This window comes from Panthera leo, chromosome B1, assembly GCF_018350215.1.
Source record: "Panthera leo isolate Ple1 chromosome B1, P.leo_Ple1_pat1.1, whole genome shotgun sequence".
Classification (NCBI taxonomy): domain Eukaryota; kingdom Metazoa; phylum Chordata; class Mammalia; order Carnivora; family Felidae; genus Panthera; species Panthera leo.
The window spans coordinates 28,394,109-28,463,872 of record NC_056682.1 but is presented as its reverse complement, the minus strand read 5'-3'; the positions used below and the strand labels follow the sequence as shown (position 1 = coordinate 28,463,872).

General features: G+C 38.8%; 1 protein-coding gene across 1 annotated transcript; it reads left to right on the top strand.

Annotated features, from left to right (window-relative positions):
- The first annotated feature begins 13,935 nt into the window (after nt 1-13,935).
- PPP2CB (protein phosphatase 2 catalytic subunit beta) lies at nt 13,936-48,162 on the top strand. Its single transcript, XM_042934459.1, has 7 exons — nt 13,936-14,080; nt 36,895-37,104; nt 38,713-38,886; nt 41,166-41,255; nt 41,366-41,527; nt 43,436-43,554; nt 47,456-48,162. Exons 1-7 carry the CDS (start codon nt 13,979-13,981, stop codon nt 47,526-47,528), a joined length of 930 nt encoding a protein of 309 aa, XP_042790393.1. The 5' UTR covers nt 13,936-13,978; the 3' UTR covers nt 47,529-48,162.
- The last annotated feature ends 21,602 nt before the right edge of the window (nt 48,163-69,764 follow it).

The following is a 69,764-nucleotide window of genomic DNA, read 5'->3' as shown; positions in this document are numbered from 1 at the left end:
GCTTGCAAATGTGATGGGCATGTACAAAGAGGCAAAGAAACTAGGAACATTAACTTGGGGATGTGAGGGGGAAAAGGGGATTTTGAAGATATACTGTGTTTGGGGTTTGGGTCAATATAAAACAAAATCCAGGCGCTGGGCAGATGGGTAGATGGTTGTTAACAGCAGACAGGAGGCGCCATGCCTGTTTATCTTTGCCAGCCTTGGGGATGAGACAGCTAGGGGGAATAACCTCAGGGTTAATAAGGCACCTTTTATTTTGTTAACCATCTCTGCTCCGGGATGCTTTGCCTGCAGCACAGTGGTCCATGGTCCACCAATTTACCTAACCTGGCCCTAGTCTATGAAAGTAGCTTTTCTCCTATAGTAGTAAATTTGGGGTGCTTTCACCCTGAATATCTAATCTTGTTATTCCTATATATTGGGCACCTTTGTGCCATTTCTATTTCAGGCCTTTGCCTCTCGCTCTCTATTTTTGGGGGTCAGCACCCACTCCCTATTTTGGGGTGCCCTTGCACCTCCCTATTCCTGGCACCTTTGTGCCTCCCTATTCTTGGGGTGTCTTTGCACCCCCCTATTCTTGGAGTGCCAATCTGGTTTACCCAAACTCAGGTGTGAGCATTTTATGGCTTTGTATTTCTTTCTTTTTTAAAAAAAAATTTTTTTAACTTTATTCATTTTTTGGTAGAGACAGAGCATGAGTGGAGGAGGGGCAGAGAGAGAGGGAGACACAGAATCCGAAGCAGGCTCCAAGCTCTGAACTGAGAGCACAGAGCCCGACATGGGGCTCTAACTCACAAACCGCAAGATCATGACCTGAGCTGAAGTTGGACGCTTAAACGCACCCCATGGCTTTGTATTTCTTTATGCCTTGTTAACCCATTGGTGTAAGCCCGGGGGATTCCTAAGCTTATCCCCCACAAACTACTATGTACAAAACTACTGTTTATTGAAACCATTTTGTTTGGTGATCAGAAAGCCATGTTTTAAGCATTTTACATTCAAACATGATAGCTTCTTGTTTGTACATGGGTAATTAATCATATTTTGTTACATTTCTAGGAAATTGGAGATTTGGGGTTGGGATGTGCATTATAATTTTTCCTATTTAAAGAATTGGAAAATGGGCTCCTATTGTTGCAGAATGACCTTGTTTTCAGGTTAAGGTTACTGATTTTACCTCTATTTGGATCTGAAGAACAACAAAAAAATTTTTTGAAACAGTCACAAACTTATAGAAAAGTTGAAAAAACTTTTACTTTTGGGCTGTTTAAGGGTAAGTTACTGACTTGACGCCTCACCACTCCTTGAATACTTCAGTGTGTGTTTCCTATAAAGAAGGAAATTCTCCTACATAACAGTATGATCATTAAAATCAGGAAATTAACACCAATACCTTACTACCGTCGAATCCTTAGACCCCATGTAATTCTCACCATTTGTCCCAGTAGTGGGTCTTACAGCAAAAGGATCTAGGCTAGAACCACATATTGTATTTCATGGCCAGTTCTCTTTAGTCTGGAATGTTTCATCGGGGTTTCCTTGATATTTATACCTTGACACATTGGAAATTTATAAATTATACAGTGTTCCTCGGTTTGAATTTGTGTGGTGTTTCCCCATGATTATATCTTTGGCTAGACCCCAGCTTTTCACGTTGAACAAACATATACTAAGAACTAATAAGCTAAAATGTAGACATAGGAATAAGAAATGATTTAAGCCCCAAAAATCACAAAAAGGAAAACAAAATGGATTTGACAACAGTTTCTATTCAAAGAACTTCACAGAGAGATGACAGAATGAGGGAAATTACTTGACACAAATAAAACTAGGGATTAACATATACAACATACTCCCGGAAATAAAACAAAACAAGAATATTGAGCCTGCTGCGATTTGAACAGGCAAATCACAGAAGAGGAAGCCCAAATGGCCAACAAATGTATAATGAGATATTCAAACTAACTACTAGAGGCAAAATGCAAATTATAATGAAATACCACTTCATACTCATCAGAATTGCAAAAAAAAAAAAAAAAAAAAAAACCCAAAAATCAGAAAGGGGGATAAGATCATTAGAGATAGGTCAACTATGGTGCAGTCATACAGTGGAATACTATATATTAAAATTTAGGGGCACCTGGGTGGCTCAGTCAGTTGAGTGTCTGACTTTGGCTCAGGTCATGATCTCATGGTTTGTGAGTTTGAGCCCCATATCAGACTCTGTGCTGACAGCTCGGAGCCTGGAGCCTGCTTCAGATTCTGTGTCTCTCTCTCTGCCCCTGCCCCACTCATACTTTGTCTCTCTCTCAAAAATCAGTAAACATTTAAAAAACATTTTATAAAAAAAAAGTTAGAAGCAGGGCGTCCTGGTGGCTCAGTTGGTTAAGTGACCAACTCTTGATTTCGGCTCAGATCATGATCTTACGGTTGAGAGAGCCCCATGTCAGGCTTTGCACTGACAACACAGAGCCTACCTCGGATTCTCTCACTCCCTCTCTCTCTGCCCCTCCCCCACTCACGCTCTCTCTGGTCTCTCTTAAATAAACTTTTAAAAATGTTGAAAAGAAAACTTAGAAGCCAAATACAGTAATGGTCATCATTTAGTGAAGTTGGAAATAAATGCATAGCACAATACAAATATGCACGTAAGACATAATACTGTATCTTTTACATGGATAATTTAAGGATATATGTCAAATACATTAAAGAATATTGTTCAAAGGAGAGAAACGAGATCCTGTATCCAGGATGAAAGGGGAAAACAAGGATTTTGCACAGACATGTTGACAATGTACTGTAAAATAAAAGGATTAAGTTTACCTGTGCATCTGAGAATCAAAAGAAAGTGGGCAGCTAATTTCCACAGCAAACTATGAAAAGATATAAGTTACATCCATGAATTTAAAAAATTATGTAACTATAGCAACTTTAACTACTTTTTAAAGTGTTAAGATGACAATAAGTTAAATATAGTTGTAACCAAGACAGTAAATGTCGTAAGTTCACCTGTCAAAAGATGTATTAAGATAAAAACTTACTGTGTTGCACTGTTCCATAACTAATTCCATGACAGTAAATAGGTATATTGCAATTCATTTCAATTCTGACACTTAGCACAACCCCTACAAGTGAAGTGCAAAATCCTTCACAAGACTGTTCCCACTTCAGGCTGCAGCCACAAATTTCAAGTGTATCCCAAGCAGGCTACAAATTCAGGGGTTCCCAATGACCCTTTCAGTTTCAATAATTTGCTTGAACAACTCACAAAATTCATTGAAACATGACGGTTACAATTATAGTTTGATGATAAAGGATACAGATCAGCAACAACCAAACTAAGAAATGTGCAGAGAAGTTCCTTGCCAATGGATGGGTATCCAGAGCTTCTCTGCCCTCTCCCCATGTGGCACCCAGGTACCTCACCTCCCTGCACACCGATGTACTCACCAACTCGGAATCTCTACAGAGTTTCAATATCCAGAGTTTTTATTCGGGTTTTATTACATAGACATTTTAATCAAATAATTGATCACATGGTTGAGCTCAATCTGAAGCTCCAACCTCCTCTGAGGTCAGGCTGGCCCAAAGTTAGCTAACCTGTCATATGACATGTGTTTTGGGTGACCAATTCCCATCCTGTAGCTATTTTGGGGCCAACCATGAGTCACCTCATTAGTATAACAAATATACTCCTATCATACTCCTATGGATCTGTTCAAATTTTCTGTTTCTTCTTGTTTCAATTTTGGTAGTTTATATGTTTCTAGGAATTTGCCCATTTCTTCCAGATTGCCCATTTTATTGGCATATAATTGCTTGTAATGTTCTCTTATTATTTTTTGTATTTCTGGTGTGTAAACAACACCTCGTTCATTCTTGATTTTATTCGGGTCCTTTCCTTTTTCTTTTTGATCAAACCAGCTAGGGGTTTATCAATTTTGTTAATTCTTTCGAAGAACTATCTTCTGGTTTCATTGGTCTGTTCTACTGTTTTCTTGGTTTTGATAGCATTAATTTCTGCTCTAATCTTTATTATTTCCTGTCTTCTGCTGGTTTTGGGTTTTATTTGCTGTTCTTTTTCCAGCTTTTTAAGGTGTAAGGTTAGGTTGTGTATCTGAGACTTTTCTTCCTTCTCTAGGAGGGCCTGGATTGTTATATACTTCCCTCTTATGACCACCTTTGCTGCGTCCCAGAGGTTTTGGGCTTTGGTGTTACCATTTTCATTGGCTTCTATGTACTTTTTAATTTCCTCCTTAACTCCTTGGTTAGCCCATTCATATTATGCCACTGTTGCATAAAAAAGATGTTATAAGTGGAAAGATAAACTTCACAGTTTAATATTGGACAAAGATTTACCAATTGTCCTGTAGAAAAGAAAACTGGTGATAATATTAACAATCAAAATTACATTAAGATAAAATTTGAGAGTAATAAGTTATTATAAAGTTAATATTATGAAGTCATGACATATTAATGTACTATACACAACATTAATGTGTACTTTTTCTTTTTTTTTTTTTTTTGTTATGTTTTCTTTATTTTTGAGAGAGGGACAGAGTGCAAGCAGGGCAGTGGGGCAGAGCCAGAGGGAGAGAGAGAGAGGGAGACACAGAATCCAAAGCAGGCTCCAGGCTCTGAGCTGTCAGCACAGAGCCTGATGCAGGGCTCAAACTCACAAAACGCGAGATCATGACCTGAGCCGAAGTCAGACACTTAATGAACTGAGCCATCCAGGAGTCCCATTAATGTATACTTTAAATTAGAAAACCTTTTAGGAAAAGAATTTTAAAAACCCAGAAATAGACAAAAAAGGATTATTATGAGAGATTTTTCACTTTATTGGCCTGTGATAGATTTAGTAGATTTAAACAAGGCCATAGAAGAAATGAAAAGATGACAGATAGATAGATAGATAGATAGATGATAGATAGTACTACCCAGAGTAACTTTTGCTTGTCTGGCTTTCTGTGTTATCAATGGCTTTTTGTGTAGAAACATGGAACATTTTCATGTGATTTAATCCCTAAGTATTCATTGACTCATAGATGGTTCCTGAATACTCTCAAATGTTCTCCCATGTTTTTATTTTACATTTGTCTCCAAAGACAGCTCTCAAAATCAGCATCTCAAGCACTTTCAAGTGAAATCTTTTGCTTCTGTCAATATTTAATATATTTATTTATTGTATTTAATTCTTATCCACAGTATCTTGTTTTTCTATGCTCACTGTTGTAAGACATAATCCCCGCATTAATGTCTTCCCCTTCGATTACTACTTTGTGGTCATTTGTATCCATTACTTCCATTTTTTATTACTTGGGGCCACTCCAGTTTCCAGTTTCCAATCATTCATAGCATTTGAATATATTTAATGTTTATTTATTTATTTATTTTTATTTTTGAGAGAGAGAGAAAGACAGAGTACAAGCAGGGGAGGAGTAGACAGATAGGGAGACATAGAATCTGAAGCAGGCTCCAGGCTCTGAGCTGTCAGCACAGAGCCAGACACGGGGCTCGAACCCACAAACCATGAGATCATGACCTGAGCCCAAGTCAGACACTTAACTGACTGAGCTACCTAGGTTCCCTGAATCACTCACAGCTTTTAGATCATGACTCAGAGTTTATCTCAACACCACTTTTTAAATAATTTTATTATTTTTTAATTTATCCATTCTGAGAGAAACAGTGTGCACAAGCAGGTGAGGGCAGAGAGAGGAGGAGAGAGAGAGAATCCCAAGCAGGCTCTGCGCTATCAGCACAGAGCCCAATGTAGGGTTTGAACCCAAGAACCCTAAGATCATGATCTGAGCCAAAACCAAGAGTCAGACGCTTAACTGACTGAACCACCCAAGGACCCCAATAATTTTATTATTTTTAAAATGAAAAATAATCTATCCAAATTTTGACATTTACTCCCTACCTTGCCAGTCAGCATCAGCATTAATAAATGTACCAGTGTGTTTCTTAGTTACTCACCGTATTTTTACATCTAAATTTCTTTCAAGTATCATGTGAGAGAACATGCATAAGTGAACTTAGGGTAGATCTACCCTCTGTGTTTCTGAACACACTCTCCTTTGCCTACTCAACAGTCATTATCTCTAGTTAGAAATGCATTTCTTTGATGTTGACCAAACCCCAATTTTGTTCAGATAACTGTATGCAGAGCCCTTGAAATAGGGGGAAAATACATCCCTATTACAGACCTAGGGAATTATTCACAATTAAGCCAGTCATAGTAACCTAGTTTGGGAGAAAAATGAAAAAAGCACAAATGTGAATTAAAAACTCATCGAGATACCATTTCTCACCTATCATAGTGGCACAATTTTAAAAGCTTGACCAGGTACTCTGTTGGAGAAGCTGCAGGGAACGGGCACTCTCATACACTGTGGGAATGTTATGTGGTACAATCTCTGTACAGCAGAAGTTGTCGACATGTGAGGAAACTACATATGCCTTTGTAACCAGTAACCTTACTTTCAGGAATTTATCCGGATGATAAATCTCCATCCAATAATATAAAAATGCAAATGTATTGTTTGTCATCACAAAATTTGGGAAATTACCTAAATTCCCATTTAGGCATAGCTGAATAAACTATGTCGCATACACCAGTGGAGGACTATACAGTTGTAAACAATGAACACAATCTTTATGAACCAATGAAGAGTGTTTCCTGTGAAATATTAAATTGAAAAAAGCAGAGTACAAAAGAATACCTAACATATTACCTTTTGGATAAGAAAGAAGGGGATAAGAAAGAAAGAAAGAAATACACGCATATTTTTGTATAAAAGAACACTGGAAAAAGCAGAAAACAATGAAGCTGGTTACTATAGAGAGAACAGGGTGAAAGGGGGAAGGGAAAGAAGGACATTTTCCCAAATTCACCTTTCTGGATAAATTTTACTTTTGGAAGCTTGTGTAACGTTCTACATATCAAAAAGAAAATTAAATCAAGAAGCATGGGAGTAAAACTATAGGCAAGCTGATACAAAATTAATTGTTAAATGAATAATATACCCATACTGAAATAAAGACTGGAGAGAGACCAAACTAACTTAAACACAGCACTTTGGCTATAAACAATTCTAAAAGGGATTTTATTGAATCTAAGATGTCACTGACTGTAAGATGGGATTTGATTTCAAGTGTGTTACAGTATGAAAAAAAAACCAGTATCTTAGAATCAATGGATATGATATAATCTGGGAAAATGCATATTAGATGAATAATCCAGATAACTCAAGAGTATTAGAATAAGCACCAAAAACTTCCTTGGGCGTCAGGGTGAGGGCTCTTCTGAGGTTTATGATAAATAATAGTAGAGTCTATGTATATTAGGGGGATGACGATTATTGTTTGATTGGTACAGAGTTTCTTTTTAGGGGTGATGAAAAAGCTCCGGAGGTGAGAGTGGTGAGAGTTGCCTAATATTGTGAATGTACTTAATGCCATGGAATTGTATGCTTAAAGATGGTTAAAATGGGGGCACCTGACTGGCTCAGTCCATAGAGTATGCAGCTCTTGATCTCAAGGCCTTGAGTTCAAGACCCACAATGGGCAAAGAGCTTAATTTACTTTTTAATTTTTTTAATAATTTATTGTCAAGTTAGCTAACATACAGTGTATACGATGTTCTCAAAGAGCTTATTTAAAAAAAAAAAACAAAAACAAAATCAGGGGCACCTGGGTGGCTCAGTCAGTTAAACATTGGACTCTTGATTTTGGCTCAGGTCATGATTTCACAGTTCATGGAATTGAGCCCTGCACTGGGCTCCCCGGAGATAGTGCAGAGCCTGCTGGGAATTCTCTCTTCCTCTTTCTCTGCTCCTCCCCCCACTCACACACCTGCATACTCTCTTTCTCTCAAAAATAAACATTTTGAAAAACAAACAAACAAAAAACACTCTAAAAATGGTTTAAGTGGTAAATCGTATATTTTACCGCAATAGCAAAAATCACAAAAAAATTTATATTGCAAGGAGATCTATAGAAATTATTTGGGTATATGAAATAAACAATAAAGTATTCTTGAAATCTTGGGGCAGATGAGCCTCTTTCAACAGACTTAAGCAAATTACTGACAGGATAATGACAGAGTATGACACAGATATTGGAGGCGGTAGGCTCTGGCTTCCTGGCTTCATTTCCCGGCTCCAACTGAGTGACCTAGGGCCAGTAACTGATTTTCTCTCCCTCAGGATCCTCATTTGGTTAATTAGAACAGTAATCATAGCACTTACTTCATAGGGTTGTAATGAAGGGAACAAATGAGGTAGTAATTTAAGTACTTAGAGTACTGCCTGAAATAAATACTCTTACCACAACCAAAAAAATGTTTAAATTTTTGTATCCAAGTAACACACTTTGTAAAATATTTGAAATATGTATATCAGACAGTCTATAAATCGGTAATAAGGAAATGAAAAACCCAATAAAATAACCAACACTCAAGGGGCACCTGGGTGGCTTGGTCAGTTAAGCTTCTGGCTTTGGCTCTGGTCATGAACTCACAGTCCTTGCAGTTGAGCCTCTCAACAGCTCACAGCCTGGAGCCTGATTCTGATTCTGCGTCTCCCTCTCTCTGACCCTCCCCTGCTTGTGCTCTGTCCTTCTCTCTCCAAAATAAACATTAAAAAAATAATAATAATGAACACCCAATTCACATACACAATCTAAATGTCAAAAAATATGAAAAATTGCTCAACTTCACTAATTGTCAGAAAAAATCAGATTATTTTCCACCTATCATTTAGTCAAAGCATAAAATGAGTAATATCTGGAGGTATCTGCCAGGTTTGTGTTTAGATGTAACAAAACCTCCAAATGAAGCTTAAACAGATATGAAGCTTGTTTTTTGTTTTATGTTTTTTCACTCATAATACGTTTGGAAATAGACAGTCCAGAGCTGCTATTCTGGTTTCTCATTGTCATTAGGAACCCAAGTTCTTTTTATCTTTCTTCTTAGCTACCCCTAACATGTGGTCTTTCATCTCTTGCTTTTTTTCTACTGGCTTCAAAATGGCTGTTCCATCTCCTACAATGAGTTCCAGGCAAGAGCACTTTGAGTTTACTCCCTTACAAGCTTTCCTGTGCAGCCCCTCTCAGCTACTTCTACTTATATCTCTTGCCAAAATTACACCACATACCCACTCCTAGGTATTTTTTTAAGCAGGGCCTTTTTTTTACTCCAAACAGAATTGTACAGTGGATATCAGCTAGACTACAGCAATCTCTGCTATACCAGTGTTAGCTAGTATGAAAACTATGGTATCAAAGTCATAATGATAAGAACTGTGATATTTTTATTAATAGTTTATTAATAGCAATGTGTAGTTTTTAAATTTAAATAAGGCATTTCCAATTTGACTTTATGTTTGTAATTTCATCATAATTGACGGAGATTCTGACACAGAATTCCCTGTGTCAATTTCAACAATATCATCTTCACATTCTGATCATCAGGTTTTTTTTTAACTAGAAGTAAAGATACTTATTTAATCTTTTGAGAATTATGGTGGTTTAGAAGAATATTTTTTAGAACAATACAGTGTATAATTTTAAATGTAGCATAAAACCTCCTACAATATTACAAAATATAAATATAAATGATTCATATTAAAACCATTTAAATCAAGAAAATTATCAATATTTATATATTTTAAAAGAACCTAGGGGTGCCTGGGTGGTTAAGCGTCCGACTTCAGCTCAGGTCGTGATCTCGTGGTCCGTGAGTTCGAGCTCCGCGGCGGGCTCTGTGCTGACATCTCAGAGCCTGGAGCCTGTTTCAGATTCTGTGTCTCCCGCTCTCTCTGCCCCTCCCCCACTCATGCTCTGTCTCTGTCTCAGAAATAATTAAACATTAAAAAATTTTTAAAAATTAAAAAAAAAAATAAAAGAACCTAGTCAGTTGTGTAAGAACAAATATAACATGTAATATTATTTTTTCAAGTTTGTTTATTTTGAGAGAGAGAGCAGGCAGGGGAAGGGCAGAGAGAGAGAGAGGAAGAGATTGAGAACCCCAGGCAGCCTCCATGCTTGGCACAAAGTCAGACACAAGGCTCCGAACCCATGAACCATGAGATCATGACCTCAGCCAAATGCAAGAGTCAGACGCCCAACTGACTGAGCCACCCAGGTGCCCTATATCTAACATGTAATTTTTTTTTAACGTTTATTTATTTTTGAGACAGAGAGACAGAGTGTGAGAGGAGGAGGGGCAAAGAGAGAGGGAGACACAGAATCTGAAACAGGCTCCAGGCTCTGTGCTGAAGCCCAATGCAGGCCTTAACTCCAGAACTATGAGATCATGACCTAGGCCAAAGTCAGATGTTTAACCGACTGAGCCACCCAGGCACCCCGAACACGTAATTTTAAGGCAAAGAAAGGATCTGCTGAAGTCAATGATTTTAAAATTCTTTGATCAAAAGGAAAAAGGTAGGAACGCCTGGGTGGCTTAGTTGGTTAACTGAACAACTTCAGCTCAGGTCATCTTCTTGGGGTTCATGAGCTGGAGCCCCACATCGGGCTCTGGGCTGACAGCTCAGAACCTGGAGCCTGCTTCAGATTCTGTGTCTTCCTCTCTCTCTGTTTCTCTCACACCACCCCCCCCCCCAGCCCTCTCTCTCAAAAATGAATAAACATTAAAAAAAACTTTTAGGGGCACCTGGGTGGCTCAGTCAGTTGAGCGTCTGACTTCAGCTCAGGTCACGATCTTACAGTTTGTGGATTTCAGCCCTGCATCAGGCTCTGGGCTAAAGGCTCAGAGCCTGGAGCCTGCTTTGGACCCTGTGTCTCCCTCTCTCTCTGTCCCTTGCCCACTCACACTTTGTCTCTCTCTGTCTCAAAAATAAACATTAAAAATTTTTAATAAAAATGAAAATATTAATTAATTAATTTAGGGGCACCTGCGTGGCTCAGTCAGTTAAGCCTCGGACTCCTGATTTCAGCTCGGGTCATGATCTCACAGTTGCTGAGTTTGAACCCTGCATTGGGCTCTGCACTGTGAGTGCAGAGCCTGCTTGGGATTCTTTCTCTCTCCTCCTCTCTCTGCCCCTCCCCTGCTCTCTCTTTCAAAATAAATAAACTTAAAAAAAAATTTTTTTTAATTTTTCTAAAGGAAAGGGGTTGGCAAATAAAAACAAGAACATTTCTGGTAAACAAAGAAATTTAGAACTGGCTTGCAAACTTAAGATTAAATGCAGTTTTACATGGCGAGTAATTAGCAAGGATTAGAGGTTGATGGTTATTTTCTGCAGGATGGAACACACAACATATACATACATACATACATGCATACATACATATGTGACAGAAGAAAAGTGCAAAGAAAGAAAGATGTTTAAGGATTATGGCTTTTATTTTTAATTAAGATGCCTTTACAACCAAAATACCAAAAACTGATATTGCACTCACCAAGTCTCCTGACTGGTCTGCCAATGTCCAGCCTTCCCTACTCCTGTCAGACTGCTGAGGTCATAGAACAGAAAGTACAGGAATGGCAGCAAGACAGACTTGGGTATTCATTCCTATTCCACCAGTTATTATCTGCGTGACTTGGACGTGTTTTTAAACCCCTACGTATCTGTTTCTTTATGTGTAAAATGGAGGATAATAGGATTATTGGAGGATTAAATGAGAAGATACAAGTGAAATGCATGGTCTCTAGGAAGGACTCAAAAAAGCATTCGTTTTTCCTTGACAGCATAACTTGACTAAACTTTTCGGAAGCACTCTTTTCACAAACTCTCTTCCCTACCCCCAACTCTAAGAACATTCTCTCACATTAACTCCAAACACATTTGCTTGCACTTCAAGTACTTGCCTCCCCAAACACTATCCATGGTTCCCATTTCTCCTCTGGGTATGTTTTTCTAATGCTCAATCCATTTTCTCTAGGAACTTTGAAAATAACCATTCACATTTGCAATCTGAGCTTTCCAGGTTTGGCTGAAACTCAGCCTCCTTTAAGCCTTTATAGATAATAGACTAACGTCCTCAGATACTGCAACATCTACTGCAATCATACACGTGTCCCTTCTCTTCAGTATTGTTTCATCACCTTTTCATGTTTTGTTCTTTAATGGGTCTAGTACTATTTACAAGTCACTTGAGATCAAGATTTCCTCCAGCCTGATTTCCCATCATATGACCTATTTCTGTTGAAAGAAGTAGCTTTCCAGACCACATTTCACACATGTGTTCTCTACCAAAAATAATAACAATTATATATATATGTATATATATACATATGTGTGCGTAATTATGTATGTGTGTGTGTATATATATATACATATATACATATATACAAATATATATATACATATATTTGTATATATGTATATATATATACATATATACATATATACATATATACAAATATATGTATATATGTATATATATATTTGTAATTTTTTCCTCTTCTCCAGGCAACTTCAAGGTTTTGCTCGGGGAGAAGGTTCAAACTGCAGTTCATATACCACCTTTCCTTATTAAAAAAAATTTTTTTTAAGTTTATTTATTTATTCTGAAGGAGAGAGAGAGCATGAGTAGGGGAGGACAGGTAGGGAGAGAGAGAATCCTGAGCAGGCCCCATGCTGTCAGCGCAGAGCCCAACATAGGGCTCGAATTCACCAATCTGTGAGATCATGACCTGAGCCGAGATCACGAGTCAGACGCTTAACCGACTGAACCACCCAGGTGCCCCCAAATGCCACCTTCCAAAAGCTTTCTGTAACTGTTGCCCAGGAGGGAAAAGACAACTAACATGTTAACCCCTTACTGTACTATTGGATAGGCACTTGTAAATGTTTCTTCACAACCTGAAAAGGTAGACCTTACTGAGCCCTTTTAACAGATGAGGAATCTGAGGCTGGGGGAAACTGGATGCAAGAACACACCTATGAAGTTGGCAAAGCCAAGATAGGAAACTTGCCTTCTTCTTTCACTTGGGTTGAGTTGGCAGTAGTATGTGCCTTCTATATAGTCAGTATGGCTGTTTAGCACCTGCTGTACGAGGGATCTAGCAGTTAACAGTTGTTCAATAAATATTTGTTGAATGTACAAATCATTAGAACTCAGGAAACACTGCAGTAAATGCAGTAAAGAATGCTGGAGCTGGAAGGGACACAGATTGTTGTCATACAGAAAATTCATGAAAGGGAGGCTTCAAGATATTAGGGTCCACAGCTACTTAGTTGCAGAGATAAGACTAGAAAGAATTCATTTATACACCCAATAAATATTGAATACTTGCTATGGGAGAGTGCTAGACTCTGGGGAGACAATGCAGCTGAAGAAAGGCACAGGTTTCCCAATTCCTCTCCAGAGCGCTGAAACAGCCCTGCCGGAGACTAAGGTGGGTCTAAATTCCCAGAGAAAAGGATGTGAAGGGAGAACCGGAAGAGATTGGTCTGGACCCCAAGTGAGTAAGAAGGGTAAAAGAGGAGCCACCCTTGACCCCCACGGGCCATTTGTCCTCCAAGCCACAAGGGGGCGCTGCAACCCTCCGCGTCCCTAGCCCCGCCGGCGCCGCCAGCTCGCCTGTTCCCGGCGGAAATGCCCAGGCGATGACGGAAACCCAGAGGGAGGGGAGAGAAAGAGCGAGAGAGGGGGCGAAAGAGCCGGGAGAAGCGGGCGGGCGGGCGTGAGGCGGCGGATGGTTAGCCTCTGTAGGGTGTTGTGCCGAAGACCCGCGCCTCACTCCCCCCTAAACTTCCCTCGCCCTTCACCGACTCCAGGGGCGCGCAGCCGGGCGGGCGAGGGTCTCGAGGCCCTGCGCCAGGAGCCGCCCGCTGGCCTTGGGCGGGGCGAGGGGCCCGCAGCCACCCTCCCCGGCTCCCTCCTCTCCCGCTGGGAGCTGGCGGCGGCGTCGGCAGCGAGAGAGGGGAGCGGCGCCCGGGGTAGGGGTGGGTAGGGGCGGGGAGGGGGGAGGGAGGCGGCAGGGAAGGGGGATCGGGCCGCCATGGACGACAAGGCGTTCACCAAGGAGCTCGACCAGTGGGTCGAGCAGCTGAACGAGTGTAAACAGCTTAACGAGAACCAAGTGCGGACGCTGTGCGAAAAGGTAAGAGAGAAAAAAGAAATGTGGGAGCGTTTGGCTGGGTGGGGGCGGCCCCTCCCCTCCCGGGCCTGTCCGCCCTGTGCCCCGCGTAGCCGGTCCGGGTCCCCGTCGGGCTGCGTCTCCCGGCTGGGACGTCCACCCGGGCGGCGGGACGGGCCATTCCATGACCTGGCTTCAGGGGGCCTCCCCGGGCTCCACCTCTCCTCTGAGCCCACCCTAGGGCCCCGTCCGGAAGCTCACTTCGCTGGCCTAAGGAGTCCGGTGGAGATGGGCGGGGAAACGTGGCATCAGGAATCCACGCCCTAGATTTTATTGGGGTCACCGCCGCTCTTCTGGGGATTACTGACCCTAACGTTTCACGTGGGGACTGGCGATCTCGGCGCTTTAGAATGCAGGCAAATTAATGCAGTCTCATTTGAAAATGCACCGAAAGTTAACCTGGATGTTATTACTATTAATGAACTTTTTAGTAGACGTAGGAATTTTCTCAGGTGAATCGGCCTTCAAAAAAATCACTAACCTGGGATGTGTCACGCGTTTGTTTGTGGAGGGATGGCTGTAATGGCGGGCTGATGTTTTAAATAGAGGTTGACTGTGGTTGAAACAGATGGTGACTGGTCTTCGCACTGAGTGGCCTTGGAAGCAAAATGTTTATTGTCAAAAAACGAGACAGCATGTCTTAAGTTTGGCAACGGTGATTACTTGAAATGATAAATGGGAACGTGTTTTGGTGCACAATAACCCTTTTCAAAAAGTTATTTCCGTTTCTATTCTATCTAAAGTGGGTTTGTTTTTTGTTTTGTTTTCCCCCTATCCCAAAGAATAATAAAATATGCAGGGGGTTAACTGCTGACAGTTGTTCTTGATTGAGTGATCTTGGGCAACTTTCAGAATTCTGTATCCATTGTTTTCTTAACCACTGGGATCATTTCGTACTCTCCATTTTAAAGTCTGGAATTTTTTTATTCATTTTTTATAATCGAGACTAAATTTTCACACGTTTTTGTGTAGAAAAAGTCCTATAGGAAAGAGTAACAAAGTTATTTATTCTTACTGCTGTGGGGTTTGTATTTTTAAGGCATAACCTGTAAGAGTTGTTTGATCATTTTGTTTGGAAATCAGGACGCCTCAGAAATGCATTGAAGAAGGAAATCATAGGGCACTCTTAAATTATGCAACTTACAGATGGAGGAGTAATAGCTAATAATCTAGAACAGTGTTTTTAACAAGTAAGGTTGCCAAGGACTGTTGTGTATTAAATAATTATAACTCTTAACACCGGAGAATTTCTGTAAATAGAACTGCCAGCCCAGTGGTGTTTTTTTTTTTTCTTTCTGAAACAAACATTACTTATAGCTTCAAGTCGACATTGTTTTCTTATTTGATAATCTATAATTTCACGAGTCTTAAAATTTCCATTTTAAATTTCTCTCAAGGCCTAGTGTCAACATTCAATTTTGAAATACCTAGTTTTGAAATTAGTTGAGTCTGTTAACCCTGCTGTATTAGATACAGACTTGAAGTTGTGAACAGAGTTGGTGTTGAATCAGTTTTTCCCTTTGACTAAAATAATTTTAAGATACGTTTATAGAGAAGAGTATTGTACCACTTCTCAAGCACACTTAAGTCACTTTATTTTATTTTATTCATTTAAGTAATTTCTACATGCAACGTGGGGCTGCAGCTCACCACCCCGAGATCAAGAGTCGCAGGCTCCCCCTGAGCCAGCCAGGCACCCCTCAATCACCCCCTCAATCACGCTTCAGTCTTAATCATCTGAGGAAGTTTTCTGTATTTGTTAAGAGAGATTATTTGTACTTCAGCACTTAAATAAATTGGACTACAGATCTCTAGGACCTTATAGGTATATTTAAGCTTATAAGTTCCTCACTCTTTTTAATTTTTTTTTTTATTTTGAGAGATAGAGAGCTCATGGGCAAGAGGGGGAGGGCAGGGAGAGAGGGAGACAGAGAAACCCAAGCAGGCTCCCTGCTGTGGTCACGAGCCCAGTGTGGGGCTCAATCCCATGAACCATGAGATTGTGATCTGACCCGAAATTAAAAGTCAGATGCTTAACTGACTGAGCCACCTAGCTACCCCACTACTTAAAAAAAAAAAAAAAAAAAAGCTCATATCCACTAAACATGAATTTTTAAGTGAAAATAACCCAGCCTTTTATCTGTGGCCTCTATCCCTTAGGTGGAATTGCCAATGGAATGGAGAAGTGTAATATAGTATTTCTTTCTCACCACCCTTTTGAGCAATGCTTAGTTTTACAACCCTCTCATGGCCACTGTGGTATTTCTTGGTGGCATATGTATTCTGTCTTCTAACCTTAGTCTTTGGTTCCCACTTTATATCTCTACCCCTAACATTCTTTTTCCTGACAGGTGTGGTATTTACTTACAATGAACTCTGGTATTAAACCCAGTCTCATTGCACCTCTAATTCCTGTTTTGTAAGACAAGAGTAACATTAAGATACTACCCGGATAGGGGCGCCTTGGGTGGCTCAGTTGGTTGAGCGTCCAACTTCAGCTCAGGTCATGATCTCACGGTTTGTGGGTTTTAGCCCTGCGTTGGGCTCTGTGCTGACAGCTCAGAGCCTGGAGCCTGCTTCAGATTCATTCTCTCTCTCTCTCTCTCTTTGACCCTCCCCTGCTTGCGTGTGTGTGTTCTCTCTCTCTCTCTCTCTCTCTCTCTCTCTCTCTCTCAAAAATAAATAATAAACATTTAAAAAATTTTTTAAAGATACTACAGATAAAGTACTGACAAGCAAGAAGCCCTCAGTGAGTGAATCTTAGAAAAAGCCAAGTAAAAATAGCCATTTTATCTTGTTTTATTTTTTATTTATTTTTTTAATGTTTGTTTTTTTTTGAGAGAGCACGCAGAGAGGGAGACAGAGAATCCGAAGCAGGCTCCCAACCAGGGCTTGAACTCACTAACTGTGAGATAGATGGTGACCTAAGTCGAAGTCAGAAGCTTAACTGACTGAGCCACCCAGGTGCCCCCGTTTTACCGCGTTTTAAATCTGTCATCTCATTTTCTTTTGGGAAAAGATGCAAATTAAATAGCTGTGTTGATGTGACTGTGTTGATGTGAGGTTTTATGTGTAGTGGTTGTATAACCCTGAAAAATATAGTTTCTGTATTTCATGTAGTCTCTGTTATCTGAAGCACAAAGTACTAGAATTAGTAACAATTTTGTGAAGTGACTTTAAACTCCTTGCCTGGTCTACTTAGTACTTCCTCTACCTGTCCAGGTCAAGAATGGCAGGCATAAAGAAGGACTATAAAAGAAAAATAAAATGTTAAACCTAGTTATACAGACCATCTTTTGGTTCAATTCTTTGTGACTACGTGGTTTTTTGTTTTTTGTTTTTTAATAGGAATCTTTTGGAGTCTAATGAAAATACTCTATAGGACATTGCTTTATATAGTGGTGATTTTTTTCCCTCAAAATTAAATTCCTGTTCTAATTCAGGTTGCTTAAACACTGAAGGAGTCAGCTGAAATTGAAACCAAAGTGGGACTGGTAAAAGCCCTATTTTGAGAGAATGGCAAAAGTAAGATCCATCCATCCAAAAGTAAGGCCATCCAGTGCCAAATGGGGAAGAACTACAAAAAATGTGGTCTGGCCTTCCAGGTTCATTTTTGTATAGAAAGAAAATTATTTGCATAAAATAGTAAGGTACATCTTCTGAGAGGACTAGCTCTTAAATTAACAGTCCAGCTTTTGAAGCTAATTGCAAATTTGACTAATGTGCATAGAGAATCAGTTTCTGTGATTCATTTCTGCAACAGCAGTGTGTACAGTAATTTTAAAAGATAGTATGCCTGGAGAGCCAGTCTGGCGCTGTTCAGGACATTGTGTGACTAGAACTATATTTAACTCTTGGTAGCATCTCAGGAAGAGGAACTTTTTAGGCTCTTTTACACAGTAAACTTTATTTTATACTGAAGAACCCGGGCAATGATACTGTAAGTAGGTAAGGAGATTTAGCTGTGTGCTAGCAGATCTTTATTCTGATGATTACAAAGTGCCTACTTAGAAAAATTTTGAGGCTTGGGGCACCTGGGTGGCTCAGTCGGTTAAATTTCGGACTCTTGGTTTTGGCTCAGGTCATGATCTCACCATTTGTGAAATTGAGCCCCACAGAGCACAGGCTCTGTACTGACAGCAGGGAGCCTCCTTGAAATTCTCTCTCTCCCTCTCTGCCCCTCCCTCTCTCAAAATAAATAAGCTTTTTTTTTTTTTTTTTTTTTTTTTTTTTAATTTTTGAGGTTTGTGTAGGAGTGTAAATATGTAAATCTTATGTTAAACTAATGGATATGTTTCTGGGTTGTGGCCTCAGCCTTGAAATAAACAGAAATATTAGGATATTACTTACCTCATTAATGTGAAATAGTGTGCTTAAATTCCTGAATGCTTAAAACCATCTTAATGAAGATTAGAGTCTCATAAAAATGAATGATTTTTGTGAGCAAGAAAAATCTCTTGGATTACATTTTTCTTTGATAGGTTGTAGCTAAAAAATAGTGGTCTTAGTAATCAGAAAGCCTAACTGGTGCTTCATTTTAACTTCTCTTAAGCTCGGGTGGTCCATTTGATAGAGTCTAAAATGCAGTGATGTAGAAAGTAGCTCCTTCCCTTCTAACTGTAACACAGAATGACCTCATTACAGTGGACTATGAGGTTAAAACCCAATTTTGCTGACCGAACCAGTCGTCATTTTCCATGCTTATCTAAGCCAGCCTCTCATAGCAGGCAGGTAAAGAAACTAAACCAAACTAGACTAGCACGAAATGCTAATGATTAGAAAGCAGACTTTTTAAAATCAGTTCATTTCCCAACTCTATATGATGTGTAAAATCATCTCTGTAGGTAGATAAAATGAAGATGTCTACATTACATATTTTTTTCACATGGAATAGTTTTCTTTGTAGTAGGTGCCTTTTATTCTAATGTGAAGAGGCTGTAGGAATTTTTTCTTCACGGTCTTTTCTTCTGGATAAATACTATGAGGGACTTGCTGAATGAAGTCCTTCTTTGGTAAAAGGAAACCAAATACCAGAAGTTGAAGATAAAATTAATGCCAAAACAATTGCTGTGTTTTAAACTGTATCTGTTTTCTGAACTTAGTTTTTCTAAGAATGGCATTAAAATCATAGATGTAATCTATTGCGTGTAAGAATTTGAGTCTACTTTAAATAGGAATTTTGTTTTGAAGTGATATGCTTATACTGATTCTTCTTCATGTAAACATAGTTAAATGTGATCCTAATCTTGGTTCTTTAAAATAACTTACATAAAGAAATATTTTCTTCCAGACTATTCCTTTACTAATGATTAAATCTTGTCTATGCTTCTTGTATCTTTTCAAGTCTAAATTTCTTTAAGAATCATATTAATCTAGGGAATGAGGTCAGTTCATTACTGATTTGGTTTCTTTTCTGGGGAATGGTGGGGAGCTCAAGCCCAGACTTGGTTTGCTGTCTCTCGTAGTCTGGGACAGTTGATTATGCCTTGCAAACTGCCCTTTTTTGAGCAAGAGTTAAATGATAATCTTGAGGTACAGTCTAAGATAAGTGACTTGCACTACAATGGCATTGTGATATAGCACAATGAAAGCATGCAAAGTTCCATTGAAGATCTGTTAAATGATATTTTATACAAAGGCGGTCATTTTATTTGGGGAATAGGATGGGAAGGTGAGATCGTACCCTCACCTCTTCCATCTTACATGAAATATTTTTTGAAGTGACCTTTTACCATGTAATTTTTTTAATGTGCCAAAGTAATATGTAGCCTATTCTTTAATTTTTCTCATTTCATTTCTAGAGAGGAAAATACTTACAAAGTGTCTTCTACTTTTGAAAGATTTCCCACACGACCTAGATAAGGAGCAGAGTTGGCTCTGCAGTCTTGCCTTTGCTTTAGTAGCAATAGAGACACTTCTTCGAGAAATGAGAAAGAAAAGAAAAGAATGGTCGAATAAATGCTGGCATTGTATTTTTTACACCATAGATTCAGCAAATTTTAGTTGCACTCCTGTGTGCCAGACGCTGTTCAAAGTGCTGGAGGTTCAGCTGTGAACAGAAGAGGAGACTGATGATAAACAGATTTAATAGAATGCCAGACGGTGATTCTTGGTAGGAAGAAAAGCAGAGGATAGAAGAGAGTGATGGGCTTGAGCTTAGGAGGCTCTTTGAACAGACTAGTCAGAGAAAGCCTAGCAAATTATTCATTAGATGATTTACTTTTGTGATCTGAAAGTGTGTTGCAGGAGTTAGAGGGCACATTCCCAAGACTACCCTCGTTTTTGACACCAGTGACACGTCCTGTGGGTTCCACAGCCGCTCTCTCAGGTTCAGTAATTCACAGGAAGGCCTCGCAGAATGTACTCGTGATTGCAGGGAAAGAATACAGATTAAAATCAGCCAAGGGAAGAGACACACAGGGCAGAGTTCAGGAGGGCCTGATGTCTTGTCTCCAGAGGCAGAACTGGCACCGGGTCACCCAAAGCCCTCATCGTGAATCACCTTGTTAGACCATCCAGTGGTCACAGCCCCCAGGCAGAGACACTCTCATGAAGCAGGACATTCTGGGGCTTAACAGTCACCTCCCAGTAGGCAAGAGCAGATGCCAGACCTCTCTTTGGGGAAGGTTCTTAACATATACAGATTTTTACTTCGTAACAAATTTTAGGTGACAAGAACTTGTAATAAATAATTAGGGGGAAAATAATGCCAAAATACATGAAGAAAACATGGGTAGATTTATCAGAATCTTAGAGTGTGTAGGATATGAGGTATTTTCCTACAAATTGAGTTGGTACGTTCTTTGTTGTAATTTCATAACATTTTCTTTTCTTGATTCTGTAAACTCTGAAAATGCAGAATGTTGACCATTTAATGTTTAAAATATTCTTTCTCTATTCTTGTAATTTTTACCGGACATTTTAGCATTTTTGTGTAGTCAGATGGTTCAGCTTCTCCTTAAACTTTGTACATAAGAAACACTCGGAAAAGAAAAAAATTCAGATTCCTTAATTCCATCCCAGAAACTGATTATGTTTTGGCATGTCCAAAAATCTGCATTTAAAAAAAATATGTATTTTTTTTAATTTATTTATTTTGGGAGAAGGGGGTGAGGCTCAGAGGATCCAAAGCAGGCTCCAGACAGCAGAGAGCCCTATGTGGGGCTCGAACCCACAAACCATGAGATCATGACCTGAGCCAAAGTGGGATGTTTAACTGACTGAACCACCCAGGTGTCCCTGCATTTTTTTTAAATGTTTATTTTTGAGAGATCGAGTGAGTGGGGGAAGGGCAGAGAGAGGGGAAGAGAGAATCTAAAGCAGCCTCCACACTGTCAGCACAGAGCCTGACGTGGGGCTCAAACTCACAGACTGAGATCATGACATGAGCTCACATCAAGAGTCAGATGCTTAACCAGTTGAGCCACCCAGGCGCCTCTACCTTAAGTTTGGATCAGCTACCAACATTTTTTCCTTTGTGTTTTCCATGTTGCAAGATGTCTCTGAGAGCTTCTTTACTGAGATTTTTGCCAGCATCACTTCCTCTGGGATATATTCATTCTCCTCATCACAACCACTTTCTTCATATATGTCAATAAATTTCCTTATTTATTTATGTCACTATTTATTTTCTAGCTGCGTATTTAGAGCCTCTCCAGCAGCAGCAGTATCCATATCTCATAGCCATTTCTTTGATATATTTTTTATTTGAATTTCATTTTGAATTTTACCACTTTTCATTTCTTTGCTGCAGTTTCATCATTGTTGACCAAATCCCTCTTTTTGAGTATCCATTTTTGTAAAATGTCACATGAGTTTATTGCTAGAAGATAAGGAGGCAACATAGCTGTACATTTTGCTCTCTGGGTGTAAACCTAAGAACAAATGTGCTATGACCCATCCCTAAAAGTTTTGAAAGAAGTGATGTGATTGTTATTGATCGTGATGCTGCACCTCTTGCTTATATAGTAACTTGTATACCAGCAGCAAAAAATAATAATAAAGTTTATTTATTTTGAGAGAGAGGGAGAGAGCACATGAGCAGGGGAGGGTCAGAGAGAGAGAAAGTCCCAAGCAGGCTCCTCACTGTCAGCAAAGAGCCCAAAACAGGGCTTGAACCCACATATCATGACATCATGACCGAAATCAACTTGGACGCTTAACTGACTGAGCCACCCAGGCACCCTGCAAAAAAAAAAAAAAAATTTTTTTTTAAGTAGGCTTCACACCCAGTACAGAGCCCAGCATGAGGCTTGAACTCACGACCCTGAAATCAAGAGTTGGCTGCTTAACCGACTAAGCCACCCAGGTGCCCTAGCAGCAGAATTTTTAATTACAGTAAATATACTGTGGTAACTTAAATTTGAACCTTGTTATTGTGGGCCTAATTTAACTAAACCATGGTGACTGAAATTCATGCATATAGGAACTAATACAAAGTGAGAATTGCCTGTATTAAAGAGAAATTATTGGGGTAGGATTCATATCCACTAAATAATTTTTTCTAACCCCATTGGGCTACAGCAGTATTTCATACATTTTCGTCACCCCAAAAAAGAAACTCTGTGCCCATTAGCAGTTACTCCCCATTTCACCCTTCCCCCATCCCTTGGCAGGCACTAATTTACTTTCTCTATAGGTTGTCTCTATAAAATGTCTCTATTCTAGATATTTTATATAAATGAAATCATGCAATATGTAGTCTTTTGTGTCTGGCTTTTTTCAGTTAGCATAAAATTTTCAAGATTCTTCCATGTTGTAGCACATATCAGTACTTCATTCCTTTTATTGGCTGAATAAATTTCTATCATATGGATATAGCTCTCTGGTTGTTTTTATAATTAAGTTCTTGCCATCTGGATTTTTTTTTGAAGTTTAAAATTTTATTTTTCAGATTTAAAAAGGACTTTTTAAAAATTTTAACACAGAAATGTAGGGAAAAGAACACAAATGCTCTTCACTGTTGCACCCACCTTCCCCGACCACTGCCTTCCTACCTCAGAGACAAACATAGTTTTCCAGACCTTGTTCTTGAGAGGCAAAAAACATCTGTTGGGGAGGGGAGTGTTTTTGGTATAATGTTATTATTAAAATGGGATCATAGATATAACATCGTAAAACTTTTTTTACTGAACAATATATCATGACCTATACGCATACACATACCTCATTCTTTTTATTTCAACAGAGTATTTGACTTATTTTTATGTGTGTTTCCAGGCTTGAAATTGCTTGGCAAACAGACAGATTGACTGTTGCTGAGCTGAAAGGAAAAGTTCATTTCCTTGTATTTAAAAAAAAGTCAGCTGTCATTTATCATTTATGGAAGAAGCTTGTAACTATATGGCTAAAGTCAAAAACACAAGAAATAGCAAGTGTTGGTGAGGATGTGGAGAAAAAGGAACGCTTGTGCACTCTTGGTGAGAAGGTAAATTGATGCAACCACTATGGAAAACAGTATGAAGTTTCCTCAAAATATTAAAAATAGAATGATCATATGATCCAGTAATTCCACTATTGAATATTTATCCAACGGAAACAGAAACACTAATTCAAAAAGATATATGCGCTCCTATATTTATTGCAGCATCATTTATAATAGCCAAAACATGGAAGCAGCTGAAGTATCCATCAATAGATGAATGGATAAAGAAGATGTATGGTATAAATGCAATGCAATATTACCCAGCCATAAAAAAGAATGAAATCTTGTCATTTGCAACAATATGACTGGACCTAGAGGGTATAATGCTAAGTGAAATAAGACAGAGAAAAACAAATACCATATGATTTCACTTGTATGTGGAATTTAAGAAACAACAACCAAAAGAGACAAAAACAGACTCTTAAGTACAGATAACAAATGGGCGCCTGGGTGACTCAGGTAAGTGTCCGACTTCAGCTTAAGGTCACGATCTCACAGTTTGTGGGTTCGAGCCCCACATCGGGCTCTGTGCTGACAGCTCAGAGCCTGGAGCCCGGTTCGGATTCTGTGTCCCCCTTTCTGTCTCCTCTTCCCCCACTTGTGCTCTGTCTCTCAAAAATAAACCATAAAAAAAGATTTTTTTTTTAAAAAAAGTGATGATTACCAGAGGGATGGATGGGGTAAGGGCATGGGTGAAATAGATAAAGGGGACTAGGAGTACCTTGAACACTGAGATGTGTAGAATTGTTGAATCATTCTATTGTACCCCTGAAACTAATATAGTACTGTATGTACTAATATAGTACTATATGTTTGAATAAAAAATAGGTCAGATGTCATTTATGGAAGAATCTTGGAACTATAGGAGGACAGGCACCCTGCTTATATTAACTTAGGTCTGTAGGATTTTTAACTTCATTTAATCTCATCTCTTTCATAGATCAGTCTGTTCTGTAGACTTAAGATGAATTTACCTATGTTTTAGAGCAAATTATTTACGTGTAAATAGAGGGGAAAGAAAATTTGCATACTGACTCTGCCAAAACCAAATACAGTAGCTTTTCATTAATATGGGTCTGGTGATGGGCACCAGCACAAAAACAGAAATAGAATTTCACCTGTTGGGCAGGGGAGATTTTAGTACATTTACATACTATGCGTTCCTAAAACATGGGTAGGAGGGAAAATATTTTTTCCTCCTATTTTATGTAAACATCATTCCCAAATTTTTGTTTTCTCAGTTCTCTTCCTAAGATAGATTTGGTTCATAGCAACAAGAAAGAACATGTCTTAAATGGGTGAGAAAGGAAACCAGTTTAAATGGATGGGTATACAGCATTCCATGCAGCAGTAACAGCTTCCTGCCAAGTGGCATTTACCATCCCCACAGTCCTTCACTTTACAGGTTTAAACTTGGTCTTACCCGTGTCCTAGAGATAATTAAAGTTTGGGTGTTAAATCATTAAAAATCACTCGGGGGGGGGGGGGGCGGGCGGCCCCTGGGTGGCTCATTTGGTTAAGCATCCGACTCTTTGTTTTGGCTCAGGTCATGATCTCACGGGTTCGTGGCTTCAAGCCCTGCATGGGGCTCTGCGCTCAGGCAGTGTGGAGCCTGCTGGAGATTCTGTCTGTCTGTCTGTCTGTCTCTGCCCTTCCCCTGCTTGCGCGTGCTCGCTCTTTCAAAATAAATAAACTTAAAAAAATCATTCATAAGAATTACATATACAATCACAGGTGTATAAAAAGAGTTGACATAGCAGTCCTGAGACTACTATCTGTAGAAAGGCCTCATTTCAGGGTTGCCCTTGTATGGAGTCTGGGAACTTGAATTTGGGAAGGGTTCCCACCATCCCATTACGAATGGCTCACCTGTGCCTAAACTTTGTATGCAAACAGTATGATTTATGCTGAGCACATGCTTTCCTCACTTTGGTATATGCTTGGCAAGAGGGTGCCTGTGTGACCAACTCCCAATTACAGATCTTGAGCACGGAGTCTAATGAGCTTCTCTGGTAGACAGCATTTCACACTTCTTGTCACAGCTCATTGCTGCAGGCATTCAGTGTACTCTGAGACTCCCCTGGGAGAGGACTCTTGGAAGCTTGCACCTGATTTACTCAGGACTTTGCCCCCATGTGCCTTTTCCCTTCGCTGAGTTCACTTTGTATCCTTATGTTGTAATAAAACCTAGCCATAAGTGTGACTATATAATTGAGTTCTGTTGGTCTTCTTTGCGAACCTGTGAACCACCAGGAGACCTGGGGATGGTTTGGGGGGGCCCTGGCACACAAAGGTTTTTACATGGAGAATTTTAAATATCAGGCGAACTGTATACTTCTGCCAGTCCAGCACATGATTTCCCTGTAGGCAAGTCAAAGTGATCTTACAATAATATCACTTGGTGAGCCAGGAATCCTGAAGAAAGGGTGGGAGTTAAAAATCAAGAGTGTTTAAAACATCAGGGGATCTATACAATGGAGATTAAAACTGAGAGGCGGGATGGATATCACACTGGCCTGAGAAGTACTTTCTTCACTACTATGTAGTGTAGAGGGAGTATTGCTGTATTATTGTGAAACATAGATACATTCTATATCATATCTTAACTCACCAGGTAGTTTTGTGAAACCTGTGCTGGGTTAAGATAACCGTATATCCTTAAAAGAACAATTGACTTAGATAATACTTGTATTTTGGTGCTTTTTATTTCTATATTTAAAGTAAGACAGTAAGTGATAAGGGTTGTATATCAAGCAGAATTTCTTTTCAGAGTTGGAACCATCAGCCGAGTGTTGTTTTTTTTATTTTTTAAATAAATAATAGTAATAAATAGAAGACATCAGCTCCGAATGAACATTCTAATGATTTGTGCTGTTCAGTTTGATTTTTCTTTTCCTGAACATAATTGGGAAGCTGTCTTGTGAAGTAAACTTGGTTAAAGTTTCTTTCATTTGTGATTTTAGACATTTTTGAGCTGTTTGTCAGACCCATGTAGGAGATGATTGATAATTTAAAATTTCCTTCAGTTGTAATTGGAATTACACCTTTTAGTGACTCTACCCTCATTCTGTTTGCATGCCAGTGATGGATTGGGGCAGCAGGGAACATGTCTCAGCCAGTGAGCTGGAGCAGGGTGGCTGAGTGGGACTTCGAGAAAGTTTTCTAAGATAGATAGACTAGGCTAGCATGTACTCTTTAGTCTTTTGTCCCTTTGCCTTCTTGCTGAAATAGGGCACCAGATACAGTGACTAGAGTTGCACCACCAGTTTGTGACCCTGAGTTGACAATTGTGTTCACTGCAGATCACAAGGTAGGTGGAAAGAGTCTGCTGTCCTGGTGACCCTTGAGAAGCTGCACCAGTCCAGGATGCCTACCTCCAGGCTTCTTGTTTAATGTGACAAAAATAAACCCAGTTTGTATTCTCCCCCCGCCCCCACCGCCAAAAGGGATAATTTCAGTATTTTAATGATTATAAAATAATGTACTTACCACACAGCTAAAAATCAACCCCTAAAGAATATCAGTTTGCAAAAGGATAGCTATTTCCACATTAGGGAATCGAACTCACAACCCCAAGATCACGAAAAGTATATAAGGTTACACAGATTTGAACCAGAATGGGAGTCCCTGTTTCCTGAAAGATTTCTATACATATAATCTCTAACTAACTATAGGCAAAGAGAAGAAAAAACATGGGCTACATTGTTCATAACTCTTGGGAAGGCCTACCAGGCTAATGTAAGCAGAAACAATATTTGGTAGCCTAGAATCAAAAGGAAACCTGGAGAGGGGCGCCTGAGTGTCTCAGTCGGTTAAGCATCTGATTCTTGATTTCAGCTCAGGTCATGTTCTCATGGTTCATGGGATTGGGCCCTGTGTCAGGCTCTGAGATGACAGTGAGGAGCCTTACTTGGGATTCTCTCTGTCTCTCTCTATCAAAAGTAAATAAACTTTAAAAAAAAAGAAAAAGGAAAGCTGGAGAACTTAGCTTGGAAATTTTGTAGAAATTAACAAAGAATGGAGCCACAGTCAAAATCATACGTGAGAAATGTTTTAGAACACTGGAGAGAATGGCTCTTTTGGAATAGAACTTGCTATTGTCCCTACTGCTTAGAGTCACTTCAAATTAAAAGTCTGGGCTAAGTACATCCAATTGGCATAGATGAATCTGGAGATAGACTTTGTGATTCCTACAATGTGTATGCAAACTTGCATTGCAATTTGTTTTACATATTCTAACATCAGTCCTTATGATTAGTTAATAGGACACTAATAGTCACTGAAAACAAGTTGAAGTGAATGGGATACATGTCTTTGTAGAAATGTGAACCTGCTTACCCTTACATGATCTCTCTCTTTCATCTTACATGTGGGTCAACAACAGAAGCATTAACATAGAGATTTTGTTAAACTTTTTAGTTTCCTGACCCCTTTATACTCTTAAAATTTAAGTTCCAAAAAGAGCTTTTCTTTATGTGGGTTGTATGATTGATACTTTATTAGCAATTAACGCTGAAATAGCAAAAGATAAAGTTTCTTCAACATAGTCTCAATATTAGTTTCTTCAACATAGTCTCAATATTACACGTCTTGGAACATTTTTGTTTTTGTTTAATTTGAGTGTGTGCGAGAAGGGGAGAGGGGTAGAGGGGGAAGAGAGAAAATCTTAAGCAGGCATTCAGGAAGGAGCCCAATACAGGGCTCGATACCATGACCCTGGGATCATGACCTGAGCTGAAATCAAGAGTCGGACACTCATCCAACTGAACCACCCAGACACCACACAAGTCTTAAAAGTTGAAAGCCTTCAATATTACCAAAATCTCTTTACCTAGACTTAAAAATAACTTTTTGATAAAATACAGAAAAGTATAACTTTAAATTACATTTTAAGTCCATTACTATAAAAATAGTTACAAGCCCTCTTCCATTTAACAGTTCAAACAAAGATGGCTAATTCAGAGACTCATCTTCCCAGACACTGTTGTATAGTTTCTTAGGGTTTCTCAAAACTATGACCTCTTAATGTTGACTACCAGTTAGTGATTTTTTAAGACATAGTTTGTTCTCCAGATATCTTTAGATGATAGATGTCCGTATGTTTCTGTTATCTTGTGTGCTATAAATATTTTCCCAGGCTTCTCCTTTTATCTTTTTGTATGAGAAATTTTTATTTTGTTTGGTGGAGCCCATCTAAACCAGCCTGTTGATGCTAGAGGGTTTACCTGTTCCTCTTTTTATCTCTGGTGCCTGGCCTACAACACACACTTCACAAATGTGTGTTACATGTATACATGAACATTACTCTTCAGGAGTATTTTGATGTGTCAGGTGATTGCTGTGTATGGTATACATCAAAGTGAATGGATTATCATCTTAACAACTGTTGTCCTATGCAGTTACAAATGTTAAATAACTTTTCCTGTTTTTGGTAATGTTTCCTTTAGTAGATTTGTACTTGTGATTAGCTTGTTAAATTACTGTTATATGACTTGAGGATTTTCTTTAACTCTGCAAAATCTTGGTTACTTGCTCCTGTTTACTTGAAAAGCAAGTTTTTGCTTGCTAAGTAAATGACAATGATTTTCTCATTTTAAGCCTGTTGCCATTGACCTTTTTTTTTTTTTTTTTTCCAGTTGATAGTTACATTGCAGGAGGTTATGTTGCTTTTGAAGGTCTTCTGCTGATTGTTTCTCAATGTTCAGCTGTTTTATAGGATCCTGTTGACTTTGGGATTTGGCTTTTGTAAACTCATTTCTTCTATTGAGGAATTTCCTTCTCTATGCCCCTGCTTCCCTGATGCGTTAGTGGTTTGACAGGACTTGGCTGACTTTGCTATAAGTATTTTGCCCTTGTGATCTAAACCAGCTATTTGGAGAACCTAACACTTAAAAATTGGCCAAACAGCTTCTTGGAGTGGAGTTCCTAGACCGTTTTCCTTATTTTAATAGGTGATCATGAAGTAGTTTTAGGACTTACCTTTTTCGTTTATATATCAAATGCCCTTTGTATCAATATTAGCATTAGGTTTCATATGTGTAACAAAAAACCCAAAAAAAGCGTTTAACCAAAGTAGCAGTTTATATTTTTCTTATATATATGCATATCTGGAGGTGATATGGTAGCCCTACAAAGTTACTAGGAAACCACAGACACTTGCCGTATTATTTTTCTGTGGCTGCTGTAACAAAATATTACAAACTGGGTGGCTTAAAACAGTAGAAATACATTATCTCACAGCTCTGGAAGCCAGAGGTTCAAAATCAAGGTGTCAGCAGGGCCACACACCCTCTGGAAGCTCTAAGACAATCTGTCCCTTGCCTCTTAACAGCTTCTGGTGGCTGGTGACATTCCTTGGCTGCATCACTTCATTCTGCCTCTATCTTCACATGAGGGTGTGTGTGCACTTGTCTGTCCGTCCAAAACTCCCTCTGCCTCATTATGCCTGTTGCGATAATCTAGGATAAGCTCCTCCTGTCAGAATCCACAATCACATCTTTTTCATGCGTGGATAATATTCACAGGTTTTGGTGATTAGGAAGTGACTATATCTTTGTGGGTATTTTTTCAGCCTTGCCACATCTTCCAGCACTCTCTTCTGCTGTTACCAGGGAGCAGCTCTTGTCCTTGTGGTCTGAGGTGGTTTTTGAAGTTCCAGCCATCCCATAAAGCATTCCAGGAAACAGGATGGAGAGTGATGAAGGACATGCCTTCATTTCTTTAAGGAAATTTTCTGGTTATCACATAATACTTCTTACATCTCACTGACCAGAACTTAGTCTCGTTGCTATCTGTAGCTACATAGAGGCTGGTGCTATGGACTATTTGTGTCCCCCCCAAAATTTATAAATGAAGCCTAATTACCAATGTGATGGTTTTTGGAGAGGGGGCCTTTGAGAGGTAGTTAGGTCATGAAGGTAAAGCTCCCATGAATGGGATTAGAGCCCTTATTTAGAAGAGACTCTGGAGAGATGACTTCCCTCCTTCTCTCCCTCCCTCCCTCCCTCTCTCTCTCTCACTCTCTCACTCTCTCTCTCTCACTCTCTCTCTCTCTCTCTCTCTCTCTCACTCTCTCTCACTCTCTCACTCTCTCTCACTCTCTCACTCTCTCTCTCTCACTCTCTCACTCTCTCACTCACTCTCTCACTCACTCTCTCACCACCATGTGAGAATACAGCAAGAAGGCATGCCTCTGCAAAACAGGATGAAGGTCCTCACCAGGAATTGAATCTGCTGGCACCTTGGTGTTGGGCTTTCCAAACTTCAGAATTGTGAGGAAGCAGTTTGTGTTGTTGAAGCCATCTAGTCTGTGGTATTTGTTGTAGGAGCCTGAACTAAGGCAGCTGAGAAGTAGAGTCTTTGAGCTGGGAGCATGGCTACCTTGACTATAATTAGTTTAATTATGGAGAAGGAAGGGGAGACTAGTTATTGAGGTTAAGCAGTCTTTGCCTTAAATCACATTACATTTTGTTAGCTACTGTCCATTGTTTTCCAAAGAAGATGTATAAATGTTCATTCCTACCAGTAGGGTATGAGAATAGGCTTGCTAACAGTAAGTGAATGTCTTTTTTGCCAATCTTATGAATGGAAAAGAAGCATTTTTAAAAATTTTTTTTATGTTTATTTTTGAGAGAGGGGAGGGGGGCACAGAGAGGGAGACACAGAATCTGAAGCAGGCTCCAGGCTCTAAGCTGTCAGCACAGAGCCCGACATGGGGCTCGAACCCACAAACCATGGGTTCAGATCATGACCTGAGCCAAAGTTGGATGCTTAACCAACTGAGCCACCCAGGAGCCCCAAAGAAGCATATTTTTTTCAATGTTTTATTTATTTTTGAGACACACACACACACACACACACACACCCCATGAGCAGGGGAGGGGCAGAGAGAGAGGGAGACAGAATCCAAAGCAGGCTTCAGGCTGTGAGCTGTCAGCAAACAATTCTAGAATTGAAATTAACTACCTCAACATTAAACCTGTGGTTCAGGGGCACCTGGCTGGCTCAGCTGGAAGAGCGTGCAACTCGATCTCACAGTCATGAGTTCGAGCCCCACGTTGGGCGTCAAGATTATTTAAATAATTTTTTTAGACAACCACAAAGTGAGAACAGCGTGGCAAGCAAATTACAGCAAGCAAGAATGGAACATAGCTTGGGAAATACTGTACAAAAGACCCAAAGTAAAAATAAAAGCAAACCTTATCCCGAGGAACAGGAAGAAATTACCCAGATGTGCTCAAATTATAAAACAGCTGACAGTGATGTGGACTAAATAAAAGAAGCTTGAAAAACGATAGCATAGGAGGAGATGAATAGAGATTTAGGAAACATCGAGGGCAAAATCAGTATTAATACAAAAGAAGCAGAATAGATGTAGCAGGAAAAAAATCTACCTCCAGAAAGTTAAGGTAATCACAAGGAATGCAAGTGACAACAACAAAAAAACAAACATAATTAAAAATAATTCAGGTAATTAAAATTTCTTTTTAATTTTAAATTCCAGTCTAACACAGTGTTACATTAATTTCAGGTGTACAATATAATGATTCACCAATTCCATACATCACCTCGTGCTTCTCACAAGTGTACTCCTTAATCTCCCATTGCCTTTTAACTTCTGAAATAGGAAATTCAAATAGAGCAGATTCCATGTCATGACAAGAGAATTTCCTCTAACTTAAGAAATGATGATATTTATAAGTCAAAGGAGTGTGATCTTACTAAGTTTTAGGAAATCGTACTCTTAGGCTTCCAGAACTGTGAGAAGTAAAATTCTGTTGTTTCTAAGCTACTCAGTCTATGGCATTTTTATTGTAGCATGCCAAACAGACTAAGACATTAGTAATTACAAGATTTATAAGGGAAAAAAAAATTGTCATTCTGGAGTGTATATGAAAAATCCAAGAGAATCTATAAAATTTTAAGTGGCACAGTCAGTTGGGCGATTGACTTAAGCTCAGGTCATGACCTCAAATTGTTGAGTTTGAGCCCCACATTAGGCTCTCTGCTGTCAGTGCAGGGCCCTCTTCAGATCCTCTGTCTCCCTCTCCCTGCCCTTTTCCACTTGTGTTCTCCCCCTCTCTCTCAAAACTAAATTTAAAAAAAAATTTTTAAATAAAGTTTTAAGTATTCTAAGTTATAAGAGTATTATGTAAAAATCTGGCATAAGAGATATTTTTTAAATCCCAGTACAGTATCAAATATAGATTATCTTGGATTATGTATGACAGCTGCAATAACAAGTAGACATTATTAGACAATTAAAAGACACTTGACCAGGGGTGCCTGGGTGGCTCAGTTAGTTAAGCGTCCGACTTGCACTCAGGTCATGATCTCAACAGCTTGTGAGTTCAAGCCCCGCATCAGGCTCTGTGCCCTCAGCTCAGAGCCTGGAGCCTGCTTCTGATTCTGTGTTTTGCTCTTGCTCTCTGCCCCTCCCCCACTCACACTCTGTCTCTCTCTCAAAAATAAAAATAAAAAAATAAAAAACTTGACTGAAGAATAAAGGAGATCTGAAATAATTGTCAGTACTATATCAGTGTAAAAACTTCGTATTCTAAAGATGCCTACTCCAAATATATAAATTCAGTGCAATTTGAGTCAAAATCTCAACAAAATTGTAATAGGCCTTGACAAATTAGTTTTAAAATTCATATGACAGGTTTAATGAAAGGACCAAAACCAAATAATTTTGAATAAAAGGAATAATGAAGAGATTCTCAGTTCTCTGTTACCATCATTTCTCATAGAATTAAATTAGTCTGTTACTGATGCAGGGGTAGTAGACCAGTGAGAAGGGAATCTGAGGCAAGGTTAAGATGCTGACACTTTATTCAGGGACTGTACAAGCCCAGGTAGCCCAAAAATCAGGTGAGAAAGCTGTGAAGCAATGTGATATATGATGCATTACCTTGGGAGGTGAGGCTTCTGCCAAGTCCAGATAAATCATACCTCAGAGAAGTCCATGAAAGGAAAAACCAGGCTGGCAATTTATTTCCCTCTTCCCGCTGGTCAAGGTGCACTCCAGATGACCCCCACCTGTTTCCGGATTGTGCATCCTGCCTTCAGCACTTGCTCAATAAACCAGATCCCACATCCCCACCATGTGTCATTCCATGCCTGGAAATAGAGGAGCAACTTGGCATAGTTAGGGCTCAGCATGAGGACCAACCAGGTCCACAACTTCACCTTAAATTCAAGCCAGCTCAGGGTACCATCAGTGATGACAGCAGTACAGTTCAGAAGACAGGCAGCTCCTTTTTTTTCTCTTTTTTTAAAAATATTTTTTAATGTTTTATTTTATTTTTGAGAGATAGAGCATGAGCAGGGGAGGGACAGAAAGAGAGGGAGACAGAATCTGAAGCAGGCTCCAGGCTCCAAGCTGTCAGCCCAGAGCCTGATGTGGGGCTCGAACTCATGGGCCATGACGAGATCATGACCTGAGCTGAAGTTGGATGCTCAACCAACTGAGCCACCCAGTCCCCCCGACAGGCAGCTTCCTAAGAAAAAGAATTATAAGGGAATCTGAGAAAGTGTACAGGGCAGTTTCCAGTACAAATAAGAAATCAGGAAACAGAATGTTGGTCTTTACAAAAGGCTGGCACTATATAAATAGTGCTGGACTAGCTGAGTAACCACTAAGAAAAATAAAAAGTTCCCAAAGGCGCCTAGCTGGTTCAGTCGGTAGAGATGCGACTTTTGATCTTGGGGTTGTGCATTTGAACCCCACTTTGGGTGTAGAAATTACTTAAAAAGAAAATCTTTTTAAAAAAATGAATCCCTACGTTATAACAAATTCCAGCTGAGTTCAAGATCTGTTAAATGTGCAAAGGCAAAGTGGGATAAAAACACAGGAGTGCTGTAGGACCTGGGTGGTTCAGACTCCATCTCAGCTCAGGTCTTGATCTCATGAGTTCAAGCCCAGCGTTGGGCTCCGTGCTGGGTGGGGAGCCTACTTAAAAAAAAAAAATACAGGAGTGCCTTTTTGGACTTGTGGAGAACAATTTCTAAAACAAGACCCAAGCACCAGAAACTATAAAGGAGGAAAAGAAATAGATTTGGCTGTCTTTGAAACAATAAAAGAAACTTAACTAGTGACACTAGAAGCAAAATAAAAACACCAGCCCCAGATTGAGAGAAAATATTTAAAATGCGTAAAACCAATAAAAGGTGAATATTCATAATTTAAAAAAAAAATTGGTACAACTCTATAGGGAAAATATAAACAACCAAATAGAAAATTAGGCTAATTTTGTAAGTATTTCACCAAAAAAAAAAAAAAAAATCCAATGACCAGTAAACATAAAAAGCTACTTTAAAAGAAGTGTACCTGTTAGAGTTGCAAATTAAAAGAGACTATTTCTGACCCATTGGCAAGAATGTTAAAGCGTTGACAGAGATGCAGAGCAGCAGAAACTTCTGTATAGACATTGAAAATCCATGGTTTTTTTTGTTTGTTTTTTTTTTTTTTAATTTTTTTTTTTCAACGTTTTTTATTTATTTTTGGGACAGAGAGAGACAGAGCATGAACGGGGGAGGGGCAGAGAGAGAGGGAAACACAGAATCGGAAACAGGCTCCAGGCTCCGAGCCATCAGCCCAGAGCCTGACGCGGGGCTCGAACTCACGGACCGCGAGATCATGACCTGGCTGAAGTCGGACGCTTAACCGACTGCGCCACCCAGGCGCCCCTGAAAATCCATGTTTTTAAACGCTCTCCAGATGATCACGTCTGCCAAGGCAGAGAGATGTCTGTCCCTAAAATTCTACTCTCCTACAGTCTTAAGCTCTCCTCTACCAGGTCCTACTGTAAGCTTCATCCTTAGTGTTTGACTTTTGTTGCCATGTCATTTTCTCTACCTTCGCCTTACTTTGTATGTCTTCGTTGGTCCAATTCTTCCCTCTTATTCTTCATGGTTTTCTGTTCCTCATCTACCATAGATCTGGAAACTCTATAAATAGCTTATTAAAATTTTGCACATAATTAAGTAACTAGGCCTAAAAGAAGGCCTAAGAGACTTCTGGCAGGTTGGTAGGGAGGTACATAAACTTTTATCATATCTGTTTTATTACTTTAAGAGGCCTTTTTAATTTTCTCTGTTTCTGGGCTCTTTTTCTATTAGGCAAAGTTGCTGGGTAGATGAGACTTAATGAACTTTAATTTAGCCTGTGTACGTATTTTGCCATTGTTTACACATAAATCCTGTCCTTCAAGGCCTTCTAATGCTGTGTTTTTGTTTTTTTTAATCTTTATTTATTTTTGAGAGAGAGAGAGACAGGAGTGCAAGAAGGGGAGAGGAACAGAGGGAGACACAGAATCCGAAGCAGTCTCCAGGCTCCGAGCTGTCAGTGTAGTGTCTGACACGGGGCTTGAACTCCTGAACCGTGAAATCATGACCTGAGCTGAAGTCGGCCACTTAACCGACTGAGCCATCCAGGAGCCCTGACTAATGCTATGTTTTAATTTGACTCAAATGTAAAATAGTTGGAATAAGGAAGTTGAATGTTAGCCTATGAGTTGGTGTAAGAAGTACAAAACATTTGAATAATTGATTTGTAACTTTTCTGTATTGACCTTTTAAAAAATGCAAATAAGATTATTTTTTTAAATGAAAGATTTCTTGAGATGGAATTCCTATTGATATATTTCTAATAAATACAGTGCATTCAGAATATACAGCTCACTGACTTTTAGTATGTTGCAGATATACTAAATATTACCACAATATTAGAACAATACTAGTACATTTTCATTGCCCACAAAAGGAACACTGTACCTCTTAGCTTTTATCCCCTAATCCTTCAGCCTTAGGCAACCATTAATCTTTGTCTCTGTATATTTGCCTGTTGTGAATATTTCATGTAAATAGAGTCATACAACATATGCCCATTTGTGACTTCTTGCACTTAACATGTTCAGAGTTACAGCCTGTATCAGTACTTTTTATTGCTGAATGATACTCCATCAAATGAGCAATACCATATTTTATTTATCCCCTAATCATTTACTGGACATTTGAGTAGTTTCCACTTTTTGGCTGTTATGAATAAAGCTGCTATGAACATGTGTAAACTTAAGTTTTCGTTTCTCTTAAGTATATGTCTAGGAACAGAATTGCTGGATCACATGGTAATTCTATGTTTAACGTTTTGAGGAACTGCCAGACTTTTCCACGGCAGCTGTGCCATTTTACATTCCCACCAACAGTGTGCGAGAGTTCCAATTTCTCTGCATCCTGAGAGACAGTTGTTACCTTTGAAATTTAGCTATCCTAGTATATGTAGTGTGGTGTCTCATTGTGGTTTTAGTTTTATGGTTTTCTAAGGTATCTTTTTCTCCATATTTTCTTTTAACAGGCTAAGGAAATTTTAACAAAAGAATCAAATGTGCAAGAGGTTCGTTGTCCTGTTACCGTGTGTGGAGATGTGCATGGTCAATTCCATGATCTTATGGAACTCTTTAGAATTGGTGGAAAATCACCAGATACAAACTATCTATTCATGGGCGACTATGTAGACAGGGGCTATTACTCAGTGGAGACTGTGACTCTTCTTGTGGCATTAAAGGTATGATTAATGAAATTCAATTTTGTTTTCAAGCCTCAAACCAGCAAAAGATGAGCATGACAGTATTGCATAGCATCTGTTCTATTTTACGATCCATTCAATTTATAGCCCCTTAAAATATAACCGTTGATTTTACATCTTGTAAAAAAGAGAAAAATGAAAATGTTAACATTTAACTTGTCCTGCCTACTCCTGGTAAATCATTTCCCTTTGGTAATTCGCAGCTGAAGTCTTAGGACCATTTTTTTTTTTAGTCAGGTATCCCTCATAGTCAGGTAGTATAAGTTTGTTTTAATTCTTGCCTTGAGAAGTCTGTTATTCCTGTGTCTTTTTTTCTGTCACACAATACATATCTTCATCACTTCATAGCTTCAGCTAGTGTAAGTGTGGTATCTAATGTTTCTGACCTCTCCAAATGTGCCTTGCTTGCATATGCTTTGAGATTAAATCTGTTATTTAACACTTCGTCTTGTTACTTTTTTGTCCCCAAACTCTTCAGAGATTCCACATTGCCTACAGAATCAAACCCTTTGGCTGGCCTTCTATAGTCTAGCTTGAATTTGCTTGCTAGTAGTTGGTAGCATAAACTCTATTTCAAATCAGAGAGTTTCAAAACACTCTGCCCATCTTCATTATTTCCTTATTAGATTTTCCCACAAGATGACTCTGATTTCTTACCCCCTTCTGCCAAGAGTCAGCTTAAGTCCTACATTTTTCTTGAAACCTCCAGCCATTTTTTTAGCCTTGTTCCTTCTACTCTTAAGTACTAGGAAAATTACTCTTCCACTCCTAATTTATATTACCATAGTGGCTTATTGCCTTGAAGTATTTACGTCTCATAGCTCCTTCGTAAGATTAGTCCCTAAACAGCGTAAGTCACATACTGCATTTATGTGGACCTGGCACCTACTTTTAAACACTGAGCTTAATGTTGGACACATAATGGTTAGTTAATAAATACGTATAAATTGAAGTATGCATATGCAGCTTTTTGGTTAATTTGCTTTACAGAATCTGATGCTTTTTCATACTTCTTATCAGACACACTCCTAACTAAATAGTATGCTTATAAGGTGTGTCTCTGTGTATTTTTATGAAGAGGAGACTAAATACATTTGAAATCTTGCCCAGATTTGGGAAGGGCCTATTTTTGTGTTTTTGTTAGCAAATACAGTCTTTCCGTGGGAAATAAAAATTGAAAGGAGAGAGACAAGTTGCTGTATAGAGTAGTTTGTCTTGGGTTCAAATCTTTGACCTTTGGTATCCATTTAGCAGTAAGATATCATAGTGTCTGGAAAGACCTAGAAGACTAGTAATTATTTGAGGATGAAGAAGGCATTAAATACCAAGCATAATATATAATTTTATTAACAGTAATGTCACTTAATAAGATTCCAATGAAGGTGGTATAAATAGTAATGAAGAAGGACCATAAATATTTCAAAGGTCAGTCAAAGAATGAGAAGATGTTTAACTCTGAAAAAGAATTAGCATTTAATGTAATAGCAAACAAAAGAGCCATTTAAAGAAATAGGTCAGAAATTTGCTTAAGATTAACACTAGTAACAATATGCTTTATTTCATGAATTTTTTTTGCTTTTCCTCCAGGTGCGTTATCCAGAGCGCATTACAATATTGAGAGGAAACCATGAAAGCCGACAAATTACCCAAGTATATGGCTTTTATGATGAATGTCTACGAAAGTATGGAAATGCCAATGTTTGGAAATATTTTACAGATCTATTTGATTATCTTCCACTTACAGCTTTAGTAGATGGACAGGTGTGTATGTGCTTATATGGTGGGGGGAGGGGGGAATAAAAGAAAAGCTGTGTTTTTGTTTTTTTGTTTTGTTTTTTTAAGATTTTCTGATAGTAGGGGCGCCTGGGTGGCGCAGTCGGTTGAGCGTCCGACTTCAGCCAGGTCACGATCTCGCGGTCCGTGAGTTCGAGCCCCGCGTCAGGCTCTGGGCTGATGGCTCGGAGCCTGGAGCCTGTTTCCGATTCTGTGTCTCCCTCTCTCTCTGCCCCTCCCCCGTTCATGCTCTGTCTCTCTCTGTCCCAAAAATAAATTTAAAAAAACATTAAAAAAAAAAAAAAAGATTTTCTGATAGTAATTTAGGGTTTAGATTTACATGTGACATCCTACCCACATCTCCTTAGCTTTTTCTGCTTTTCCTTATAATTAAAATTTCAGAATATGGAATTGGGGTAAGTTTTATGCACATTGTAACCAGAAGATTTCCCTGTTGTTCTCAGATGTATAAATATTTTGGCCAAAGTATTTGCCAGTATGCTTTTTTTATTATAGATAAATACCATAAATAAATGCTTAAGACCCTGATGTGCAGTACTAGTAAAGCAAAGCTGTTTTTTAAAACTAGCTCCACACATACACAGTTTGCTGACTACCGTTAACTTTTTATTCCTGTTTTCATGGTAATTGCAAGAAGTAATATTGTGTATTAGACCTTCTCACTAAGAAGGGCATGCTTTCAGGCACTTGAGTAGCTCAGCTGGTTGAGCATCTGACTCTTAGTTTAGGATCAGGCTCAGGTCATGATCCCAGGGTCGTGGGATTAAGCCTTTAGTTGGGCTCCATGCTGACTGTGGAGTCTCCTTAAAATTCCCTCTCTCCCCCTCTGCCCCCTCCCCAGCTCATACATGCATTCTTGATTTTGGCTCAGGTCATATCTTATGGTTCATGGGATCGATCCCCAAGTCAGTCTCTGTGCTGACAGCACGGAGCCTGCTTGGGATTCTCTCCCTCTCTCTCAAAATAAATAAACATTTAAGAAATAAAGATAAAAGCAGAAATTGGTACCAAAAAACCACTAGGAATGAGAAGGCATTACTATCAATGTGAATGTGCTTACTTACAATCACAATAACATAGGGTACAGATTTATTCTATTGAACTTGAAAAAATACATGAAATTTATTTTGGCAAATTAGTTTTTAAGGAAATTAGGCCAGTGTAAATAGACTACCAAACTTAGAAGGAATTGGAAAAGTAACCAGGTCTAGATAGTTTTATAGGCAAATTTCTGCCAAACCTTTAAGGTGCATCTGTGTTCCAGAGGTTAGGCAAAGATGGAGAGCTTCAAAATTCATTCTTTGAGGCTAGTATAACCTCAATACCAAACCAGACATGGCAAGCACCAAAAAATAAAACTCATTTAAGTAGTAAAATAAAATAATACTAATTGAATAAAGAAACTTACATTGACTATACTTAATCAGCAAAACATCAGAAATCTCATCAAAATCAGGAGAAAAATGCCCTCTTAAAACTTCCCTAGAAGTTTGAGGATGGGTCTGGGAATAGATATTTTACCCACCCACCCCCCCAAATTTGTATTTCTCAGTTTTGTTTCGGAAGTTCTAACCAGTGCACTGATCAATAAAAAGAATTAAAAGGAATAAACATTGAGAAGAAATTAACAAATATTTTTGCTAACACGATTATGTACTAGAGAACTCTTAAGAAAGCTGAAAAGAGCAGGAATTGATAGTCTTTGGTATATGAGAAAAAATTTTATATGTCAGAAAATGTAATGATGAATCACAAGAATGGAACTCACATCCGCTAGAGAAGGGAAAAAAAAAACCGTATACAAAATATTTAGGAATATAAGGGGAAAAAAATTTTTTTAAGTTTATTTGAGAGAGGTGGCGTGCACGTGAGTTGGGAGGAGCAGAGAGAGGAAGAGAAACAATCCTAAATAGGCTCTACGCTGTCAGAATGTAGGCTGACTCAGGCTCAATTTCAAGAACCGTGAGATCATGACCTGAGGCGAAACCAGGTCAGATGCTTAACCAGCTAAGCCACCCAGGCACCCCAAGAAGAAATATTTCAAAGTATCAACTGTCTCTGATGATGTGATTTTTGTTTCCTTTTCCACTGTATTTTATAAACTTTCCAAGTATTATTAAACTTTTGAAAAGAAGAGCTATTAGGATTGACATTTATAATAACCATTATTGACTCTCTGTTAACTTTCAGCATTTAACAAAACACTCTTTTTTTCTCTCTCTCTCTTTTTTTTAATTCATAAACAGATATTCTGCCTTCATGGTGGCCTCTCTCCATCCATAGATACACTGGATCATATAAGAGCCTTGGATCGTTTACAAGAAGTTCCACATGAGGTAATTTTAGTTTTAATTTTAAAAATAAATACAACCATACTGTAGTAAAGCTAAAAGAGTTAAACTTAACTGTCAATAATTTATGACATGTACTTACTTTTCTTGGCTAGGGCCCAATGTGTGATCTGTTGTGGTCAGATCCAGATGATCGTGGTGGGTGGGGTATTTCACCACGTGGTGCTGGCTACACATTTGGACAAGACATTTCTGAAACATTTAACCATGCCAACGGTCTCACACTGGTTTCTCGAGCTCACCAACTTGTAATGGAGGTATGTCCTTTTCCTGTAGGATGATCTTTATTTCAAATAAATCTATATCTCTATAATAAGGCTTCATGAAATAGTCCTCCCTATTACCTAAATTAATGAAGAAAATATTTGGCTGGTTTTAGCAGGTAGTACTAGTTGGCCAGAGAAAAGTTGCAAAAATATTACCAAAAAATTTCCTTGTATCCTACACTCAGATTCTGCAAATACAAAAATTTTCACATATTTTCATCTTTGCTTTATCATTCTATCTCTACCCTCCAGCTTCCCTTCCTCCATGCACACATTACTTTCTTTTAAACTTACTTGAATGCCAATTGAAGACATGGTACTCCTTTATCTCCAAATTTCCATGTATATTTTGCAAAAATAAAGGTTTTTCTCTTATATTATGACAGTATAGTTCCTGCAGTCCAGAAATTTGCATTATTACTATGATCTAATCTAAACACTTCATTTGAGTTTTTCAGTATACCACTAATGTTCTTGATAGGAAAATTTAATTATGTATGTAATTATGTATAATCCAGGTCATGCTGTTTGGACTCCTTTGATGTAGAAATAATTCCTCAGATTCTCTGTTGTGCATAATCTTTACATTTTTGAAGACTACAAGCAGTTTTATTTTGTAGACTGATGTTTCCTTATGATTCAGGATATGCATTTTTGGCAGGCATATTGCAGAATAATGTGATATGCTTCTCAGTGCATCATATTTAAGTCATGGAATCTGTTTACCCTATAGTTTGTTGGTGGTATCTGCTTAAATCAGTTAAGGTAGTGGCCACCAGATTTCTCTACCATGATGTTACTGTTTTATAAATACTAAAGGAATAGAAATAGAGTTTTATCTTTTCAAACCAGTAGGGAGTAGCTTCAAGATGTTAGAGAAAGGGGCCTCTGGGTGGCTCAGTCGGTTGGGCGGCCGACTATAGCTCAGGTCATAATCTCACAGTTCGTGGGTTCAAGCCCCACATTGGGCTCTGTGCTGACAGCTCAGAGCCTGGAGCCTGCTTCGATTCTGTGTCTCCCTCTCTCTCTGCCCCTTCCCTGCTTGCTCTCTTTCTGTCTCAAAAATAATAAACATTACAAAAAATAATAATAAAAAATATAAAGATATTAGAGAAAACTTCAACCCAATTGAGGCAGGAGGAGTGAGAATATGGTTAATAAGGACTATAAATTCATACAGTAAAAGATAAACCTAATTCTATCAGTAATCATAAGAGATGTGAATGGATGAAAATTTTTATTTCCCTAAAATACTTAAAGTCTGAAGTAGATAATCAAAATTCAGCTGTTAACTTGGGATGAATCTAAAACATAATGAAAAAATAGAGAGGAAAACTTAAGAAGTAAAACAGGACAGTGCAGCCTAGAAAGAGAGGGAAAATAGTATGTTGGCATATCAATTAGTTATCCAAAGTCAACTAATAATGTGAATCAAATAAGCTCTAAGATAAAGGTATATTTTGAAATAAAAAGAGGTCATTACTGATAAAAACTGGCCTAGTGATCTAGGGAAGAAATAATTCTAGGTTTTTGTTTACCTAGTAATAAACAGATTCTAAACATATAAAGCAAAAGTTGATACAATTTATAAGGAAGTTATGTGAAATCTTCCATCATTGTGGGAGAAATTTTAATACACATCGTAGCCAAGAGCTGAAGCATAGATCTAAGTAGAACAGCACCATTACTGAGCCTCCGTGTCACGGAACCCTGTGCCCAACAGTTGAGTATTCAGTGCAGGTGCACAGTGTTAAGGATGGATACCATATAAGGTAGCAGAGAAGACTACGTTTCCTCCAAGAACATTTATAATTTTTGAATTTAGTTTTCTAAACTTACCTGCGTCAATATTATAATTTTATAATGAAATATTTTGTGTTGCTTTTTTTAATGCTGCAGGGATACAATTGGTGTCATGATCGGAATGTGGTTACCATTTTCAGCGCACCCAATTACTGTTATCGTTGTGGGAACCAGGCTGCTATCATGGAATTAGATGACACTTTAAAATACTCCTTGTAAGTAACTTGATGTTAAAGACAATTTTTAAATTGTATATAATTGCTTTTAGAAGGAAAACTTTAAATGTAGATATAGGATTTCTGGTGCTCCTGGGTGTCTCCCAGTCAAACTTATAACTCTTGATTTGGCTTAGGTCATGATCTCACAGTTCTTTGGATTGAGCCTCGCGTCAGGCTCTGCGCTGCCAGCTTGGGATTCTGTCTCTCTCCCTGCCACTCCTCTGCTTGCACATGCTTGCTTGCTTGCTCTCTCAAATAAACTCTAAAAAAAAAAAAAAAAGAGGATTTCTGCTTCTCAAATAGTGGAGTAAGGAACTTGGCAAACCCTCTCCCCAACAGAGACAACCATTTAACTAGAAAAAGTGATTTTAAACAATTATTACATGCTTTTGAATATTGTCCTAAATGCATGCAACCTATAGAGAAACATTCTAAAAAATCTAAATCTCAGTAATAACAGCCACAATCTGTGGGATTTGAGCCATAGTGTGTTCCCTTCCTCTTTCCAGATCCCTTGTACAGAAACTACTCCACAGTCACTCCGCTCTGGACCCTGCTCATATTTTTATCTGGTTTTAATCTTTTAGCCTCGTTAAACTACACAACAAAGTTATTTAGAAGTCCCCTCTCTGTAGGCACAGGCTAGCTATTGGTCAGAGGTTGTGCTGAAGCCTCCTTGGTCAGTGAAATTTTAGGGCCCACCCTAAACTAGTAAGATGGCTGGAAATGTATGTGGCTTAGAAGTTGCTCTCACAGTCGAAAGAATTTACATTTTAGCTCACAGTTCAACAAAGCACCAGTATGTTGAGTGTGTGTGTGTGTGTGTGTGTGTGTGTGTGTGTGTGTGTGTGTGTAATTAGTCCTGAGAGGGCACAAGCTTAAGGATGACATAAAGTGTAGTTTTCCAGACTGTCAGAGATGTATGTGTTTGGGATTTTAAGCCTGGCTTCCTAGGAGTTACTTCTGGGTCAGAGGAACTTGTTTATTAGCCAGTAATTGATTAGAGATTGTGTTTAAGCCCCTAGTACCATTGAGGGTTATACCCTTTTGTTGATTAGTTTCCTAGGGCTCCTGTAACAAATTACCACCAAGCGGGTTCCTGAATGGAATTTATTCTCACATATGTGGAGGCTAAAAGTTTGCAATCAGGGGGTTGGCATGGTGATGTTCCCTGTAAAGAATCCTTTCTTGCCTCTCCCTAGCTTCTCCTGGCTCCTGCAATCCTTGGTTTGTAGATGCATCTCTCCAGTCTTTGTCTCTGTCTTCACGTGGCACTCTCCTCTGTGTGTTCCTTCTGAGGATACCATCAGATTGAATTTAGGGCTCAACCTAATCAAGTATAACCTCATCTTATCTGATAACATCTGCAAAGACCTGATTTCCAAATAGTGTCACGTTGTGAGGTTCTAAATGAATATGAATTTTGGGGATAAACTGTTTGACCCAACACAGTCTGTGTGTGGCTTGAGAATGTTTTCAAGAATGCCCCAAGGGCAGCTAAGTGGTTCAGTTGGTTGATTGTCCAACTCTTGATTTCAGGTCAAGTCATGGTCTCATGTTTGTGGGATTGAGCCCTGCATCGGGCCCTGCGCTGACAGCACAGAGCCTACTTGGGATTTTCTCTCTCCTCTTTCTGCCCCCCTTCTCAGCTCACACACATATGTGCTCACTCTCAAGTGGTTAAAAAAAAAAAAAAAAAAAAAAAAAAGAATGCCCCCAAATGCTACACTAATTATTCCTGTTGTAGGTATAGTTAATATATATGCATAGTCTTCTTGTCTCCCAGTGTTGACTGTGATCCAAGGAAGCCAGGAAAGGCTCTTCTTAGCCCTTTTGTGTTTCACATTTCTTAAAAGTTCAACTGTACTACAAATACATCTGTATTTTTTGTACCCACATGCAGCTGGTTTTTAAATCAGTTATGAAGATGAAATTATACTGTTATTTGCAATTACTGTCATGTGTGTTTCTTAATTGATGATAACTTCAGTCTAAAGGAAGAATATGAATAAAAAATGAGAAGGTTGGCTCCTGGGTGGCTCAGTCGGTTAAGCGTCTAACTTTGGTTCAGGTCATGATCTTGTGGTTCCTAAGTTCAAGCCCCACATCAGGTTCTGTGCTGTCAACGCAGAGCCTGCTTTGGATCCTCTCTACCCCTCTCTCTCTCTGCCACTCCCCACTCACACTCTCTTAAAAAATAAACTTTGGGAGCACTTGGGTGGCTCAGTCTCCGTTAAGCATCCAACTTCGGCTCAGGTCATGATCTCGCGGTTTGTGAGTTTGAGCCCCACATCGAACTCTGTGCTGACAGCTCGGAGCCTGGAGCCTGCTTCAGATTTTGTGTCTCTCTCTGCTCCTCCCCTGCTCACACTCTTTCTCTCTCTCTCAAAAATAAATTAATATTTTAAAAAATGAGAAGGTTAACAATCTACACACTCTCCTCAGCTTCTTTAAGGGCATGAGATTATATGAAATAGTAATTATGATAATGCATTTTGGAGATTGTAACATAACATCAGTAGCAAAAAAAGGAAATGGAAAGGAGCTTACTATATAGTAGAAATGTCTCTTAAATCACTAGAATTTATGAATCTTAAGTAGAATTCCATAAGTTAAGTGATGTATGGTTAAGATCTAGAGCAACCAATAACAAAATAATTTAGGAAAAATAGCTAAAGTTATTAAAGGAATTTAAATGGCACACTAGAAAATAATGCTTTTATTATTTTTTTTAATGTTCATTTATTTAGATAGCGCAGGGGAGGGGCACAGGGAGAACCCCAAGGAGCCTCTGCGCTGTCAGCCCAGAGCCTGACATGGGCCTTGTTCTCAGGAACCTTGAGATCATGACCCAAGCTGAAATCAAGAGTCCAATGCTTAACTAACTGAGCCACCCAAGCACCCCAAAATATGCTTTTAATAAAAAAGCAGTTAAAGTAGGAACCAAGAAACAAGACAAAAAGTGGCAGGTATAAATCCAGTCATATCAGTATTAAATGTGAATGAGTGGTTTGAGTAATGCACTCAAAAGACAAAAATTATCAAGATTGTTTTTTTAAAGATCCAGCTTTTATGATGTCTACGGGAAACATAATTTAGATTAAAAACAAATAGGTTGAAAATAGGTAAAAAAAGATATACCATTGCTAACAGCAACCACATGACTGCTGACCTCGTTATACTAGTATCAGACAAAAATAGATTTCAAAATAAAAATTGTTACACGAAGACATTTCACAATGATGAGAGTCAAACCATTAGGAACATATACCAGTTATAAACAAATGCACTTAATTATGGAGCAAAACGAACAGAATTGAAAGAGGTAAGTTCAACAGTAGTTGGAGACTTTAACATGTATGGAACATTCTACCCAAATGTGCCAAAACTCATGGGATTTGATGAAAGCAGTATTTGCAGGGAAATAAATAACTGTAAATGCCTATATTAAAAATCAGATTTTTAGAAAGATCTCAAGTCAGTAACCTAACTATACTTTACAGACCCTAGAAAAAGAAGAGCAGACTAAATCCACTGCAAGCATTTGGAAGGAAGTAAAATGAAATAGTAGACAAATAGAAAAAAGTCAAAACCAGAAGTTCTTTCCAACAAAATTTAAAAAGCCTTGACAGGCCAACCAAAAATGAGTAAAGATTCACATTACCAAAAATCACTGCAAGACCCTACTGAAATAAAAAGAATTAGAATACAGTGAGTAACTGTATGGTGACAAATTCCTAGAAAGACAAACTGCCAAAATTGACTCAATTAGAAAATCGGAATAGTTGTAAACAACATAGTAAAAATGGGAAACAGCACTGCTCTACCACAGTGTCTTCTTTATTAACTTGCTTGCAATTTCAAGTCCTTTATTTGCTTTGTTTTTTGCCACATATAGCCTTCAGTTTGACCCAGCACCTCGTCGTGGAGAGCCTCATGTTACCCGGCGCACCCCAGACTACTTCCTGTAAATTCCTCCTGGGAAAAACCTGCCTTTGTATGTGGAAGTATACCTGGCTTTTTAAAATATATATATTTAAAAACAAAACAAAAAAAAAGCAACAGTAATCTATGTGTTTCTGTAACAAATTGGGATCTGTCTTGGCATTAAAACCATATCATGGACCAAAATGTGCCATACTAATGAGCATTTAGCACAATTTGAGACTGAAACTTAGTACAACACTATGTTCTAGATCGGTCAGTCTTAACAGTTTGCCTGCTGTATTTGTAGTAACCATTTTCCTCTGGACTGTTGAAGCAAAAAAGGTAACTAACTCCTTCATCTCCTTTTGCACTTACTTGGAAATTTTAGTTCTAGTGTTTAACTGGCATGGATTGATAGAGTTGGGTTTTATTTTTAAGAAAAATTCGCAAGCTAACTTCCACTTAATCCATTACCCTTTATTTTATTGAAATGTATAGTTAAATTAACTGAAGAAAAGATTCTTGGGAGTATGTTGTCATAACATTTAAAAAGGTTTCCCTTCATTTAAACTAAATTACTGTTTTATGTTGATCTGCATATTTCTGTATATTTGTCATGACAGTGCTTGCATCCTATTTGGTGTACTGAGCAAATAAACTTTCCATTTTAAACAGAAACAAATTGGTTTACTGTGGTACACTTTAAATGAAAGTTCTGCTTTTTTGACACCTAATAAAACCTCTTGACCTGTGATAAACAGTTGTGTTGAGGTAATTTAAGTATAATGTTCTTTGTATAAGGCTTATTTTCAGAAGAAAAATTGAACTAGTAGGCTGTATCTTTTAGACCATAGAAAAGCCATTTTTTCTTTCTAAACATGATTTCAGTAGGTAGTTTGGGTTAATGTATTGAAGTATGGATTGTATGCTAAAACTGTAGAATATTCCAGGGGCACCTGGGTGGCTCAGTTGACTTAAGTGTCCGACTTCAGCTCAGGTCATGATCTCGCGTTCCATGGGTATGAGCCCCACGTCAGCCTCTGTGCTGACAGCTCAGAGCCTGGAGCCTGCTTTGGGTTCTGAGTCTCCCTCTCTCTCTGCCCCTCCCCCAGTCTCTCTCAAAATTGAATAAATGTTTAAAAAAAATTTTTAACTGTAGAATATTCTATAGCTAAGAAGAATCTTTTAAAAACCAAAATACAGAGGCACCTGGGTGGTTCAGTCTGTTAAGCGTCTAGCTTTGGCTCAGGTCGTGATCTCATGGTTCATGGGTTTAAGCCCCACATCAGGCTCTGTGCTGACACCTCAGAGGAGCCTGGAGTCTGCTTCAGATTCTGTGTCTGTCTCCCTCTCTGCCCCTGCCCAGCTCACACTCTCTCTGTCAAGAATAAACATTTAAAAAAGTAATAATTAAAAAAAAAAAAAAAAAAAAAAAAAAAAAAAATATATATATATATATATATATATATATATATATATATATATATATATATATATATATATAGGGGCACCTAGATGGCTCAAATCTGTCAAGCATCTTGACTCTTGATTTTGGCTCAGGTCATGATCTCATAGTTCAGGAGTTCGAGCCCTGCATTGGGCTCTGCACTGACAGCACAGAGCTTCTTGGGATTCTCTCTCTCTCCATCTCTCTGTCCCTCCCCCGCTCATGGTTGCTTTCTCTCGCTCTCTGTTTCTCAAGAATAAACATTAAAATATATATGTTATCTTTATCCATTTCTCTAAATGAAAATGATCTCCAAAAGAGTTTAGTAGGAGTATAGTGATAGCACTATTATTAATGTAGAATATAAACTCCAAGTAGAGGGGGGAAATATGGAGTCAGTGTTGAGAATGAGTGTGGGAGAATGGAAGACCCAGAAAACTAAATTTTTTGAGTTCTCTAGTTAAAAAGGGTCAAACTTGATTTTTTGAAACCCAACTATATCCTGATTACAAGGCACATACCAAAAGCAAAGTCAGACAATGTTGGGGAAAAAAAGATGAAATAGATCAGGAAGATCCTAAACAAAGGAAATCTGGAATAGCTATATCAATATTAAAATAGACAAAATTTAAGAACATATCAAATAATGTTAAGCCACAATTCTAAACCTGTATGTATATACCAAAATAGCCTCAAAGTATAAAAGCAAAAATCCTTAGAAATCAAATTGACACACTTTCATTAAAACAGATTTCAACTCAAGTCAAAGATGTAGAGTATTGAATAACACATCTTAATAATATTAATAAACATCTAGGTCTCTGCACCCTAACAATACACCTTTTTGTCAAGTTAATATGGAAAATTCATAAAAATTGGCAATAATTAGGCTCTAATATTTGCAAATGGCATATCGGACAAAGGGCTAGTATCCAAAATCTATAAAGAACTCACCAAACTCCACACCCGAAAAACAACCCAGTGAAGAAATGGGCAGAAAACATGAGTAGACACTTCTCTAAAGAAGACATCCAGATGGCCAACAGGCACATGAAAAGATGCTCAACGTCGCTCCTCATCAGGGAAATACAAATCAAAACCACACTCAGAATCACCTCATGCCAGTCAGAGTGGCCAAAATGAACAAATCAGGAGACTATAGATGCTGGAGAGGATGTGGTGAAACGGGAACCCTCTTGCACTGTCGGTGGGAATGCAAATTGGTGCAGCCGCTCTGGAAAACAGTGTGGAGGTTCCTCAAAAAATTAAAAATAGACCTACCCTATGACCCAGCAATAGCACTGCTAGGAATTTACCCAAGGGATACAGGAGTACTGATGCATAGGGGCACTTGTACCCCAATGTTTATAGCAGCACTCTCAACAATAGCCAAATTACGGAAAGAGCCTAAATGTCCATCAACTGATGAATGGATAAAGAAATTGTGGTTTATATACACAATGGAGTACTATGTGGCAATGAGAAAGAATGAAATATGGCCCTTTGTAGCAACGTGGATGGAACTGGAGAGTGTGATGCTAAGTGAAATAAGCCATACAGAGAAAGACAGATACCATATGTTTTCACTCTTATGTGGATCCTGAGAAACTTAACAGAAACCCATGGGGGAGGGGAGGGGAAAAAAAAAAAAAAAGAGGTTAGAGAAGAGAGCCAAAGCATAAGAGACTCTTAAAAACTGAGAACTGAGGGTTGATGGGGGGTGGGAGGGAGGGGAGGGTGGGCGATGGGTATTGAGGAGGGCACCTTTTGGGATGAGCACTGGGTGTTGTATGGAAACCAATTTGACAATAAATTTCATACATTGAAAAAAAAAAAATAGGCTCTAAAGCAAGTCTTAAAATTTTTCAAAAAATTGATACAACACCAAATTCTGACTACAATGTAATTTAGAAAATAGCAAAATTAAGACATGATACTTATGTAGAAAACCTGAAAGACTCCACCAAAAATTTGCTAGAACTGATGCATGAATTCAGTAACATTGCAGGATACAAAATCAACGTACAAAAATCTGTTGCATTTCTATACACCAATAATTAAGCAGCAAAAAGAAAAATCAAGGAATCGATTCCATTTACAATTGCACCAAAAACCGTAAGATACCTAGGAGTAAACCTCACCAAAAGAGGTCAAAGATCTGTACTCTAAAACCTATAGAACACTTATGAAAGAAAGATGGCACGAAGAAATGGAAAAACATTCCATATTCATGGATTGGAAGAAAAATAATAAAATGTTTATACCACCCAAAGCAATCTACACATTTAATGCAATCCTTATCAAAATACCACCAACATTTTTCACAGAACTAGAACAATCCTAGTATTTGTATGGAACCACAAAAGACCCCAGATAGTCAAAGCAATCTTGAAAAAGAAAAGCAAAGCTGATATCACGATTCTGGACTTCCAAGTTCTATTGCAAAACTGTGCTGATCAAGTCAATATGGTACTGGCACAAAAACAGACACAGATCAATGGTACAGAATAGGAGACCCAGAAATGGACCCACAACTATTTGGCCAACTAATCTTAGACAAAGCGGGAAAGAATATCCAATGGAAAGTCTCTTCAACGAATAGTGTTGGGAAACTGGACAGCAACATGCAGAAGAATGAAATCGGAATACTTTCTTACACCATACGCAGAAATAAATTCAAAATGGATGAAAGAACTAAATGTGACACAGGAAACCATCAAAATCCTAGAGGAGAACACAGACAACAACCTCTTTGACATTGACCATAGCCACTTCTTACTAGATAATGTCTCCAAAGGCAAGGGAAACAAAAGCAAAAATGAATTACTGGGACTTCATCAAGATAAAAGGCTTCTGAGCAACAAAGTAAACAACAAAACCAAAAGGCAACCTTCAGAATTGGAAAAAATATTTGCAAATGACATTTCCCATAAAGGGTTAGTATCCAAAATGTATAAAGACCTTATACAACTAACACCTAAAATACAAATAATCCAGTTAAGAAATGGGCAGAAGACATCAATAACCATTTTTCCAAAGACATGCAGATGGCTAAATAGACACACGAAAAGATGCTCAACATCACTCATAATCAGGGAAATACAAATCAAAACTACAATGAGGTCATCTCACACCTGTCAGAATGGGTAAGATCAACAACACAGTAAACAACAAATGTTGGTGAGGATGTGGAGAAAGGGGAACCCTCCCTTATACTATTGGTAGGAATGCCAACTGGTACAGGCACTCTGGAAAAAAGCATGGAGATTAGTTAAAAATAGAACTACCCTATAATCCAGTAATTGCACTACTGGGTATTTACCCAAAGGATACAAAAATACTGATTTGAACAGATACACCCCAATGTTTATAGAAGCATTTTCAACAACAGCCAAATTATGGAAGGAGCCCAAGTGTCCATCAACTCATGAATGAAGAGGTAGTATGTATGTGTATACACACATGTGCACGCACGCACACACACACACACACACACACACACACACAAAATGGAATATTAACCATAAAAAAGAATGAAATCTTGCCATGTACAATGATCTGGATGGAGCTAGAGTGTATTATGCTAAGCAAAATAAGTCAGAGAAAGCTATCGTATTGATTCCATTCATATGTAGAATCTAAGAAATCAAACAGATGAACATAAGCAGGTGGGGGAGAAAGAAAGGCAAACCATAAAACAGACTCTTAACTATAGAGAACAAACAAGGCTGCTAGAGGGGAAGTGGGCAAGTTAAACTGGTGAGGAGTATTAAGGAGAACACTTGTGATGAGCACTGGTTGTTGTGTAAGTGATGAATCACTAAATTCTACTGAAACTAGCATTATGCTATATGTTAACTAAATAGAATTTAAATAGAAACTTGGGGTGCCTGAGTGGCTCAGTTGGTTCAGTGTCCACCTCTTGAATTTGGCTCAGGTCAGGTCATAATCTCAGGGTCATGGGATTGAGCTGTCCTTTGGGCTCCATGCTGAGTGTGGAGCCTGCTTAAGATTCTCTCTTCCTCTGCCCCCTCCCCCCCTCCCCACTGCTCTCTTTTAAAAAATTAAATAAAAATGAAACTATTTTTTTAAAAAAAGCAAAAATATAATTTTTGGATGTATCTATTCTTTTTACTTGAAATTTTAAAAATTAGGGTCAAAGATGAAATAAAGGAAATTTTTAACTCTATAAAATAGAATTTAGAAAAGTTCGTTATGGAAACACATTTTTAAGGGCACCTGGGTGACTCAGTAGGTTGATCATCTTATACTTGGTTTCAGCTCGGATCATGATATTGCAGTTTGCGGGATCAAGTACTGCGTTGGGCTCTGTACTGACCGCCTGGAGCCTGCTTGGGAGTCTTTCTCTCCCTCTGTGCCCCTCCCCAGCTTGGATGTTCTCTCTCTCTCTCTCTCTCTCTCTCTCTCTCTCTCTCTCTAGTAAACATTTTGAAAAATAAGTCAAGGGATTCAAAAACAAAAGGGTGGGGGTGCTTGGGTGGCTCAGTTGGTTGGGTATCAGACTTTGGCTCAGGTCATGATCTTGTAGTGTGTGGGTTTGATACTGCATTGGGATCCACACTGATGACGTAGAGCCTGCTTGAGATTCTCTTTATCTCCCTCTCTCTGCCCGTTCCATGCTCTCTTTCTCAAATAAAATTTTTAGAAACTTAAAAAAAAATAAAAGGGTAAAAATTATGACATATACATAAAACTTTGAGGGAGGATAAAAATTAAGTCCACTTAAAATGGATTCAGCAATCCCTATCAAAATAACACCAGCATTCCTTCACAGAGCTATAACAAACAATCCTAAAATTTGTATGGAACCAGAAAAGACCCCATATAGCCCAAGTAATCTTGAAAAAGAAAACCAAAGCTGGAGGTATCACACTCCCGGACTTTAAGCTGTATTACAAAGCTGTAATCATCAAGACAGTATGGTACTGGCACAAAAACAGACACGTGGATGAATGGAACAGAATAGAGAACCCAGAAATGGACCCACAAAAAATGGCCAACTAATCTTTGATAAAACAGGAAAGAATATCCAATGGAATAAAGACAGTCTCTTCAGCAAAATGGTGCTGGGAAAACTGGACAGCGACATGCAGAAGAATAAACCTGGGCCACTCTCTTACACCATACACAAAAGTCAACTCAAAATGGATGAAAGACCTCAATGTGAGACAGGAAGCCATCAAAACCCTCGAGGAGAAAGCAGGCAAAAACCTCTGACCTCAGCTGCAGCAACTTCTTAACACATCTCCAGAGGCAAGGGAAACAAAAGCAAAAATGAACTATTGGGACCTCATCAAAATAAAAATCTTCTGCACAGCGAAGGAAACAATCAGCAAAACTAAAAGTCAACCGACAGAATGGGAGAAGATATTTGCAAATGACGTATCAGATAAAGGGGTAGAATCCAAAATCTTTAAAGAAGTTATCAAACTCCACACCCAAAAAACAAATAATCCATTGAAGAAGTGGGCAAAAGACAGGAATAGACACTTCTCCAAAGAAGACATCCAGATGGCTAACGGACACATGAAAAAATGCTCAACATCCCTCATCATCAGGGAAATACAAATCAAAACCATAATGAGATACCACCTCACACCTGTCAGAATGGCTAAAATTAACAACTCAGGCAAGGACAGATGTTGGTGAGGATGCAGAGAAAGAGGGTATCTTTTCACTGCTGGTGGGAATGCAAACTGGTGCAGCCATTCTGGAAAACAGTATGGAGGTTCTCAAAAAATTAAAAATAGAACTACCCTACGACCCAGCAATTGCACTACTCGGCATTTATCCAAGGGATACAGGTGTGCTGTTTCAAAGGGACACATGCACCCCAATGTTTATAGCAGCACCATCGACAAAAGCCAAAGTATGGAAAGAGCCCAAATGTATATCTACGGATGAATGGATAAAGAAGATGTACATACACACACACACACACACACACACACACACACACACACACACGTACTGGAGTATTACTTGGCAATCAAAAAGAATGAAATCTTGCCATTTGCAACTACGTGGATGGAACTGGAGGGTATTATGCTAAACAAAATCAGTCAGAGAAAGACAAATATATGACTTCTCTCATATGAGGAATTTAAGATACAAAAACATGAACATAAGGGAAGGGAAGCAAAAAGAATATAAAAACAGGGAGGGGGACAAAACATAAGAGACTCTTAAATATAGAGAATAAACAGAGAGTTGCTGGAGGGGTTGTGGGAGGGGGGATGGGCTAAGTGGATAAGGGGCATTAAGAAATCTACTCCTGAAATCATTGTTGCACCATATGCTAACTAACTTGGATGTAAATTTAAAAATAATTAATTTAAAAAAATGGATTCAAATCTAAGTGACCATCAAGTTCACATAGACTGCTATATACATCGGATGTTAACATTTATTTATTTTTGAGAGACAGAGCGAGACAGAGCACGAGTGGGGGAGGAGCAGAGAGAGAGGGAGACACAGAATCTGAAGCAGGCTCCAGGCTCTGAGCTGCCAGCACAGAGTCCGACGTGGGGCTCGAACTCACAGACTACGAGATCATGACCTGAGTAGAAGTCGGCTGCTTAACCTACTGAGCCACCCAGGTACCCCTGCATGGGATGTTATATATAAACCTATTAGTAATCACAAATAAAAAATCTGTAATAGATATGCAAAAAATAAAGAGGAATCCAAGAATATCATTAGTGAAAACCATCAATTCACAAGGGAAGAGAGCAAGAGAAGAAAGGAACAGAAAAGAATTACAAAAGAAGACCTTAAAATGAGAAACAAAATATCAATAAGCATATATCTATCAATAGTTATTTTGAATGTAAATGTAAAAAGACATAGGGTGACTGAATGGATAAAAAAAACCCACCTCTATGCTGCCTACAAGAGACTCATTTCAGACTTAAAGACACCTGCAGATTGAAAGTGAAATGATGGAAAAATATGCAGGTGTAATAAAAAAGAAAGCAGGGATGGCAATATTTATATTGGATAAAACAGACTTTAAAACAAATACTGTGACAAGAGACAAAGAAGGACACCATATAATAATAAAGGGAGGGGCACCTGGCTGGCTCTGCTGGTGGAGCATGCAACTCTTGATCTCAGGGTTATGAGTTTGAGCCCATGATGGGGATAGAGATTGCTTACAATCCTTAAAACAAACAAACAAAAACCTAGTAACAATTAAGGGAGCAGTAAGAAGATATAACAACTGTAAATATTTATGTACCCGACATGGTAGCACCCAAATACATAAAGCATCTGTTAAGAGACACAAAGGAAGAAATCGATAGTAATACGATAATAGTAGCAGATTAAAAAGAATTTTTTTTTAATGTTTTATTTTTAAGACAGAGCATGAGCGGGGTAGGGGCAGAGAGAGAGGGAGACACAGAATCTGAAACAGGCTCCAGGCTCTGAGCTGTCAGCACAGAGCCCGATGCGGGGCTCAAACTCACGAACTGTGAGATCATGACCTGAGCCGAAATTGGACACTCAACCGACTGAGTCACCCAGGCGCCCCAATAGTAGCAGACTTTAACACCGCCTAACATCAATGGATAGATCATCCAGAAGAAAATTAACAAGGAAACAGTGACTTTAAATGATGCATTGAACTAGATGGATCTAACAGATATAGTCAGAGCATTCCATCCAAAACAGAATATACATTCTTTTCAAATGCACATGGAACATTCTCCAGAATAGATCACATTAGGCCACAAAACAAATTCAAAATTCTCAACGAATTAAAAAAATTAAAGTCCTATCATGCATCTTTTCTGACCACAATGGTATGAAACTGGAAATCAATCACAAGAAAAAGTCTTGGAGGGGCACCTGGATGGCTCAGTCGATTAAGCAGTTAAGTGTTTGACTTTTGGTTTTGGCTCAGGTCATGATCTTGCAGTTCCCGGATCAAGCCCAGCTTTGGTCTCTGTGCTAAGAGTAGAACATGATTGGGATTCTCTCTCTCCTCTCTCTTTGCCCCTTACCAGCTCACACACCCATGCATTCTTTCTCTCTCAAAATAAATAAACATTAAAAACAAATCTGGAAAGAACACAAATACATGAGGGCTAAATAGTTGCTACCAAATGGGTCAACCAAGAAATCAGAGAAGAAATTTAAAAATACTTGGAGACAAATGAAAATGAAAACACAGTGGTCCAAATCTTTACAATGCAGCAAAAGCAATTTTTTTTTAATGTTTTTATTTATTTTTGAGACAGAGAGAAAACACTAGCTGCGGAGGGGCAGAGAAAGAGAGGGAGAGAGAGAACCCCAAGCAGGCTCTACTGTCAGCACAGAGCCTGACGTGGAACTTGATCTCAGAAACCATGAGATCATGACCTGAGCCACAACTGAGCCACCCAGGTGCCCCAAGCAAAAGCAATTCTAAGAGGGAACCTGATAGCACTATGGGCCTATCTCCTCAAAAAGCAAGAAACATCTGGGGTGCCTGGGTGGCTCAGTGGGTTAAGCGTCCAACTTCAGCTCAGGTCATGATCTTGCAGTTAGTGGGTTCGAGCCTGCGTCAGGCTCTGTGCTGACAGCTCAGATCCTGGAGCCTGCTTCAGATTTTATGTCTTGCTCGCTCTCTCTCTCTGCCCCTCCTCTGCTCATGTTCTATCTCAAAAATAAACATTAAAAAAAAAAAAAAGGCAAGAAACAACCTAACCTTACACCTAAAGCAACGAGAAAAAGAACAAAGCCCAAGACAGTAAAAGGAAAGAAAAAATAAAGATTAGAGCAGAAATAAATGAAATAGAGACTAAAAACACAATTAAACTGGGAGCTAGTTCTTTGAAAAGGTCAACAAAATTGATGAACCTTTAGTAAGACTCATTTAAAAAAAGAGAGAAATCAAATAAATAAAATCAGAATTGAAACAGGAAAAGTAACAATCGACACCACAGAAATATAAAGGATTGTAAGAGTAGTGTTACTAAAAATAATATGCCAACAAATTGGATAATCTAGAGAACATGGATAAATTCCTAGAAACATAAAATCTTCCAAAATTGAATCAGGAAGAAACGGAAAATTTGAACAGACTGATTGCTAGCAAAGAAATTGACTCAGTAATCAAAAATCTCCCAGCAAAAGTCCAGGACCAGATGACTTCACAGGTGAATTCTACCAAACATTTAAAGAAGAGTTAATACCAGGGCACCTGGGTGGCTCAGTCTGTTGGGCGTTTGACCTCGGCTCAGGTTCCATCCCCATGTTGGGCTCTGTATGGGCAGCTCAGAGCCCTATCCTGTTCATTCTGTCTCCCCTTCTCTCTCAAAAATAAAAAAAATAAAAAAAAAACATTTAAAAATAATGAATGAATGAATGAATGAATGAATGAATGAATAAAAATAAAGAAGAGTCAGTACCTACTGTCTCAAACTATTCCAAAAAATACAAGTGGAAGGAAAGCTTCCAAATTCTGAAGCCAGCATTATCCAAATACCAAAACCAGATAAAGACCTCACAAAAAAAAGAAAACTAGAGGCCAATATCTCTGATGAACACAGATGTAAAACTCCTCAACAGAATGTTAGCAAACTGAATCCAACAATACATTAAAAAGTCATTTACCACAATCAAGTGGGATTTATTCCGGGGATGCAAGGGTGGTTCAATGTTTACAAATTAATCAATGTGATACATTCTATCAACAAGAAAAAGAATAAAAACCATATGATCATTTCAATAGATGCAGAAAAACCACTCAATAAAGTACAGCATCCACATCCATTTATGATAAAAACTTTCAACAGAATAGATTTAAAGGAAATAAGCCTCAAAATAATAAAGGCCATATGTGAAAATCTCACAGCTAACATACCCATTGGCAAAAAACAGATTTTCCTCTAAGATCAGGAAAAAGACAAGAATGTCCGCTCTCACCACTTTTATTCAACATTGTACTGGAAGTCCTAGCTGCAGCAATCAGACAAAAAATAAAAGGCATCCAAATTAGTAAAGAAGAAGTAAAACTTTCACTATATGCAGATGATAGGATACTATATAGAGAAAACCCTAAAGACTCCATCAAAAAACTAGAACTGATAAATGAATTCAGTAAGGTCACAGGATACAGTGTTAAATACGGAAATCCACTGCATTTCTATACACTAATAATGACGTAGCAGAAAGAGAAATTAAGAAGACACTCCCATTTAAAATTTAAAAATTTAAACTCCCATTTAAAATTTAAAAAAAGAGTAAAATACTTAAGAATAAACTTAACAAAGGATGTATTCCAAAACCTGTTAAAAACTGATGAAGAAATTGAAGATGACACAAACAAATGGAAAAATATCTATGCTCATGGATTGGGAGAACCAATACTGTTAAAATGTCCCACACTGCTCAAAACAATCTACAAATATAATGCAATCCCTATCAAACTACCAACAGCATTTCTCATAGAACTTGAACAAATAACCCTAAAATTTGTATGGAACCACAAAAAACCCCACATAGGCAAATCAGTCTTGAAAAAGCAGCACAAAACTGGAAGTATCATAATCCCAGATTTAAAAGCTATAGTAATCAGTAAGTTTATCATATAGTAAACAGTATGGTACTGGCACAAAAATAGACATATAGATCGGCAGAACAGGATAGAGAACCCAGAAATAAATCCACAGTTTTACGGTCAATTAACTTACAATGGGAGAGGCAAGAATATACAACAGAAAAAAGGCAAACTCTTCACTAAATGGTACTGGGAAAACTGGGCAGTACATGCAAAAGAAACTGGACCCTTTTCGTATACCATACATGCAAAGAAAATTCCAAATGGATTAAAGACCTAAATGTGATACCCGAAACCATAAAATCCCTAGAAGAAAACATAGGCAGCAGTCACTTTGATATCAGCCATAGGAACACTTTTCTGGATAGGTCCCCTTTGGCAATGGAAACAAAACCAAAAATAAACTATGGAGACTACACCACAATAAAAGTCTTTTGTACAGTGAAGAAAACCATCAACAAGACAAAAAGACAACCTACTGAATGGCAGAAGATACTTGCAAATGATATATCTGAAAAGGGGTTAATATCCAGAATATATAAAAAACTTATACAACTTAATACCAAAAAAACAAATAATCGAATTAAAAATGAGCAGAAGATATGAATAGACATTTTTTCATGGAAGATGTACGGATGGCCAATAGTATTAAAAGGTGTTCATCACCACTTACCATCAGAGAAATGCAAATCAAAACTGCAATGAGATATCACCTCAGTCCTGTCAGAATGACTAATAAAAAACACAAATAACAAGTGTTCACAAGGATGTGAAGAAAAAGGAACTGATGGAAATGTAAGCCGGTACTACTAGCCATTATGGAAAACAGTATGGCAGTTCCTCAAAAAATTAAGAACAGAATTATCATATGATCCAGTAATTCCACTACTGGGTATTTACCCAAAGAAAATAAAAAAAAGAATTTAAGGGGCGCCTGGGTGGCTCAGTCGGTTAAGTATCCGACTTCAGCTCAGGTCACAATCTCGCGGTCCGTGAGTTCGAGCCCCGCATCGGGCTCTGGGCTGATGGCTCAGAGCCTGGAGCCTGTTTCAGATTCTGTGTCTCCCTCTCTCTGACCCTCCCCCGTTCATGCTCTGTCTCTCTCTGTCTCAAAAATAAATAAACGTTAAAAAAAAATTTAAAAAACACGAATTTAAGAAGATATGTGCACCCCTATGTTTATTGCAGCATTATTTAAAATAGCCAGGGTATGGTAGCAACCCAAGTGCCCATGGATGCCCTTAGATGAATAGATGAAGATGTGGTGTATAATACAATGGAATATTACTTGGCCATAAAAAATAATGAAATCTTGCCATTTGAAACAATATGGATGGATCAGAGGGTATAATGCTAAGTGAAATAAGTGGGTCAGAGAAAGGAAATACCATATGATTTCACTCATATGTGAAATTTAAGAAATAAATGAATGAAAAAAGAAACAAAAAAACAGACTCTTAAATACAGTGAACAAACTAGTGGTTGCTAGAGGGGAGGCGGTGGGTGAAATAGGTGAAGGGGATTAAGACTACACTTATCTTGATGAGCACCGAGTAGTATACGGAACTGTTGAATCACTATTCGTACACCTGGAACTAATATAACACATCAATAACTGATGTTGGTGAGGACATAGAGAAATTGGAGCCCTCTTACACTGCTATCAAAAAATGTAAGACGGTATAGCCCCTTTGGGAAACTTGGCAGTTTCTTAAGCATAAAATTACCTTGTGACTTAGCAATTTCACTCGTACATATCTACCCAAGAGAAACTACAATACATGTTGACACAAAGATAAGTATGCAAATATTTATAGCAACATCAACTATAATAGCCAAAAACTGGAAACAATCTAAATGTCCATCAACTGCTGAATGGATAGACAGAAATGTTATATTCATACAACAGTAAAGTACTATTAATAAAAAGGAAAAAAAGGGGGGCACCTGGGTGGCTCAGTCAGTTAAGCCTTCGACTTCGGCTCAGGACATGATCTTGTGGTTCCTGGGTTCGAGCCCCGCTTCAGATTCTGTGCTGACAGCTCGGAGCCTGGAGCTTGCTTGGGATTCTGTCCCCCTCTCTCTCTCTCTGCCCCTCCTCCCCCTCTCATACTCTGTCTCTGAAAAATAAATAAACATTGAAAAATAAATAAATGAGGGGCTCCTGGGTGGCTCAGTCAGTTAAGCATCCGACTTCAGCTCAGGCCATGATATCGAGGTTTGTAAGTTCGAGCCCCGCTTGGGGCTCTGTGCTAACAGCTCAGAGCCTGGAGCCTGCTTCAGATTCTGTGTCTCCCTCTCTCTCTGGCCCTCCCCTGTTCAAGCTCTGTCTCTGTCTCAAAAATAAAATAAAAACATTAAAAAAAATTTTTGTTTAAATAATTAAATAAATGCATAAAATAAATAAATAAAAAGGAATGAACTGAAATGTATTACAACATGAATTTCACAATGTGCTAGTGAAAGAACGAAACATGAGAAACTACATATATTCCACTTATATGAAAATTGCAGAAAAAGGTACATTTATAGGGACAGAAGTAGATTAGTGTTTGCCTTGGGCTGGCCAGTAGAAATGGGAAGTAACTGTAAATAGGCATGAGGGATCTTACTGGAACAATGAAAATGTTCTAAGACTGATTTATTGTCATAGCTGTTTCATTTGATAAATTTACCAAAAATCTCTTTTTCTTTTTAACGTTTATTTATTTTTGAGACAGAGAGAGACAGAGCATGAATGAGGGAGGGTCAGAGAGAGAAGGAGACACAGAATTTGAAACAGGCTCCAGGCTCTGAGCTCTCAGCACAGAGCCCGACACGGGGCTCGAACTCATGGACCGCGAGATCATAACCTGAGCCAAAGTCGGATGCTCAACCGACTGAGCAGCCCAGGCACCCCATCTTTTTTTTTTTTTTTAATTTTTAAAAAATTTTTTTAACGTTTATTCATTTTTGAGAGACAGAGAGAGACAGAGTATGAGTGGGGAAGGGGCAGAGAGAGAGGAAGACACAGAATCTGAAGCAAGCTCCCGGCTTGGAGCTGTCAACACAGAGCCCTACACGGGGCTCAAACTCATGAACTGTGAGATCATGACCTGAGCCGAAGTCGGACACTCAACCAATGAGCCACCCAGGTGCCCCATCTTTTTTTTTTTTAATATATTAAGTAATTTCCACACCCAACCTGTAGCTCGAACCTGCACCCCTAAAATCCAGAGTTGTATGCTCTACTGACTGAGCCAGCCAGGCACTCCCAAAAGTCTTTTATTTGCACCCTGGAAATGGGAAAATGTTATATATAAACTATACCTTAGTGAAGCTGTTTACAGAACAAAATAAAACCTGTGCAATGTAGGGGCAGCTGGGTGGCTCTGTCAGTTGAGTGTTGGACTCTTGATTTCAGGTCATGGTCTCACAGTTCATGGTATGGAGCCCCACGTTGGACTCTGTGCTGACAACTTGGAGCCTGCATGGGTTCTCTCCCTTTTTCTCTCTCTGCTCCTCCCCACCTCTGCTTGTTCATTCTCATTCTCTCTCTCTCTCAAAATAAATAAGTATACATTTAAAAAAACAACAGGGGCACCTGGGTGGCTCAGTCAGTTAAGAGTCGACTTTGGCTCAGGTCATGATCTTGCAGTTCATGAGTTTGAGCCCGCACTGGGTTCTGTGCTGATGGCTCAGAGCCTGGAGCCTGCTTCAGATTCTGTGTCTCCTCTCTCTGCCCCTCCCCCGCTCACACACTGTCTCTCTCTCTCTCTCTCTCTCTCTCTCAAAAATAAACATTAAAAAAAAAACACAACAAACTTGTGCAATGTAACCAAACCAGTCTTTAAAGGGAAATTTATAACTAAGTGCTTGTATTATAATAAAGGAAGAGTTTAATATTAATGAACTAAGTGTTTACTACTCCATAAAAGTTAAAAGATTACAGCAAATATTAAAAGAAATAAAATATTCCAAAGAAAAGATTAACAAAACCAAAGCTGATACTTGAAGACTAATAAAATACGAAGGAAAGGAAGACACAAATAAAAGCCTGAGTTTTGCAAAATAGAAGATACAAAAGGGAATAAAAAAATTAAAAGGGTACTATGAATACTATTTGCCAATAAATTGAAAACAAACAATGAGCAAATTACTGGAGTATCTTGACCTTATCAAAACTGACTAAAAAATAAATGGAGTCTAAATACTCATCTTACCAGGGGTGCCCGGCTGGCTCAATCAGTAGAGCATGCAACTCTTGATCTTGGGGTTTTGAGTATGAGCCCCACGTTGCATGTAGAGATTAAAAATAAAATCTGGGGGCACCTGGGTGGCTCAGTTGGTTAAGGGTCCGACTCTTGATTTCAGTTCATTTCAGCTCAGATCATTTCATGAGCTCACGGTTCATGTGTTTGAGCCCCGAGTTGCATTGGGCTCTGTGCTGACGGCATGATGGAACTTGTTTGGGATTCTCTCTCTCTCCTTCTCTCTCTGCCCCTCCCTCACTCTCAAAGTAAATAACTTAAAAAAAATAAATTTATAGTCTACCTTCAAGTGATATCCCACCACTTCACGTACAGAACCTTTCACTAGTATACTTCCATTGATCCCCTCACACTTTCTGCTACCGTTGTCTTACATCTTTCTTTTACAAGTATTAAAAATCCCATAGAACATTATCACTTTGTTTAAACAGTAGACTATCATGTAAAGTGATTTATATAATAAGGAAAACCTTTTATGTATGTACTCAGGTCAATCTATACCATTTCCACTGCACTTAATTCCTTTATGTAAATTCATATTTCCATCTGGCTTACTTGAATATTTCTTGTAAGGCAAGTCTGCTGGTAATGCATTCCTTCAGCTTTTGTATATCTTAAAAAGTATTTGGGGGCGCCTGGGTGGCTCAGTTGGTTGAGCATCCGACTTCGTCTCAGGTCATGATCTCACAGTTCATGGGTTTGAGCCCGGAGTCGGGCTCTGTGCTGAATGCTTGCTTGGAGCCTGAAGCCTGCTTCGGATTCTGTGTCTCCTTCTCTCTCTGCCCCTCCCCCGCTCATGCTCTGTCTCTCAAAAATAAATAAATGTAAAAAAAAAAATTTTTTTTTAAGTATTTGTTTCAGGGCACCTGGGTGGCTCAGTTGGTTAAGCAAACGACTTCGGTTCACATCATGATCTTGGGGTTCGTGAGTTCAAGCCCCACATTGGGCTTGCTGCTGTCAGCGTGGAGCCCGTTTTGGAGCCTCTGTCCCCTCCCACTCTCTGCCCCTACCCCACTCACGCTCTCTCTCACAAAAATAAATAAAACATTAAAAATTTTTAAATAAAATTTAAAAAATAAAATAAAGTATTTGTTTCATGTTCTATTTTGAAAGATATTTTCTCCATTGTCCCTGCGTACCTGTATCGGAGAGACGGTTTTCCTCCGTGCTCGGTCTGTGTGTTGTGGTTGCAGCCTGCTGGTGCCTGGGACCGGGTGCCAAGTTCATGGCAGGAGCAGGAGAGATGCCCTATTGTCCTAACTCCGCCTCCATCTCAGGCAGGCCCTTTGTGCTTTGACTTCCCAGGTGAGGTTTTCTCAGGGTTCCTGCTCTTCCTACCTGTGGCAACCAAACTCCGCCTTGTATCTGTGGTTGGTCTAGGGTGGCTGTTTGCTGCGCCGCCCCCAGCAATAGCCAGCATCTGTTTCGTATCTGTATCCAGCCCTCCCCCAGGAATGAGAATTTTTGCTTCTACTCTTCCCCCGGGAGCAATAAATCTTTACCTATGTCTTCGGAGAGGCAGATGGATCTTGCTTTTACTGCTTCTCCAGCCAACAGTAGATCTATGCCAGCGTCCTGAGGTCTTCGTACTTGGTGAACCGCCTATGGTTCCGCCTATGGTCCTTTACAAAGAGGCTTTGTAGAGGAGAAGGATCCTAGAAAGCTAGTGGAGCTTTAAACTTATTCCTCCACAGCCAGCAATCACCTCCTCATTTGCAACCAGGTTGGCCTTTCCTGGTCTCCTGCACCTGTCTTGCTCCCCTCCACAAACACCTGGCGAATGAAGGCTGATAGTGAAGTGCTTTCAGGTGAGTGGAAACTCCCTTTCTGTCTCAGACCACCGGCCAGGACTGGCTTTGAGGCGGATGCCTTGTGCGGCCACATACAGCCCACACCTAGAAGGTCCTCACGCTTGATTTAATGCTCGCTGTCACCATCTGGAATTCTTCATTTTCCAGCGAGGTTTCCCACATTTTCATTTTGCACTAAGACTCACAAATTAAATAGCCAGTCCCATTCCAAAGTGATACAGCGGCCCACGCTTGGCCTTTAAAAATGTTAAAATCTTAGCTGGATTTGTCTTATCTGTTTGTATAGCACCCACAATTCTACCGAACCTCTTCCTGTCTCTCCTTGTAGTGGATTATCCCCTTTGGAATTCTGGTTGCCTGAATCCTTTGCAGCCTCAGCAATCTGAGGCTCAAAAATGTTATGGTTTTGTGCATCATCCAGCTGCTTCTTGTTAGAGAAAAACATTCTTTACAGCTTTATCCTAAGTAGAAGGATACGTTCGGTTTAGAAGGATATGTATTGTTATTTTTAGGATCTGTTTCAGCTAGCAGAACAATTAACTGATTAAGACTAATCCCCCCCCCCCCCATCTCCTGCCACCTTTATTTATTTTTAATTTTTAAAAATGTTTTAATGTTTATTTATTTTTGAGAGACAGAGCATCAGTGGGGGAGGGGGGGGAGAGAGAGAGAGAGAGAGAGAGAGAGAGAGAGAGAGAGACATAGAATCTGAAGCAGGCTCCAGGCTCTGAGCTGTCAGCACAGAGCCCGACGACGTGGGACTCAAACTCACAAACCACGAGATCATGACCTGAGCTGAAGTCGGTCGCTCAACCGACTGAGTCACCCAGGCGCCCCTGCCCTTTTTTTTTTTTTTTTAATCTTAAGCCTGTTGATATCATTAAACAGTTTATCATGGAAATTATACAGAATTAGAAAGAAGAGTATAAGGTACCCTAATGTACCTTTTATTAGGCTTTAATATTTATTCAGCTATATGCCCACCTACTGTCCTCTCCCCATTATTTTGAAGCAGATTTTTACCATAATTCCTATGATATTGCAGCATATATCTTTAGAGATAAAGATTCTTTTCTTTCTCACCTAACCACAATGCCATCATCATACCTAAAAATGATTCCTTATGTTTCTATTTTTTCCAACTCATTTCAAAGGGACTATAGTATAAAAAATAGTATTATTAACCAAGAATCTAAAAATTTAAGGTTTGTGTCCTTTCTCTCCATCCAGGGGAAGAAATTAGTTTTGTAACCAAGGAAACAACCATCTATCATTAGCGCTTTAGCGATACAACTAATAGTGTTTTTTCTTTGCTTAAAGAAAAATATATTGCTATGCAAAGAAATAGCCCCAATGATGTTTGTGTTAGAAACTGGGGACACAGGAGGAAACTTTATGCCGCAAATTTTAAAGGCCATTTGCTAATTACTAAAATTTGGCTTTTTAAAAGAGAACAAAGATTGTTCTTTTTTTAAATATGAAATTTATTGTCAAATTGGTTTCCATACAACACCCAGTGCTTATCCCGACACAAAGATTGTTTTTTAACGCTAATATTTTCTGTAGTCTGTATCCTTGGAAATGGATGATGATGGACAACTGAAAATAGAGTCTATGAAAGTCTGTGATCAGAACAGGTAAATACGGAAGTGTTTGTTCATTTTCTATTGTATTTCTATCTGCACTTGAGTCTATTTCAAGGAATAGTGGAAGCTTACTGACTGTTTGAAAGGAGCCCTAAGACATATTGCCAGCTATAGAAGCCAAAGAATCTACCCAGAACAGCAAAAGGCATTCATCCTAAGGCCATTTCAACCTGTTAGGGAAAATATCCTGAATGTTTCTTGTACTAGTTCTCCCTTGCCACATAAAAATTTCCCCACCGCGGAGCTGGCTACCACAGTTCCTAAGTAGCATAGTTTCTTGTTAGCTTTCACAGTATCAGTTTTTCAAGGGGCCTAAAAATGTGGGGTCCTTTTTTGCTTTTTTAATCAATTATACATAAGCATAGAAAGTCCAACAGGACATACTTTTAGTATATAATTTTAGTCACACTTATTTCTGGGTATTGAGATTATGGGTTATTTTGTTTTCATAACTTTGTAAAGTTTTGAAACCCTTTGAGGACATCCGACTTCGGCTCAGGCCATGATCTCACAGTTCGTGGGTTGGTTAGAGCCCTGCATTGGGCTCTGGAGCCTGCTTTGGATCTGTCTCCTTCTCTCTCTGCCCCTCCCCGTTCATACTCTGTCTCTCTCAAAAATAATTATTTAAAAAAAATTGGGGGGGGGGGGGTCCCTGGGTGGCTCAGTCAGTTAAGCATCCATCTTTGATTCAGGTCATAATCTTGTGGTTCATAGGTTCAAGCCCCGTGTCGGGTTCTGTGCTGACAGCTCACAGCCTGGAGCCTGCTTTGGACTCTGTGTCTCCCTGTCTCTGCCACACCTCCCTGTTTGTTGTGTCTCTCTCTCAAAAATAAACATTTTTTTAAAAATTAAAAAAAAAAATTGAAACCCTTTCACAATTTGAGTCTTTTTTTTTTCATTAAATTTTTTTTTTAATGTTTATTATTTTTGAGGGAGAGAGAGAGAGAACAAGCAAGGGAACAGCAGAGAGAGAGGGAGGCACAGAATCTGAAGCAAGCTTCAGGCTCTGAGCTGTCAGCACAGAGCCCCACACAGGGCTCAAAGTAACAAGCTGTGAGATCATGACTTGAGCTGAAGTCGGATACTCAACTGGCTGAGCCACCCAAGCGCACCCCCTTTTTTCATTTTGTTTTCAATGTGGGATATTCCAGAGACCAAAAAAAAAAAAAAAAAAAAATGTTAAAGGTGAGACAACTTATTTTTTTCAAACATATATTAAGCATATACTGTATACTAAGTACTTCTGGAGGGAGAAAAAGATACAATTCTTGCTTTTAAGGAACTGTTTGGGAAAACAAAAACATACCTATAGTACAGTGTAATAAATTCTACAGAAAAGGTAAAAGGAGCACTAAAGAGGGGCCAAAACACAAGAGGAGTCAAGTTAACTTTCTTAAAATGTTCATTTATTTGTTTTGAGAGAGAGAGTGGGGTTAAGGCAGAGAGAGAGGGAGAGAATCCCAAGCAGACTCTGCACCACCAGGGCAGAGCCCAATGCGGGCATCTGTGAGATCCTGACCTGAGCTGAAATAAAGTTCCCCAGAACAAGGAGCTTTTTATACCACACTTGAGAGTGGAACTTGGTATTATCGTACATGAATACACCATTGCAGGAAAATGAAATGACCAGATATGAAAACAAACAAAAAAACCCACCCAGGGGCGCCTGGGTGGCTCAGTTGGTTAAGTGTCTGACTCTTGGTCTTGGCAGGTCATGATCTTACAATTCATGGGTTTGAGTCCATCAGGCTCTACACTGGCCATGCAGAGCCTGCTTGGGATCTCTTTTCCTCTCTCACTGCTCCTCCCCTGCTCACTCTGTGTCTCTCAAAAGAAGTAAACTTAAAAAAGTGTAAAAAAGCTCACCTGTATTTTCATGTTTTCATTGTTTTACTATTATTTTATTTTTAGAGAGAGAACATGAGTTGGGGAGAAGGACAGAGGGAGAGAAAGAATCATAAGCAAGCATGGAGTCTGACACAGGGCTCGATCCCACAACTCTGGGATCAAGACCTGAGCTGAAATCAGGAGTTGGACGCTCAACTGAGTCACCCAGGCACCTTCCCATTGTTTTATTTATAAAAATATTGATCCACCTGGAACTTCCAAATGTTCCAATTTAATGTAAGGTGAAATGAAATAAACCTTGACACTGATTAAGTAAACAAAACATACCTATCAAAAAGAACTTTATTTTTTTAAGCCTTTTTTTCACCTTGTTTTTATTTTAATCACCCAGTGTTCATCACAAGTGCACTCCTTAATCCCTATCACCTATTTCACCCATCTTCCCACTCACCTCCCCTCTGGCAACTGTCAGTTTGTTCTCTATAGTTAAGAGTCTGTTTCTTGGTTTGTCTTTTTCCCTTTGCTTGTTTCTTCAATTCTACATGAGTGAAATAATATGGTATCTTTCTCTTACTTTGCTTAGCATTATACTCTTTAGCTCCATCCATGTTGTTGCAAATGGCAAGATTTCACTCCTTTTTATGGCTGAATAATATTCCATTGTGTATGTATACCACATCTTCTTTATCCGTTCATCAACTGATGGACACT

Excerpts from the sequence above, each read along its gene's own strand:
- PPP2CB (XM_042934459.1), top strand. The coding sequence starts at position 13,979 with ATGGACGACAAGGCGTTCACCAAGGAGCTCGACCAGTGGGTCGAGCAG. Across the intron at positions 38,887-41,165 it reads CAGCTTTAGTAGATGGACAG|ATATTCTGCCTTCATGGTGG; the intron begins GTGTGTATGTGC and ends ATTCATAAACAG. Across the intron at positions 41,256-41,365 it reads TACAAGAAGTTCCACATGAG|GGCCCAATGTGTGATCTGTT; the intron begins GTAATTTTAGTT and ends TTTCTTGGCTAG.